Source organism: Lathyrus oleraceus, chromosome 7, assembly GCF_024323335.1.
Source record: "Lathyrus oleraceus cultivar Zhongwan6 chromosome 7, CAAS_Psat_ZW6_1.0, whole genome shotgun sequence".
Lineage (NCBI taxonomy): Eukaryota > Viridiplantae > Streptophyta > Magnoliopsida > Fabales > Fabaceae > Lathyrus > Lathyrus oleraceus.
The window spans coordinates 107,041,743-107,113,831 of NC_066585.1; the positions used below are offsets into that span (position 1 = coordinate 107,041,743).

At 32.8% G+C, this 72,089-nt stretch overlaps 3 protein-coding genes and 1 pseudogene across 3 annotated transcripts; 2 read left to right on the plus strand and 2 right to left on the minus strand.

The window, feature by feature from the left end:
* Nucleotides 1–24,032: 24,032 nt before the first annotated feature.
* LOC127101562 (lysine-specific demethylase JMJ18) lies at nt 24,033–29,243 on the plus strand. Its single transcript, XM_051039007.1, has 12 exons — nt 24,033–24,182; nt 24,284–24,329; nt 24,915–24,986; nt 25,141–25,218; nt 25,304–25,816; nt 25,904–26,125; nt 26,334–26,495; nt 26,597–26,965; nt 27,120–28,050; nt 28,135–28,238; nt 28,333–28,530; nt 28,628–29,243. Exons 2-12 carry the CDS (start codon nt 24,288–24,290, stop codon nt 28,991–28,993), a joined length of 3,057 nt encoding a protein of 1,018 aa, XP_050894964.1. The 5' UTR covers nt 24,033–24,182; nt 24,284–24,287; the 3' UTR covers nt 28,994–29,243.
* A 5,416-nt stretch (nt 29,244–34,659) lies between these two features.
* On the minus strand, nt 34,660–46,856 carry LOC127102268 (uncharacterized; annotated as a pseudogene).
* An 8,458-nt stretch (nt 46,857–55,314) lies between these two features.
* On the plus strand, nt 55,315–59,433 carry LOC127101564 (subtilisin-like protease SBT2.3). The gene is made up of 10 exons (XM_051039010.1): nt 55,315–55,927; nt 56,082–56,241; nt 56,338–56,735; nt 56,844–56,939; nt 57,025–57,097; nt 57,186–57,468; nt 57,576–57,907; nt 57,991–58,261; nt 58,472–58,753; nt 58,848–59,433. The coding sequence occupies exons 1-10, from the start codon at nt 55,683–55,685 to the stop codon at nt 59,258–59,260; spliced, it is 2,553 nt and encodes an 850-aa protein (XP_050894967.1). The 5' UTR covers nt 55,315–55,682; the 3' UTR covers nt 59,261–59,433.
* Nucleotides 59,434–59,446: 13 nt separating this feature from the next.
* Nucleotides 59,447–62,945, minus strand: LOC127101563 (putative receptor-like protein kinase At3g47110). The gene is made up of 3 exons (XM_051039009.1): nt 60,872–62,945; nt 60,150–60,750; nt 59,447–60,045 (listed from the first exon to the last, which is right to left on the minus strand). The coding sequence occupies exons 1-3, from the start codon at nt 62,921–62,923 to the stop codon at nt 59,684–59,686; spliced, it is 3,015 nt and encodes a 1,004-aa protein (XP_050894966.1). The 5' UTR covers nt 62,924–62,945; the 3' UTR covers nt 59,447–59,683.
* Nucleotides 62,946–72,089: the final 9,144 nt, after the last annotated feature.

Here is a 72,089-nt window from a genome sequence, read left to right on the forward strand (position 1 = left end):
ATTTTTATTGATCTTTTGAGAATGCTTTTTGCCAACCTCAATTCTTTTAGATAAGTGCTTCATGATACTTCTCATAATTTTTTTCTTTTTTTTCTTTGAAGTTTCGTACTTTTCTCATTTTTCTGCACTTATCTATTTTTCATCGGTGTCCCAAAATTTTGATGAAACCCCAAACTTAGGATTTTCCAAAAATTTGAGGTAAACAACACTTATCTAAGCAAGGTGTGATAGTGTTTGGGCTTATGGTTATTTACAGTGGTTAAATAACAAACAAAAGGAAATATGACTCAAATTGGGTGAACGAAGGGTAATAATGGCGGGTTGGCTGGAAAGGCTCAAGGTTAAAATAAAAAAAAATTGCCTCAGTGTGTACATGTGTGTTATGAAATTCCAGTATCTCTTATGCAAACCCTGAGAGACAGAGACATACCTGGAAAACTCTCATGATGATAAGTGTTTGGCTTTTTATAGTCCTCACCATGTTTGGTATAGCTTACAGGCTTCCAAGATACGTCTCAGTGTGATGTAGCTTCGTCTTTGCTTCGGTTACAAAGTATTCTTGAGAAGTCCAGTGACAGAGAGTCGCGTCCGATTATTCAGATCAACAACATCAACTTTCGAGGGTTTCTAGAAGAGCAAGTAAATGAGTGTGTCTTTCATCCAATCGCTCCAAGCCTCATTATTCATCTAACACAAATGTCCTCTATCTGTAACACACAGAATACCATACAAATAATTATTTTAAACACATATAATAAAATGCTGAAAATACTAAGAACAAAATAACAAATAATAAAACCCCCCACACTTGAACCAAACATTATCCGCAATGTTTAATCCAAGATAGAGAGGGACTCACACAGGTTCACTGTGGTGGCGGAAATTGCAATATCAATTGTTGCATCATCATGTGCATCTCCTCCATCAGAGTCCCTTGACGGGCTTGCTCTAGGTCTTGGCATGTTTGCTCTGCTCGGAGATCGTCGATTTCTATCTGCATCCATGACCATTGGTCCGGTGTCACATATGACGACCCGACACCTGGGTGCGTGGTGTTCTCTAGCGGAGCAACAAACTGCTCTTGTTCCTACACCTCTTCCTCTTGTGGGTCACCTGCAACAAATGAGTCAGTATTGTGCTCGTCCATATCATCTTGGACGACACTCTTATATAGCCAATTGGCTGTGTTGGAAATGCTAATTCGTGCAGGGTCAGGAAGAGCCATAATAAACTAACCAGAACTCATTAAAGCATAATAATCAGAAATTTGTGATATCATATCTTGCTGAACCAATGCGTTCATGTACAGTTTATGCTTACCTACCACTGGTGTCTCATTAAGTGTAGCAGGGTCATATCCGAAATGGTGGGCAATCTGTGTGATGATGCCCCCTATGGAAATTCCCCCTAGGCTGCTCTCCGGACGCGACCCAGGTAATCCGCTGCAAATGCTGCAACGCTCATAACAACTCGGTTTTCCATGGCAAAATGAAAGAAGAGCTCCCTCTGGATAGCCACACCTGTGCTATCACCCCTACCAAAAAGCGTGAAAGCCAACACCTTTTGGGCATACCTGAAACAAGGGTTTTGAATGCCATATGCTTTTTCCCCTTTAGCAACATAATTTGATTGTCCCGTGATGGCCAACCAGAAAGTCTTAGCATCAAAACTATCTGGTACGGCTCCGAGACCATATAGGGGTAGGCGGAGAATTTCACCCAGCTGCTCCACTGTCAATTCGTGGACGACATTGTATAACCTGAAAGTCATGGTTCCTCCAAAGCACATCGTTGTACCTGTCCAACCTTTTTTTAACTTGAACTCAATGGTGCTCAAGAATTCTAAAGTGATGTGCTCATAGGTAGGCGCTTCACAATGCATAAATTCAAGCATGTCGAGGACATGAAACATCTTATCTAATTCTTCTGACAGACCCAATTGAAATAAAGTATTAGAGCATAGGTACCTTGTCAATGTTATCTTCCGTTTAATGTGAGAAGAGTACCTTTGTTTGTGCTCCGGGTTATCGAAGATTATATCGTGTGAATTCGGATGACAGATGGTCCGTTTCCGAGGCCTGGATATTTCCGCTTCAATTTGCTTCCCCTTAGAAATTCGCTTCGGCGGCATGATTGATTCCTACAACAAAAATTTATGACCCAAAAATAAAGTATGGAAAAAGGAAAAACGATTACCGTAGCCTTGTAGAGGATGAAGAGTATAGCAACTTTTGTGAAGGGTGTCGGTGATTTGGACGGAGTAGAATGGCAAAGTTGTGAGCTTTTTGGTGGTGAGGTTATGGAGAATGTTGAAGAACAATGGAGGAAGGAGAAAGATTTGGTAAAAATGGGAGAGAGTGGGTGAGAAAAGCAAATTTAATGGGTTAATTTAGGGTAGAATGAGTTTAAGTGGTGGAAAATCCGGATGGGATCCACAAAATCCAAAAATCCAAAAATTGAAAAAATATGACCGTTGGGCCTGACACGGGCAGCCGTGTCAGGCCACTGTTTTTAGGCTTCCCCTCCAGTAGAGATGACATGGGCCATGTCAGCTGACATGGGCGAACGTGTCGGCCTACTGGAAAACTCATCTTCCTCAGCTCCTTGCCTGACACGGGATGTGTCAGGTGACACGGACACCCGTGTCAGGGCCCTGTTTTTTTCAAAAAAACCTGATTTTTTCTCTGTTTTCCCGTGCTCTGTTATCCAACTGTCTTCTATGAGTTTTACTCAAACCTTTTCTTCTGCACTATGCGATTTACCTGTGAACCTACAAATAAAATTGGAAACACACCAAACACTGAAATAATTAGAATAAAACCGCATGGGTCGTCTCTCTTATCCTCTGAGACGAACATTATCGATCAAACCACTTTCCTGCCCCTTGTAGTAGTGCTTCAACCTTTTTCCATTCACCTTAAATGTATCCCCATTACTTGGATTGTTAAGTTCTATTGCTCCATGGAAAAACACTCTGTGAATCAAAAACAGACCTGACCACCTCGATTTCAACTTTCCTGGTGGCTTTAATCTGGAGTTGAACAAGAGCACCAGTTGTCCCTCAGCAAACTCTTTTCTCTGTAGCCTAGTACTTTCAGAAATAGGATATATAAGACTTGCGTCTAACACTTTCACCATCTCCTTCCGAACTACATATTTCATCGCTGGGTTGAGTCTTCTCCGCGATTTTACTATTGGTGTATGGTCTTCTTCCATGAGAATTTTATGCATGCACACAGTAGGGCCAATACCTTTCAAATCCTCAATTTCCCATCCAATGGCATTTTTGTATTTTTTTAGAGCTTGGATGAGCTTCTCTTCTTGGAGAGTCTTTAGGCTCGAGTTTATGATAGCATGACATTTTCCTTCAGAATCGAGAAAGACATATTTGAGATTCTTAGGAAGTTATGTCAACTCCGTTCCCTTCTTTGGCTCTTCATCCTCCTCGCTAGTTTGAGGTAGTCATAAATCCTCCCACCGGTGTGGTCGAGATCCTTTCCACGGAGGTTGTGTGTCCAACAAGGCTAACACTTCGAATTCCCCATTGTCCACTTCTTTATCACTGTCGAAAATGGACAAACTCAGCACTCTTTCCAAAGGTGACTGTGGTGCATTCAAAGGACTATCATATGTCATCACCTGGTCCAGAACCTCTATAGTGTGACTGGTACAAATATCATCCTTGTCTCTCATGGTGTTTCGAACATCGATCTTCAATTCCTCATCATAAACCTTCAACGGCATGGTCCCTTCTTCTATGTTGATCACGCACCTTCCCGTCTCCAAAAAGGGTCTACCAAGAATGAGAGGGATCTCTTTATCTTCCGGCATTTCTAGAATTACAAAATCAACCGGAAATACAAACTTGTCAATTTTCACCAGAACATCTTCAACAATACCATACGGTTTCTTTACCGAATGATCAGCGAATTAGAGTGTCATCCTGGTATCTTACATAACCCCTATACCAAGCTTCTTGTAAATGGATAGCGGCATGAGACTCACACTAGCTCCTAGATCAATCAGAGCTTTGTTGAATGACCTATCTCCAATAGTACAAGGGATGGTGACAACTCCTCGATCTTTCTTCTTTATCAGAATCTTCATACCCTATAAAATAGCACTACAAGTTTCGGTTAGAATAGTCGGGTTGGTATCGGAGGTACGCCTCTTCGAAATGATGTCCTTCATGAACTTGGCATAAGTTGGCATTTGTTCAAGTGCCTCCAACAGCGGAATGTTAATCTCAAGCTTCTTGAACAAATCTAGGAACTTTTCAAAGTTTTTCTCATGCTGTCCCCTTTTCTTGTTTCTGGTGGGAAAGGGAAGCTTAACAACCGGCTTAGGCTCAATGACTGTTTCTTTCACTACTGGTTTCGATGCTACCACTTCTTCCCTCACAACTTCATTTTCTTTGATCTCAAGATCCACTTCGATAAACTAATCTTCCTCTTCATCCACCTCCTCGACTACTTCATCAGATTTACCACTCCTTGTTGTCACAACGCTCATATTATTATGCTCTCTAGGATTTTTTACAGTTGCACTAGGTAGAGCACCTTGTGCTTGAGAACTCGACGCTAATTGCTGAGCGATTTGACCCATTTGGACTTCAAGAATTTTTATGGATGCTGTGGTGTTTTTCTGATAGTTTTGGGTTTCTTCTTGAAATTGAACATGATGAGCTGCCATTCTTTCAATGGCAATCTCCCAATCAACTTTGTTAGGGGTATGTTGTTGCTGTTGTTGTTGATATTGAGTTTGGTATTGACCGTGTTGAAGAGCGATCCCTTTTTGGTCTTTCCATGAGAAGTTGGGATGATTCTTCCAACCCGGATTGTACGTGTTGGAATAAGGATTATTCTGCTTCAAAAATTTGATTTCCTCCATTTGACGAGGGGTTTCAAAATAATATACAGTTTGGTACGGACCATTACAAATCTCACAACAGACGGTAGGAGCCGGTTGGACCTGTGCCACCTGTTGGGTACCTATATTCATCGCCTTCAGCTTCTTCTCAACTTCAGCAGCTATAATATCTTCAATACAGATTTTATTAGTTTCCAGCTTTAAATCTATAACCCTTTCTAGTTTGCTTTGACATCTATCGTACAACTCCAAGTGCTCATTTGCAGCAATAACTTCAATGATCTTCTTGATACCGGTGGCTGTTGAAAAAGTGGTGGAGCCACCGGCTATGGTATCAATCAACTGTTTGGTCTTTATTTTGAGACCATTTACAAACATATGCATCTGTTCGGTCGGATCTATATTATGAGTGGGGCAAGCGACCAAGACTCTCTTGAATCTCTTGTAAGCATCTCCCAAAGTTTCCCCATCCTTCTGCTTAAAATTTAGAATTTCATACCTCTTTCGCAGAAAAATCGACGCTGGAAAATACTCATTCAAGAAGGCTTTTTCCATTTCTTCCCAAGATGTGATGCTATCGGAAGGTAGAGAATAGAACCATTCTTCGGCTTCTTCCACTAAGGTGAACGGGAACATTCTCAATTTTTTAGCTTCTTCGGTGTGACCATCAATTTTTAAAGTGTTGCTCATGGTCAGAAACCTCTACAAATGCTTGTTTACATCTTCATTTACCTTTCCAGTGAAATGCTTCCTTTCAAGCTGATTAATAGTACTCGGATGTAACTGGAAATTAGCCACGTTCACTGGTTGGTTGACAATAGTTAATCTGCCGGTTGGTGCATTTGCACCTCCGTAATCACCCAACAGTCTTTCTGGTGGCGGTGGATTATCAACCATTGTTTCGATCTCTCTTTCAGAACCTGAATCTGAACCTGAATGAGTGGAAGGTTGTTCTTCGTCTGATTCCAACCTAACCAATCGAGCTTGTCTGAGTCTTGCCCGCAAGGTTCTCTCGATTTCTGCGTCAAAAGGAAAATTAGCTGAGGCCTTACCTCACATACAAATATCAGATACATATTAGTTGATATAATCGAAATAAATTATTAAAATAACGGAAAATAAATTTTTGTTGCAGAGCAACAAAATTTCAATCGGGATAATTTAAACTTTATATTTGGCAATCCCCAGCAACGACGCCAAAAACTTGATCGCGAAAATAGCAAGTGTACTATTTTACCGATATAGTAACAATAGGGATATTCCCAAAGATCGATCTCGAGGATTTTACAACAATATACGTGTAAATTTTACTCAATTGAACAAAACTAATAGTTGGGGTTTTGTAAAAAGTCACTGTAAGAGAAAGTAAAACAAAATAAATCTTTTCACAGTTTATAATAATATACCAAGGGTGGTGTTTGAAAATCTTCTGTAATGACTCTTGAGTGTATATCTCCTTAATAATGAAAATTGTTTCAATTACCGGATCTTAAGATTGTTTCCCCCTAAGACCTCAGAGGGAAACCTTTGGTCATTCAATCTAACCTCTAAGTCCTTAGGCGATTATGAGGAAACTAAGCAATTACAATTTAGCAAAAATAAACCAGTAACCGTATGGTATCCCCAGTCGTAGGTGATATCTACTATGGCTTCACTGTATAAAAACCTTAACAATTGCAATCCTGCTAATTGTTAACCATACAATAATCTTAATTTTTCTGATAAAGAAAGCATGACGCACATTGCACAATGAAATTAACAACAAACATCATATATTAAGGAAATTATAAATTTAGAGTCATTACACGATCAATTCAGGGACACCCCCCTGGCATTGGGGGGTTTAGCCTCTCATATTATTCAAATAAGATACAAAATAAAACTGAGACATTACAAAAGGATGGGAATTCCGTTGATCTTCAATCACATCCGCTCTTGAAGGATCTTCGTTCTTCGCCGCTTTTGACAGCTTCAATCTTTATCGTCTCTAATCTCTAATCGTGAAAAGTCCCCTTCTCCATATTCAAAAATCCCCTAAATAGTTCCTGATCACTAATTTGATGTAGCAAAATTCCAAAATGCCCTACGGGATCAGCCGTGCCAAAATACAACAAAAACTGAAAAATATGGTGTCCAAGCCAACACTGGCCGTGTCAGGAAACACGATGGGCTATGTTGGTTGTCTGGTATAGTGGCCTTGACAGGCCCCTACAGGGAGGCTGATACGGGCACCCGTGTCAGCTCCCTATTTTCTTCTCCTGGCTTTCTTCTCCTGACACGAGCTGTGTTGGGCAACACGGGTGGCCGTGTCAAGACTACTGTGTTGTCTACTTTCCTCTTCCGACGGGCCCGAAACGTCTGATTCGCTTGGCGATCCCTCTAGTATTCCTGCTTACATTTGAAACCAGTAAAACTACCACAAAGAGACATAAAATGGAGTATAATGATACAAACCAAATATAATCAACAACTTGAAATAACAATGCAAAACATCTAATTTACTAAACATAACGATAAAATAGGTAGACTAATGTGTTACCGACTTCGTGAAAAGATGTCGAATGAGTGTCAGAAAACAAGTAGAATTAGAGACTGATCAGTCATCATCAAAACAATGACATCATCAGGGCTAAGCATATTTTTCTTATCTATGAGCTTTGATCACTTCCTGGTTGTACCTACAAGTACATTGATCCATATTAATCATATCCAATAGTTTTTCAAATTAGATTCCTAATTTATGATTTTCAAGGGTTTAAGTCCCATCCCTCCCTGTTCTAAAGGTCCGAAACAAGTGCTCCAATAGACAGTTACCTCTTCCTTTTTACCATATATTCACTCCATATGAATTTCCTCGTCTAGTTCTTTAAAGTTTTGATAAGACTTGAGGGCCAGCCATAAACTTGTAGGAAAGTATATGAGCATACCATGAATTATGGATTTGACCAGTTGGATTCTCCCATCCATAGAAAGGAGAGAAACCTTCCATAATGAAAGCTTAATTTTGATCCTATTAGTTAAGAAAATAAAACATTTGGCCTTAGGTTTCCTTTTGAAGATAAGAACCCCTAAGATACTGAAAATGTAAGTCTCTCATTATTAATACAAGAATCTCAACTAAATGCTCGTGTCTGGCTTTACTCATTGCACCAACATAAATAATAGACTTGGATGCATTACAAATTTGACCAGAGCATTCAGAGTATCTGATGAGCACTTTATCAATTATGGTAATAGATCTAAAATATTCTCTATAAAATAGAATAATATCATCAACATATAGGATGTGTGATGAAACTTTGATATTCCTAGTACCTTTTATATGTATTTTCTTGGAATCGTAAACAAAGTTGGAGATACCTCTACAAAATACATATTTATCAAGACAAAAAGAGAAGTGGAGAAAGATGGTCATCCTGTCTGACTCCTCTTTGATAGAAAAAGAATCATTTTTCTTACCATCTATAGAGGTATAGAGGAAATCAAACCGCAAGATAACCATGATATAATTACAAAATTTATAATAAAATTCAAAGAAAGTAAGCACTTTGAGGAGGAATTTCCAATTTAGGGTGTCAAAGGCTTTTGAAATGTCTATTTTAAGAGCTAAATTTGAACCAAATCCTTTCTTATCCAACAGGTTAATGGCTTCAAATATAAAACAAATGCAATCCTTTATACTTCTCCTAATAATAAAAGTTTATTCCTCATAAGATACGATCTCATGCATCATAATGTTCGTTAGATATGTAGGCATAAATTAATCTAAGGAGTATGCACCAAGAGTTTTAGGGATCTGGATTATTGTGTTAGATTTGTAGTGTGGAAGGTACAATCATTTGTAAAGAATTAGGTGGCTACATTGGCCGCATCCACTTTGATGATGTACTAGTAGGTTTGAAAGTTTATTAGTCTGATCATTCACCAACTTAGGAAAAGTTTTTTCCATCAAGCCATTATCTTGAAAAATAAATAAAGAGTTAAATAAAGCATTGAAATGATTGGGGACATGGTCAACAATCAGGTCCGAATTTGAGATGAGTTCATCCTCAATGCTAAGAGATGAAATAAGATTTGTGGAGTTTTTAACTTTGGCATATCTATGAAATAAATTGGTGTTCCTATTAACATCTATGCTCCATTTAATTCTAAAATTTTCCTTACATAAAGTTTCTCCCAAATTTAAAGCCAAGTTAAGCTCAACTTGAGCCTTTTTTTTTATCTTAAAGCATGTTAGTCATGCCATAATCTATTTTCTTTTGGATATCTTCTAAGTTGGCTTCAACATCTTTCACCTCTTGTTGAACATTCCTAAAAGATGTTTTGTGCCAATCTTTCAGCTTAGATTTAAGAATCTTAAGTTTCTTGTCCATGATGACCATTGAGCAACCTGCCACTTTGGTATACTAATAGATGTAAATGTGGTTTCCACATTGGCTATTCAAGGAACACATTTGCATACATCTGAATTGAGTTGCAAATCTTATTTCATTCAAGTTAAAATACAAAATAATTGAAAAGTAGTTAGATTATGTTTTGAAAAGGGTGGAACACATGTCTATCCATGCATGGTTGCAAATGGCCCTATCAAGCTTCTTAGAAGTGTGAGCCTTACCATGTCTACCAATAATAGTAAAGTATGAGATGATTGGAGCCAGTTAAGCTAATGAAATCCTCCATATGTTTACTAGCAGGTTGTGAAGCATCTTTGTATTCATGTTTTCCTATGATAGTATTATAGTCTCTAATGAAGCACCACGGAATATCCATTTGTGCTGGTTGGAGATTATTCCATAAATTCCTCCTATGGATATAGTCAGTTGAGGCATAAATGAAAATTAGACCTTATTTTGAATTATATTCTTAATGATGAAAGAAACTTATTGATCATCAATAGCAATGATGGTAGGGTTCATGCCAGATTTGTAGATGCACCAAAGACTAGGAAGAGAATTGTTATTGTAGTTCATGGAAAAGAGATTCAAGTGAAGTCTATCAAGCCATTTCTTGGGAGGGAGTGATCATGATTCATCCATGGCTGGACTATTAACATAAGTTCTAGTATGTGATTAACAATGAGTGTTGATCATTTGACTCCAAGCACAATAGGGAGGATATTCAAAATTTGGGATTTATTTAATATTAATTAAAAAATCTTTTATTTTATAAAACATTAATGTTTTATAAATAAAGTAGAAATAAGATAGAGATGAAGAGAGATACACAATGGAAAAAAAATAAGGAAAATAAAGAGAGAAGAGTTAGAGAGTGTGCACCGAAGATTTATACATGTTCAACCTAACCACTTAGCCTACTCATATCTCAAGACTTTCCTCTTTAAATTTTCCAATAAAATGATCTGAGTTTTTAACAGGATTTTTCCACGAACCTTCTTATAGCTAACAAGATATTTTTCACATATTAATCTTCAAAACAAACAAAGATTTTACACTGACTAATCTCACGAACCAAACAAAACTTTTATCAGGCTAAGCTCAATAACCAAATAGAGTTTCCTAGTTTTTGAGGTTTTGGCCTAGCACCCTCATTTTTGTCCTTCTTCCATTTTAATATATCTTTTAGGCTTGGCTTGTTCTTGAAAAAAAAGAGTTTTTCACCGGATAAGCTCAATAACCAAACATAAGTTTTCACATGATAAGATTAAGAACCAAATATAGTTTTTAGTGGCTAAAATCAATAATCAAACAAAGCTTTTCACATGTTGAGCTCAAGAACCAAACAAAAATCCTTACAAAGATATTAAACAAGAGAAAATACCATTTTAAATAAAATTACAAAACACCACAACACTAGTACACCAAAATTTCCACAAGGAACTTTTCACTCTTAAGACATTAAGGCAACTTTAATGAATATATAGAAATATATAGAAAAGGAGAATAGAAAGTGAGAAAGAAATGTTTCAATTTTGAAATCAGTGTATTATGAAATAAGGAGAAACCTCTTTTATATAGAAAAAGGTTTGGCTAAAAAAGAAAATGATTCATGGGCAAAATTAAATTATTTAATCGATTAAGGAACTCCAAAAGGAGGAAACCCTAATCATGAAAAGAAAAACCTAAAAAAACGACATAGTTTAATCGATTAATTTTTTTCTAATCAATTCAGAAGTCATTTACCTTGTTCTAATGGATTAAACCATATGCTTAATCAATTAGGTAGTGTAAATTGATTATAAATATTTCTTAATCATTTCCATACAAGCTTTGATAAGTTTTCAAGAATTTTTATGAAATCAGAGAGGGTATGAAAGATCTTTTGTGTGTGTATGTGTGATTGCCTTAATACTTCAAAAACTACTCTAATAAATTTTACAATAAACTGATAACTCAGACAAACACTAAGGGTAGGAAAATGTGAGCTTTCACACTTCGTATTTTTCATAACTTCAAGTCCCTTTCCTGATTCAACATTGACTTAGCACTTCGTTTGGAACTTTTGACTAACAAAGCTTGAGATAACTCTTGAACAAATGCATTCATCAAAGATTGTTGGGTAGTTGATATCAACTCCCCCTTTGTCATCAAGGACTTCACTAAATATCGTTTGATAATAGGTGTTGTCATCATTAAAACTAAATTCTATTTAATACAAGGTATTGTCATTATCAAAACGATAACATCAATTGTCTGAACCTGCACAACACGTAGATCCACAAAGAGTCTTTCGAGTTCCATTTTTGTATGAGGGTTGGCAAACTCTCCCAAGTTCCAAAAGAGATACTTCATTGAGAAGTGTCAGAGTTACCAATGTTATTACAATTGGTTGGCATTTTTGTGTAGCCATAGTCAACTTGTTAAGTAAGATGTCTCAACTTATTTAGCAATATGTCTCAAATATTGTTGAGACATCCTGTCTTGGGATTCTCAGTTATCTGTTGGCGCATTTTTATTTTGGAAATATTTGTTTTCGCTCGTTGAAATCTAGATTTATTTTAGAATGTTTTATTTAGTTTTAATTTATAAAGATCTATTTTGCTCCAGATTATGCTAATTTGTTTTGGAAAGATTTAATTATATTTGCATTCAATAAAATATTTAATTGTATTTGCTCTCAACAAAAAATTTGGTTTGTTAAAGATTTGAGTTGTCTTAATTTTCTTTTACCCTATTTCTAAAGATAAAGAGACAATTCTTCATATTTCAAGACACATTTAAAGAGATAATTGTTATACATACAAAGTTTTTGAGTTGTGTCTTTTGTATTGTGTTATGTAAAAAGTCATCCTTGTTTGCCATACCTATTTACAAGAGAGATAACGTTTTTGGTCTGAATTTGTGAAGTGTTTCACATCCTAAATATTTGGTTCTTATAAACACTTGGGATAATGTTTGAGTAAAAAGATGGGATATGAGATTTAGGAGGAGTCTGAGTTGAAATTCATTGGTAGTAATCGAAAAGGAAGCTAAACTTGGAAAGCTCGAATGAGATCGACATATACTACTGACTATTTATAATTAGCGAGTTTTCTTTCCCGTGGACTACAATCCTCTAGACATAGATGTCAATTGCACTGAATTGGGTTACTAATTCTTTGTGTGTCTTACTTTTCATTCGTTTTATTGTTTATCATATATTGTTATGTAATCATGTCTCACGTGTTTTTTCAACATTGTTTTAGATATCTTGGTACTGATCAAACATAATTTCAAGGAGGATTGGAAATGGTTATATGCTTGTTCTTAGAACTCATCCTCTTGTTTTTTTCTTCTTTTTTGGTGTAACTTGTTGAAATTTCCCATCATAAGGCACCACAACATTGGAATGTAAATCTAGGGCATCCTTAACTTCCAAGTCTGCCATGTTAGCCCACGAGTTTTTAAGGAACTCTTAGAATCTTGGTGTCACAACCAATGCAAATCATGTCTCGGACTCTATTTTAGTCTCAATCACACCCTCAATAGTTCACACCATATAAGGTTCACCATAATCCACATCGGTGTCCACATTAGAGCCCACAATAACAGTCTCAATCTATGATTTTAATTGAATTGGTGTTTCCTTGTTTTCTACTACTTCATTGTGATCTCCAACAAAAATATGTGTCATTTGGTAACCCAAAGACCAACTCGACTTGTCCTGTTATAACCCTATTTATTAACGAGTTGGTTGGAGGGAAACTATTGGTGATAGTTTGAAATTTTCAACTCGGCACGCCAAAACAATAGGTTAAACGAGTCAACCAAATTGGGTTCACCCATTTTGCCACCCTAATTGGCAAATCATATTAAACATAGTGTGAATAGAAAGAGTAATAGTTTTGGTTTCCTGACATTTTTTTTCACTAAAAAAACAACATAATGTCCATTTGTTTTTAATATATATCTTTTATCTTTAAAGTTTTTGTAAGATATTCATATATAATATTTATCACGTTTCACAAGGGATATATCATTTAAAAATGGACATATAGTCAATTTTAAATGAAAAAAATTATAAGAAAATTAAATTTTTAAAATTGTTTAAATTTAAAATTAGAAAATTAATTATGTGAATTAGATAAATTAAAAGATCATATATATATATATATATATATATATATATATATATATATATATATATATATATATATATATATATATATATATATATATATATATATATATATATATATATATATACAAACTGAAATATAAAGAAAATTATGTCGATAAATTTTATTTTTAAAAATTATTTTTTAGTATGATAAATACATATAAAATAATTTCTACAACTTATATTAAACTTTAGTAATGATTAATTTTAAATTATTTAATACTAATTTATTTATTTAATATGTACCAAATAAACAATTGATTGTTAGTTACCGAAGAGGTGATATATATCATGGTCGTCACTACATTTGTCTTTTTTAGAGACATTTGAGGTACGGTTTGAGCAATTTTGACGTTAAAAGTTAAAGGACTAAAACATGTATTAAGCCTAACAACAAAATTTATCATATTTGGAGAATAAATTCCAATTTTTTAATATATAAAAATCATATTAGACAAAAGTGAAATAATAAACGTAAAAAAATAGTATAAAATAATATCAAAAATATTAAAATGAAACAACAAATTGGAAGAGAAGTCAATAACATTAAAATGAGAAAGTGAAAAAGAAAAAATATAAAAGAGTAGAGATTAGAGAAGAAGAGGCAAAAGTATTTGACGAAGAATGCACGATCTTGCTATGAAAGATTTGAGAAAGCTAAGACTGAAATCTTAAGTGTAAGGAAGAGAAAATCATTCGTATTCGTAAGGTTAAAGCATAATGCAGTTTGATTCGGTTTACAATATACAAACCATAAATCAAACTGAAGTGCATGATTTTGTTAAAATATAGTCCAAACACATCCGAAACATATGCGATTTTTTACAATTTTCGGTTTAATTTATTTGATTTAGGATTTTCTATTAACTGGTTCGATTTTAAACACCCATAATCTTTTTTATAAATCAAAATAAAGGTGTTTTGGTCTTATTTTAGTACATCCATGTCTTTTCTTATACATTTTTATTAAGTATTATGGGAAATTATTTTTTTACCTTTTTATTTTTTTTCATTTTATATTCATGAAAATAAATTCAAATTAATAAAGTTTACTTTATAAATTTATTAAATAATATATATATATATATATATATATATATATATATAAATATATATATATATATATATATATATATATATATATATATATATAAATTAATTATTTTATAAATATAAAATATAATTTTTTAATAATAGAGAATGTAGGGATTTGTCTTTTTTTTTATCTGAAATCTATTTTCTTACTTTTGATTTTTTTGACATGAAAATGATTTGGTCAAGTTCAAATTTAAGGAAGTATTGACCTTTAAAAATATGGTCTATCAGTGGACCCATTTTGACCACCGGATAGAGTCGGTTACAACATATTTCTTAAGTTACAAACAAAAGCTTAAGTTACAAACAAAAGACTGAAATTTCAAAGTATTTGCGAGAAAAAGAAAGCAACAAAAAAATGATAATAATTAATTTAGAGAGGATTTGTGTTGTATAATATTTTTTTCACAAAATTAAAATAAAATATTTATTTAACTAATATTATAAACCATGGGCAACTTGAGGTTGTTTTTTGCGAGTATTATTTTACTATATTTACATTTAAAGAATTAGTAATAGTAAATTATGGAATTTCTTAATGTATTATTTTAGTGTTTATAATTCTAAAATAATAAATATTATTTTTGATTGTTAAATAAAGTAATTTTTTAAAAGGCAAATAGAATATTTATTCATATGTAAAAATGTGACAAAACATTGAATGGTTACAAAATTGAGCATGTTTAAGTACAAAACTATCTAAACGAAAACCCTTCAAAATAAAGAAATTAAATTGGCTAAAAACACTAAAGTTAAAAAAAAACCACATTCAATACAAAAAATACCACAAATTAATGAAAAAAAGGATCTACCCCAAGGTATACAAGCTAGATCTTAGTCACACAAAAAAACATGTTTATCTTCCACATCCTTCGTACTGATAGAGAAGATATAAAAAGCAATATTATTTTGGAGCTCCAATTCGATCAAATCACACCAGATTATAACCAAACCACCTCTCACCACTAGCATCTTATGTCCAAAAAGTTAACTCTAGTAGAAACTTTCTCTTGAAAAAGTTGACACAAGAAAACAACTATTTTAAAAGGGGTAACTATCTCAAGTAAAATGGAGCACACAATTCCCTAGAATGGTTGGAGGACATCAAATAATTCACTCTTAAGGAGACTAGTATAGGCTGAAGCGACGAAAAAAAACATTGTCGTCTGAATGACACTAGACTCACCTATCATGAATAGGGAAAATGTCACATCCTGAATTGGACCACCGACTCCTGATAGACGAAAAGTGATCTCTTCCACTTTTAAGTCCCAATTCAAATTACCATCCATGAACACCCCTACCTGTTGGCTTGGTTTTTTATAAAAAAAATATTGAGTCATACATACACATATAGATGACAATACATGTGTATGTATGTCTCAATAATTTTTTGTCCCATAACTGAAAAACGATAAAAGTTAGTCCCTTAACTTTACTTATATTATCCTATTTGGTCCCTTACGTCAATTTTTGACAAAAAAAACGTTAAGTTCTGGTGATGTGGCATGACAATAATGCTATTGGTATAAATCTGAGTCAGCATATGTAATTTTAGCTACAACGTACTCAGATTTGTATTAATAGCCTTTCTATCACGCCACGTCATAAAACTTAATGTTTTTTTTGCCAAAAATTGACGTAAGAGAAAAAAAGGATAACAAAAGTGAAATTAAGAGATTAAATTGTAATGTTTTTAGTTAAGGGACTAAAGCGGAACATTAAATTAAGTTAAGAGACTAAAATATGTATTAAGCCTAACAATAAAATTTATCATATTTTGACAATAACTTCCAACTTAATATGTAAAAATCATATTAGACAAAAGTGAAATAATAAACGTAAAACAATAGCATAAAACAATATCAAAAATATTAAAATGAAACAACAAAATAAAGGAGAAATTAGAGAAGAAGAGGTGCGGTAAAAACAAAATTGGTAGAGAGACCAATAACATTAAAATGAGAAAGTGAAAAAGAAAGAATATAAGAGAGTAAAGAGTAGAGAAGAAGAGGCAACAAATATCTAGCGAAGAAGATCTGATCCTGTTATGAGAGTGTTGAGAAAGCTGAGACTGAAATCCTAAGTGTGAAGAAGTGAAAATCATTTGTATTTGTAATGTTAAGACATAATGCGGTTTGATTCGATTTGATTCGGTTTGCAAAATACAAATCACAAACTAAATCGAACCGCGCGATTTTATTAAAATATGGTCCAAACACATATGAAACATATGCAGTTTTTTGCATTTTTGATTTAATTTATTTTGTTTGCAGTTTTCTATTAGCTGCTTCGATTTTGAACATCCATAATCTTCTTTATAAATCAAAATAAAGATGTTTTGATCTTATTTTAGTACATCCATATCTTTTCTTATAATTTTTTATTAAGTTTTATGGGAGATTATTTATTTACCTTTTTGTTTTTTTTTTATTTTATATTCATGAAAATCAATTCAAATTAATAAAGTTTACTTTATGAATATATATATATATATATATATATATATATATATATATATTAATTATTTTAGAAATATAAAATATAAATTTTTAATAATAGAGAATGTAGGGATTTGTCTTTACTCTTTTTTATCTGAAATCTATTTTCTTACTTTTGATTTTCTTGATTTTAAAATGATTCGGTCAAATTCAAATCTAAGGAAATATGACCTTTAAAAACATGGTCTATTAGTGGATCCATTTTGACCAAGTTACAACAGATTTTTTAAGTTACAAACAAAAGAATGAAATTTCAAAGTATTTGCGAGAAAAAGAAAGCAAAAAAAATGATAATAATTAATTTAGAGAGGATTTGTGTTGTATAATATTTTCTTTACAAAATTAGAAAAAGTTATTTATTTAACTAATATTGTAAACTATGGACGACTTGAGGTTGTTTGTTTACTAGTATTATTTTACTATATTTACATTTAAAGAATTAGTAATAGTAAATTATGGAATTTCTTAATGTATTATTTTAGTGTTTATAATTCTAAAATAATAAATATTATTTCTGGTTGTTAAATAAAATAATAATTTTTGTAAAAGGCAAATAGAATATTTATTCATATGTAAAAATGTGACAAAACATTACAAAATTAAGCATGTTTAAGTACAAAAATTATTTGAACGAAAATCCTCCAAATAAAGAAATTAAATTGAATAAAAACACTAAAGTTAGCAACAAAAAAAAACATCCAATACAAAAAACTACAAACTAATGAAAAAAAGGAACTACCCCAAGGTAAGCAAGCTAGATCTTAGTAAAAAAAATCACCATCAATAAAAAAAAATCTCTAAGAACCATCAAAAACTCACATCCACACAAGAAAATACATTCATCCATTTATCTACTTAGACAAATAGTAAGGTTCTCAAGACAAATAGAGAAAGCACACGAGTTTCCTGTATACCTACCAAGATATCATTTTCAAACTAAAAAAATATGTTTATCTTCCACATCCTTCGTAGTGGTAGAGAAGATATAAAAAAAAGTCATTTAGGAGCTCCAATTCGACCAAATCACATAGTTCCAAATCATAACCAAACCATCTCTCACCTTAGTCCTACCGTCTAGGATTCTAAATAACAAGAAAATATCACTAAGGTTCCTAGGAATAATAAAGAATCATCCCCAACCACCTAAAGATCACATACCAAACAAATATTGTGAGACCATAAGTACCAAACAAGTGGGTAACCGACTTTGCCCTCTGACTACACAACAAACAAAGAACATTCTCATGGTCCACTAGCACCCTACATCAAGCAGGTTAGCTTTAGTAGAAACTTTCTCTTGGAAAAGTTGACAGGAGAAAACAACTACTTTAGAAGGGATAACTATCTCAAGTAAAATGGAGCACACAATTCTCCAAAATGGTTGGAGGAACATCAAATAATTCACTCTTAAGGAGACTAGTGTAGGCTGAAGCAACAAAAAAAACATTGTCGCCTGAATGAAACTAGACTCACCGATCAAGAATAGAGGAAAATGTCACCTCCTGAGTTAGACCATCGACTCCTGATAGACGAAAAGTGATCTCTTCCACTTTTAAGTCCCAAGTCAAATTACAATCCATGAATACGCCTATCTGATCTACAATCCAATTCTTTTGGTAAGAGATACTAAAGAACTTAGAAAGTCTAACAAACAAAGGGGAGGAATCAACCCACAAATCCTTCTAAAAGGAGGTTTGGAGGTTCAATTTAACTTTTTTACTGAGACTTGACACAAACCAATTAGTAGCATTCACATCTTTTGATCCCAAGAGAACCATCTCTTTTCACCAGGATGAAGCACATTGGAAGCCACTAAATCTATCCCTAAGAGGAGAAGAGAACAAATGTACCCCATACCTAGCAAATAAGATATCATACTAGAGGCAAGTGACTCCAAAATTAAGTTTAGACTCCATTTGGTTAATATGGCCAGTTTAACCAAGTAAAGATCTCGGAGAGCCAACTGCCCTTAATCTTAGGATTAGAAACATCAATCCATTTAACCAAGTAGTTTTATATTCTCCTTTGAAACTCACACAATTACGAAATGAAGATTTGATTATAGACAAAATAGAAATACAATAATACTACTTTTAATTTGATTCAATTTTGACTATCAGTGTTCAAACTAACAAGGTTACTATTTGTGAGTTGACTATAATTTATAGATATTAAATATGTGTTTTAATAGTGAAGTTGTGATGATTGATAAAATTAGTCACTCGATTTTATATAATTGACAAAATATCCTATCTTTTTTAAATAAATTTTAAAGTTTTGATTAATATTATTTATTTATTATTAATTGTGACTTAACTTGTTAAGTGTATATGTGATCTTCCAGATACCTATTACATATTGAAAATATTTTATATAACTTTGGTATCTGTGGTGCATTTTAAAGATAGATTTCGATTTGACAAATGTACCCAAAAAAAATGATTTGACAAACTTAAAAATGATTAAGAGAGAGATCATTAGAAAGGTATCAAAGATATAAAAGAAAAGATTAATTACTATACACTGTCAGTGTAAAAAGTTTTACACAGTCGATTCATCACCATCATCCGTTTGTATTACTTTATAGATTTTTAAAATAAAAGTCAAACTTCTTTTAATATTCGACGTCTATGATTAACCGACGGTGTAAAATCCTTTTACACTGTCAGTGTATTTCAATTAAACTCATAAAAAAATATTAAATGTTAGTGATCTTCATCTTACATATTGCTATCTAATAAATAATTTTTTCTCAAAAAATTGTAAACTTAAAATGTTGTTAAAACAATTGTTTGAATAAAATAAAAAAGAAATTAAAGTATTCATCTCATTATCCTCAAGTAATTTTACAAGAACATAAAACAAATTTAGAAAATGAAATAAAATAAGAAGCTTATATCAAATTTGCAAGTATTTTTTTGTTTAATTTAATTTTTTAAACCATATTTTTTTATTCATATTTAAAATAAAATTGCAAAAAGAAAAAAGTGAAATTTAAACAAAAGAACAAAGATAGAAAGACAAAACTAAATCTCTTATTAAACCAATTAGATATCACCATTAATTTGAGAGTTATATTGTGTTGCCTTTAAGAGAGAATTTATTTATTGCTTTAGTTTAAGGCTTTGAGATTTAGATATAACTAAAATAAATTTATCTTTAGCAGCACTATCTTTAATTAAGTACTTTATAAAAATTTGACTAATACTTCTATATTATAAATATTATTGAAAATTTAAATTTTAAATTTTAAAAATATTAAATTCATGGTTTTGATTGCATCATATACTTTACCTACAAACATATTTTGTTTAAGTTCAATATATTCATGCCAATCATAAGTTATTCCAGATTCTACGTCACTTAAGGTTTCATCGCATTAATATCTTTATATGTTCCAAATACATTATCTAAGATGTTTTTGATAATTATAAATTCTTCAAAATTAAAGTTAAAGATACAAGAGTTTTGTGGTGTTTCAATATCTAACTTAGTGGTAAACACAGTATATTTGTTAGTTATTATTTGATATCTTCTCATGAGGGACTTATTTTCGAGTGTCACTTTTATGCGCAACATCCAAATTATATTACTTTATAGTCTTTTCTCTATGAGTCTTAACCATCCATTGTTGTGCTAATTTTGATATATTTTATTTTTATTTTTCATGAAATGTTTAAGCTCTTTTATAGAGATAATCTTATTACATTTTGTAAAAGAGTGTCTAATAATAATATAAGAGTAAGTATAAATCATATAAAACCTTTCATATTCAAATCCGATGTAAAAAACATAACTCTCTCGTTGAAGTATTATCTCATTAAACAATTTTCATATGAGATCTTCATTAACAAAGATTTTTTGAGCAATGTCAAAAAAATTATCGGTGCATAAGGAGGAACGTCAACATTGAGTTAAAAGCAACACACAAGTGAGAGCTAAGAGCAACATACAAATGAGAGAGACACCAGATATTGATCTAAAATCTTAAGATGATACGTGTGTGAGTTCTTCCACTTATAAATACTTAAGTCTCCATATTTATAATCAATGTAAGACTCCAACTCACACTTGACTTATTATTTTCAACAAAACCTAATCTCTTTTGATTCTCAATATTCGAGCATCAACTCGATCATTTGAATTCAACATCAAAAAGTTATATATATATATATATATATATATATATATATATATATATATATATATATATATATATATATATATATATATATATATATATATATATATATATATATATGGTTGTTGGATTGAAATCAGGAGTCTGCTGTAGAAAAAAAAACACATATGGACAAAAATGAGCAGCCTAACTAAGATGGATTGCAAAAATGTAAAATGAAAATACTCGCTGAAGTAAACATACGGACACATATGAATGAAGATGAATAGAAATGTAGAGGGGAATAAACTATAATAAAAAAATTATTCAAACTCTTGAAAACAATTTAATTCAATTAGACTAGATGAAGTAAAAAAAAAAGCCAACAACACTTATATGAAACGATACTAATCTCTTTTAATTTAACCAACGTATAAAATTCGAATTTAAAATTGAGTATGTAGCATGTTAAAACTCTTAAAGGACATTTTGTCGCTTATTTGAATTTCATATAGCTCAGAAGATTAGTTTTTACTCTCCATAGTTATACACAAAGTTATGGAATTTACACATAAAAAAAGAAGAGGAAAAACATTCTTTAGTAATTAGTTCGTGGATTTCTCTACTTTTTCGTTAAATGTTGTGTGTGGCTTAGCATAATATCTTAATACTTCATATTTACTTAGATTATCAAAAAAAAATATTAAACAAGTAATATTTGTGTACGAGTTGGACAGTACCGCAATAACGAGTCACATTTATGAACAACATTCAAATTATCTTGCTTTATAGTCTATGCGAGTCTTAACCCTCCATTGTTGCGCTAACTTTGATTCACTATTTTTATTTTTCTTGATAGATTTAACGTCTTTTGTAGAGATAATCTTGTTACATTTTGTGAAAAAGTATCCAATATTAATATAAAAATAAGAATGAATCATAGAGAGCTCTCATATTCAACTCTTTTGTAAAAAAAAAACTCTCGATTCACTATTACCTTATTATTATATATGCAATTTTTATATGAGACCATCAATGAATATTATTGAGATATGTCCAAAAACTTAATCTCTTTTGGTTGTATCTACAACAATTGAAGCCATAATACTACCAACAACCTCAAACAAAAGTTTTGGTTCTGAATATTTGAGCGACAACTCAGTTATTTGAATCCAACCATAAAAATTTATTTATATATAATTGTTGGATTGAAATGTGGAGTCTATGAGATACATATGGACAAAAATGGACATGCTAACAATGATGAATTGCAAATATGCAAAACGAAAAGACAGACATAAGTGAACATACTAACACATATAAATGGAATGGAGATGAATAAAAATGTACACGAACATAAACAATAATTTTAAAAAAAAATTATTCAAACTCTTCAAAACAATTTTATTCAACTAGACTAAATGAAATAAAAGTAACCATTTAACCAATATATCAAATTTTAATTTAAAATTGAGTATGCAACAATGTTAAAATTCTTAAAAGGAGTTTGATGCTTATTTGAATTTCACAAATCTTGTTAAATTAACCTTTAGTCTCCACGGTTGTACATAAAATTATTCAATTTACATCAGAAAAAATGAAAAAAAAAATTCATTTATAATTAATTAATTATTTTCTCTACTTTATTATGTGCGATATAACACACCATATTAATACTTCATATTTACATAGATTATCAATATTTATTTATTTATTAAACAAGTATTCTTTGTGCACAAGTTGGATAGTACCACAATAATAAATTATAAAATATTACTAGTTATTAAAATTGATATAATAATAAAAGAAAAACAAATATAAAATAATGTAAAAATGTATTTAACAAAAACATTGTTTTGAAGTATCATAGAAATATAAAATATAGGAACATAATTTTTTTTTTGTTAAAAATACGTAGAATCTTCTCTTTTAATATGTAAAAAGTCAGCAAAGTTAATAAAAAGATATTCTTAACTTTTTTTTTATTAAAAGATTAAATCAGAATATATATTTTTAAAATTATTTAAAGATTTAATTGAAATATAAAAGAATATTTCACCGTCCATTAATCTTATACATTTGATATTAAAATAAATTTGATTTTTATTTTAAAAATCTATAATAATATAAACGGATGATGATGATGAATCGACACTGTAAATTTTTTTATACCGATAATACATAATAATTAATCTCATCATTTAATGTTAAAATTCAATATTAAAAAATAAACAGTGCATAGTAATCTTTTTACACCGCACTTTTCTATTTGATATCCTTATCTAATTATAAAAGTGTGTTATTTTAAATGGAGGTTAGTCACAATATACAAAGAGAAAACACAACTTCCAAAAAAAATCAATAAAATATGCATAAATATAAAACTTAAAATCAATATAAAGAAATAAAAAAATAGGAGCAGAAAAGAAAAACATAGGACTATGACCCTTAAAGTTGAAGGACACTTCAGAGTTGCACACGTCTAAAATCTTTCAACAAGTACACTTTCTTTTGTGTCAGATTTTCTCAAATATATTATTATTTTAATTTTGGTCAAGCAAAAGTATTATTATTATTATTATTAATAAATAAAATGGGAATAAAATCTTTTATGTTTTCACCTGTGACCTTTTATCCATCTCATTATTTCTAATAATTATTATTAATTTAATTATATTCCTCATTTCACCTATGAAAATATATTGCATTTTTTGGCCCAAGTTCATTATATATATTTTTTGTTTCTATATTTATCTATTTATTTTTTTGACGAAATATTTATCTTATAAATGCTTTATGTACTAATTGATTTGTACAGATATATACAGAGATAGAGATAGATATAATATCAATATTTTCATCTTATTATTATTATATAATAATAATAATAATAATAATAATACATGCAATTGAATTTGCATTTCGGTTTCATTTGAGGTTTTGTTTTCCTTTTTTATGGTAATTTAATTTCATTTGTACGCAATTTCTGTGTCAAAATTCAGAACGTGCAAACTCTACTTTCACAGAGCTTTGTTGCATTGAGTATGTTGTTGTTGTTTTCTGCATTTGTTTGTTTTTGTTTATATGGTTAATTTGACTGTGATAAGGTTAGTTACAATTTTGTGTCTGTTTTTTTGTTGCAGTTGAATGAAACAGTTCATTTTGGATGCAGAGTTTCACGCCAAAGAGGTTGTTTTTTTTTGTGCTTGGTATTATTAATCTTAAACATTGTGTTATTGTGTTATCAATGTTTGTTTCTAGAGTTTTATTTGTGTGAAATTTCATCTGCTTTAATGGATCAAACATCAAATTTCAGATCTTATCAATGTTTATTGAAATTTGAAATTTTATTTCTAGTACTATTTTTTTTTTGTGTGTGTGTTTTCTCATGAGACACTGTGCTTATGTTTTCTTTTCTAAGAGCTGTAGTTGTGTGATGTTTCATATTTTTGGATTAACTTTTGTGCTGATTTATGATGTTTGTTTTCTACTGTAGTTTTTTGACCTATAATGAATTTTGGGATATTTTGCTTTCTTGAGGTTTGAAAAGATTGAAATTTTTTCAACTATTTGGTGGTGACTAGTTTAGGTTTTTGGAATAACCTACATTGTGTTACTTGATTTCATGTTTGAAAAATTGAAAATATTAATCTAAGGTTCCTTTTTTTTAAACTTAAATTAGGGATAGCAATAGGATTTTGATTTGTGCTATGTGCTGAGGTTCCTAAGTGTTGAATATGGAAATTTAGGTTTCTTATGCATGATATTTTGCAGGATAATCCTTTTCGGCACGAACCAAAAATGGAAAAAACACTTGAATCTTCGAGCAGTCCGCAGTATCAAAAGGTATTTTCTATGGTCTACCGTGTCGAGGAAGTTTCTCTGTATACTCAATGTAGTCACTGATTTATGTTTTTGAATCATGTTTCGTATAAATATCTGTTTAGATATTGAAAAGAAAAGTATTTTGAAAGTGACATATATCGTTGCCATGCTGCAGATATCGTCGAGATGGGATCCAGTTGAAGCATGTCGGCCTATAATCGGCGAAGCACCTGTGTTTTATCCAACTTTTGAGGTATCTTAATTATCATTATAGCTTTTGGTGGGGGTCGCAAGTAACATTGTTCAATGATTCGATTTTATTTTGTTATTCTTATTAGGAGTTTGAAGACACACTTGGTTACATAGCTAAGATACGTCCCATAGCTGAACCGTACGGCGTATGTAGAATCGTCCCTCCAGCTTGTTGGACTCCGCCCTGTCCACTTAACGAGAGAGAGATATGGGAAAATGCTAAGTTTCCGACTCGTATTCAGCAAGTTGATTTGCTTCAGAACCGGGAACCGATGAGGAAGAAAAGTCGGGGAAAGAAACGAAAACGTAGAAGGCAGTCGAGGATGGGAACATGTAGCAGGAGAACTGGAAATTCATGTTCTGAAGCGAATGTCACTTCTGAGTCGGACGATAAGTTTGGATTCCAATCAGGACCAGATTTCACACTTAAAGAATTTCAGCAATATGGAAATTCTTTTAAAGATTGCTACTTTGGGTTGATCGACGCCAAAGATGGTAGAGGCGGTGATAATAATCACCATGAGAGACGTGATCCGTCCGTGGAGGAAATTGAAGGTGAATACTGGCGAATAGTCGAGCAACCGACGGATGAGGTCGAGGTATTATATTGTATTAACAACATTTTTGGTTTTCAATGTAACATTTAAGAAAACATTTTGTTATAGATTGCTATATGATTTATGTAGGTGTATTATGGAGCGGACTTGGAAACTGGAGCAATTGGAAGCGGTTTTCCTAAGACATCGTCGTTTACTAAGAGTGGTTCAGATTCGTATGCTATATCTGGCTGGAATCTGAATAACTTTGCGCGACTGCCAGGTTCTGCGTTGTGTTTTGAAGGAAGTGATATCTCAGGAGTTTTAGTGCCATGGTTGTATGTCGGAATGTGCTTTTCCACATTTTGCTGGGTACGTAACGAGAATTACTTTTTTGTTAGTGTACAAATGAGGAAAAGTTTATAGTATTTTAGGTTTCACTGCTTGCGTTGATTTGTTTGAAATGTTAACTTGTAATACAAGTAATAATATCTTGAAATTTGCATTACTTTTGTTTCGGATCTTTATATTTTCATATAAAGACTAACACATTGTTCTCATTTCATGATTGTTGGAACAGCATGTTGAAGATCATCACCTCTATTCGCTTAATTATCTGCACTGGGGTGATCCGAAAGTATGGTATGGTGTACCTGGGAGCCATGCATCGGCCATGGAAGATGCGATGAGGAAACACTTGCCTGATTTGTTTGAAGAGAATCCAAATCTACTCAATGAGTTGGTATGATACTCGTACTTTTCTCGTACTTTCCTCGTTGCTTCTAATTTTTGGTTGAAATATCATCTGATTCTAGTGGTTATGATGATTTTGTCTTTGTACAGGTGACTCAATTCTCTCCTTCGATACTTAAGTCCGAGGGGATTCCTGTGTATCGAGCTGTCCAACATTCGGGGGAATTTGTTATCACGTTTCCAAGGGCTTACCATGGTGGTTTCAGCTGTGGCTTCAACTGTGCGGAGGCTGTGAATGCGGCTCCGTATGATTGGTTTATGCATGGACAGAATGCTGTCGAGATTTACAGTCTGCAGTGCCGCAAGACATCATTGTCCCATGATAAATTGTTGTTCGGATCTGCTAAGGAAGCTGTACATGCGCTTTCAGAGACAACTCTTGATGGAAAAGAAAATCGACAATATTTAAAATGGAGAAATGCGTGTGGGAAAGACGGAGTTCTTACCAATGCAGTTAAGGTAATGATTCTTGTGTGCGATTTTCATTTTTTTATCACCACACCTTCGACGTATTTAGAAAACTTCGTAACACTTCGGAAGTTATTTATTATTTGATTTTAGTTACCTTTTTTGTTTATATTTTTGCGTAACGTAATTATCCTTACTTTGACAGACAAGGATAATGATGGAAAAAGAGAGGCGGGACTGGCTTCCGTCGCATTTAAAGATGCTGAAGATGGACAATGACTTCGATTCGGTTGAGGAAAGGGAATGCTTCTCTTGCTTCTATGACTTGCACCTATCCGCCGTCGGTTGCAAGTGCTCTCCCGACAGCTATTCTTGTCTTAAGCACTTCAAGTTGTTTTGCTCATGTGAAATGGGTAATAGATTCGTTCTGGTTCGTTATACTATGAATGAGCTAAGTACGTTGGTTGAAGCGTTAGAAGGAGAGCCACGCGCAATAGAAGCGTGGACAACTGGAAAAATTGGAACGGTTTATGCCAGTGTTAAGGATGGTTGCATGCAAGAACAAGATATGGAGAGACTCGTACGCAAAACCAATAATTACGACGAAGGGAAAATCTCACTTTCTTGTGCTGGAATAAATGAGAAGTCGAATTCGGATGTACCTAGCAGTCCTTACAGTCATATTTCTTCTGAGTTGGTCCATTTAGAGTCTCGCCATGTAACGTTTAGTACACCTTATGCGGATACGAATGGCATTAAGGCTAACATGAGTGATACTAAATTGACCATGGACAATGAAGTTAAGGAGGATAAGGGGCGAGACATCATGAAACTTGGTGCTGGTGGTATTTCTGACTTGGAAAAAGAACCTTCGTCGTGTCGAACCGATGTTCGGAATTCTGGTACACTCGATGGATGTAAACTGTTTGGGGTCGATCTGCAAAAACGTTCAGAATCAGGACCGAAACTCAATCATACGTTCGAAGAGGGAGTTCTAGACACCTCCAATTCTAGTATATCTTTGATAAACCAAAGCTCCCCAATGCAAAAGTTTAGTATTTCGGTGGAGCTTGTAACTTTGGGATCTGTTCTCTATGGAAAGCATTGGTGCAGTAAGCATGCAATATATCCAAAAGGTGTGCTTCTGTAAGATCTTTTCACTGATTCTTTTCATTTTTTTCCGTGAGAATTTAACTTTTTCTTCTGGTGAACTTATGAAGGATTCAAGAGCCGTGTTAAGTTTCTTAGCGTTCTTGATCCAACAAGCATCTGTACCTATGTTTCGGAAGTCATTGATTCTGGATTTCTTGGGCCTTTTTTCAAGGTATCATTCTCGACTTTGTTTCGGTTTCAAAATCATATAGACTTGTTTTTCAGTTGAAGTATATTTCTTTCTCATTCGACAAAATATATTTCAGGTTACCTTGGAAGAACATCCAAACGAGGTTTTCACAAACACCTCACCCGATAAGTGCTGGGAAACAGTTACTGACAGGCTAAACTATGAAATAAATAAGCGCAGGATTCTCGGTGAACAAGAAATGCCTCCCTTGGAACTACTGCACAACATCAATGGTCATAGAATGTTTGGATTCCTTTCTCCGTTCATTATTCAGGTAACGCAAACCCATGACTAGTTAAGACGCCATTGTCCATTAAAGAACAAGATTCTAAGTTTTGATGTTTCTAATCTATTGTGATAAAAAATTTCAGTCCATTGAAGCTCAAGATCCGAATCATAAATGTGTAGAGTACTGGAATCACAAACAAGTTAGTTTTGGATCTTCTGGCAAGGCTGCTGAGGACTCTAAGTTAACTTGTGGCTCAAGTAACAACTCTCTAGATGACTTCAAGACCAAGCTTTTCGGCGTTGAATTGATAAAGCAGGAGGAGGATGACATAGGAGAAAGTTCAGATTCATTTGAAGAGATGAAACCGATTTTAGAAGGACTCTTAAAAAAGGCGAGACCTGACGAGTTAAGAGCAATGCACAAGTTATTCAGCTCTGATGCACAGATGACTCAGTGGAGACCGGCATTGATGACGGTGATAGAGGAAATCGAGAAAGATTCTCAATAAAATAGCAATAAGATTTTCATTAATTGTGTCCATTCTTTTAGTGACAAAATTTTTCAAGTTGAGATGGATGACATTGGCCATTGTAGGTGTTAATGCCATTGCACATTGCAACTTTGGTTTGTTTTGCATCTTTTATCCTTAGAGTTATTGATCTCCATACTCTTTAAATTTGTTTATATAAACATAAAATCAAATGTTACCTTAATAAGAACTGATATACTGGTGAAATAAAGATTCACTCTTCTACTTATTTTACAATAGTATTTTCCATGTGCTGTGATTTTATCTTTACACTCAAACTGTTTTTTCAAAGTGATTTTGCTTGCACAATGGCACTTGGAGAATATCTCACATTTTTTGTTTACAAAATATGGGGAAAGAAAAATTATATTATTAATCCAATCACCGATAGTTTTGATCCCTTGTATCGTGCACGGAACCGGTGCAATATGCTTGTACATTCATGGATTATCAACTATATCTGAATGAATTGCTAAGTCTAATGTCTTTATGGAAAACTAAGACGATGTTTGGAACGATCTCAAGGAACACTTCTCTCAAAGTGATTTAGTACGCATATCTGAATCGATACAAGAAATATATGGAATGCAACAAAATTCAAGGTCCGTAACTGATTTCTATTTAGACTTAAGGATTCTATGGTAAGAACTTGACATTTATATTCTCATTCCTCCGTGTACTTGTCGCATCAAGTGTTCATGTGAAACTATACTTATTGACTCTGAAAGATTAAAGGGAAGGGAAAGTTATTTTAAATGTAAAAATAATATTCCGTTTAGAAAGATAAAAAAAAAATGTACCATCAAAGTTATGTTGCAATCTAAGTTTAGAGTATAGTTAATATAAAAACAAATTGTATATAACACAATAGTTTATTTATAGTTATAATTATAAATATGTTGATAAAATTCAAATATTTTGATCAAATTTGTTTTGTATATATTGAGCGAAAATGACCAAAATATGTATTGAGAAAAAATATCATATGAATTACTTGAGAGAAAAACAGTATAATTGTTATTTATAAGTGAACACATTTAAATAAATAATAAAATCTATTGACTCTTTAATAAACCAAATGTAACAACATTTTTTAAATAGTTGATGTATAAAAATTAAGTTATCTAGAAATCCAATTCTAAACTATTAATCTATTATATTACATTCATTTAACTCAACTATAACTTATCAATTGAGTTATATTTTCATCGTCCTTTATAACTTAAATCTATATATTAGACAATATAATTATATTTTCATAGTCCTTTATAACTTAAATCTCTATATTAGACAATATAATTTTAAATGGATTGGACCAATCTATAAATTTGATAATTTGGACAAACCAATCTATACAACCTTTTCTCTAATTCATTGTATCATATTCTTTTTCTTGTAAATAAAATTGAATAAGTTATATTTACTTTAAAATACACACATTAAAAAATATATCCGAATTATTTTAAAATAATTTTTAATAATTAAGAATTTGTTTTCTTAAATAAATTATTATTTTTATTATTAAATTATTATTTTTTCATATTATTTTAAATAAAACAGATTTTTATTACTTAAAAACTAAATAATTTCTAAAAGTACTCTATTTACAAAAAAAACCTTGTTTTAGAGAAAATGAAGAAACTTATAAAAAGTTAATATTTTTAAATTATTTTAGTAAAATAATTAAAATATTATAATTAATGTAATAATAAAAGTATTAATTAATCATATTAAGCCAGCTAAATTGATAGTTATACAAGAATATATATATATATATATATATATATATATATATATATATATATATATATATATATATATATATATATATATATATATATATATATATATATATATTGATTGATTGATTGATTGATTTCATGTTGGTGAACCAGATAATCGTTAGTGTTAATTTTATTTTCATATGTAAACATTATTTTAATTAAATATTATTTTGTTTCTTTATATAATAAAGAGATTAATTGTTATGCATTGTCTTTGGGTAAAAAAAATTACGTCGTTAAAGCATCACAATCATTCGTTTGTATTACTTTTAAAATGTTTAAAATAAAAGTCAAACATTTTAAATAAATTAGTAGTTATAATGAAATGATAATGTAAAAAATCTTTATAAATGTATATCATTTAAATTCTATAATAAATTATTTTTATAACAAAAATATAATAAACACTGATGTAGATGAATTGGTGCCACCATTGAAAGGGTGTACATTGACACCAATTGAGCTGACAACACCTTATTCAGCCGTAAATCCACTAAGTGCAGTCGCCAATTCGTCTGACACCACCACCACATTTCAAATTTCTTTTGTTTTAAAGTTGGTGTAAATTGGGATTTTTTTTAAAAGTGAATTGTTTTGGAAATATTTATAAAAAACTGGATTGTTTGAATAAAAAAAATCTCATTATAGACCACTACCGTTGTTGAAATATATTTTATTAAAGTTATTAAATATAAATTTATTCTTCTCCTCTCTATTTTATCTCATTCACATAATTAAATTTTTTATTTAGAATTTAAATAATTTTAGTCAATTTTAACAATTAATATATATATATATATATATATATATATATATATATATATATATATATATATATATATATATATATATATATATATATATATACGGAGTCAGAAATATTAACATGTAGGGAAAATAATTTTTAATTAAATTATTATATGATTAATTTATTTTTAATATTTCTAAAAATATATATTTTTAAGATGTCATTAAATTTTTGTTTAATACTTTATATCTTATAGATATTTAATTTTTTACAAAATTCTTATTGAAAAGATAAAAAAATATGCATGGACAATTTAAAATAATTTTACAATATCAATCAATCAACAACTTATATTTCCCCAAATCAGACATATATTTTAAAATTAGATAGATGACATCACATATTAATGAATATTTATTGAAAGATAATGTAAAACTATTTTATGCTTTCAATGTACCATCTTTAATCTTTATTGAAAAATTATTTTTATTGCTTATAAGTTTTGTACACAAAATAAAATTAATTTTTAAAAGAAATACATCATTATTTTTAAAAAGTTGTTGATTTATAATATCAAAAAATAAATAGATCAATAAATATAAAATATTTTTATCAATATTTTTTATAAAAAAATATTAATTTAATAGAAGAAATATTTTAAATTATATATAAAACAAGTACTAAATATTATTACTTAATTAATATAAAAAATGTTTATATAATTAACTTTAAAAAGTAAGTGGGGGCAGCAGTCGCATTGTACCTCTGTCCTTATATATATATATATATATATATATATATATATATATATATATATATATATATATATATATATATATATATATATATATATATATATATATATATATATATATTTAAAATTGATGGAATAAATTATTTAATAAAAATTAAAATAAATAAAAAATACGTCATTTTTAAATAAATAAAAATAAAAGTTGCAATTGTTGAGATTCGAATCATGAACCTGAGTTATTTTATTCCTAAGTTATATATTATAACCGAAGGAAAATATAATATTTTTTTGGGAAAAAAGTTACGTAGCGCGTCCAAGAATTATACTTCGTTTTTTTGTTGGATGAGGTGAAAGTGTTGTTATAAAATGTATTATTTGAAATAGTGATCTCATCTTGAGTCTTAGTTAACATTAGTCTTGTTCAATTTATACTTTTATGTTTTCCCTTTGTTCACTAAAGAACCTTGAATCTCGTGTGTTTAGCTGTGTTTTGTTTGTTCATGTTTCTAAACAATATTGCAACAAGCTGGATCCTTGTGATGTCAAATATATCTTTTTGGATTATGCATCTAACAAAAGAGAATACAAATGTTATCATCCTCCTAGTAAGAATTGTTTATTTACAAAAATGTCACCTTTCATGAAAATATGTCACACTTTTCTCATCCTCAATCTTAGAGGAAGAACATAAATGAACTAGATTATGAGTTTGAGTTCCTTATCCTTGGTCCTTCCCTCCTCAAAGCTCATTCTAAGTGTTCTTGGTTCTTCAATGGTTGAACATGAACCTAAATTTATAATTGTTCCTAATCTGTCTATGTCTTCTGCTTTACAGGAACCAGTGGCTTAGTGCCAACTCTGGTATATCAGGAAAGAAGTAAATTTGACCCGCTCGAGAAACAAATTCAATCATCTGAACTAGAAGTAAGTACTGAAAAATATTCTTTTATTTATGATATTCCAATTTTTTATATTTGTGATACTGATCCAAATGATTTACATATTGCTTTGTGTTTGAGAAAGGATAAAATATTATGTCCCTCTCTCTATACATAAATATCATATTGCTAAAATTTTATCTTAAGAACAACCTCTTTCCGTAATCAGTGACGGAGCCATAACTTTTTAATAAAGGGGACAATTTATATTAAAAAGAATTCTATTTAACTTTAAATATTATATTTAAGTTTTGTGTAATTTTTTATAAAATAGTTATATTTAATGATAAAATTAATATTATTGATCAAAATATATTTTTTAATTATAATTAACATATGTAAATTAAGATATAATAAATAAAAATATAATAATAAATATATTTTATATTAATACTCAAAAGTTATAATTATTTTGAGATTAAAAAAAGTGAAAATATAATATTTTGAGACAAAACTCCACATTAAATTTTGAAGATATTTATATTCGTAAAAATTATCAACAATTAAAATTTTAGCAATTTTAAATATAACTCTCATGACAATATGCAAATTTTAAATTTTATATAAAAAAATTGATACTGCTATAATTTTAAACTTTTAAATGTTAATATAATACAATATAATATTATTACTATTATTATATAATTAAATAGAACTACAAAAACAATATTAAAGAGATGTTAAAATTTGTGTCATTTTACTTAATGGGTTCTGAAATAGTCTTTATTTTAGATTAATTAAACGCACATTTAATATAAAATAAGATGTATATGTTTTAATTAAAATATATGTATTAATATAAAAAATAATATTAATCATAAATAAATATTAAAAGATAGTGGGGACACTAACCCCCACTTTCTTGTACATGCCTCCGTCCTTGTCTGTAATATTTGAGTTTTATTGGAGTTGTTGACTATGCCAGAATTGTGGTTCTACGTGTTATACATATTAATGATAACAATTGAACAAAGAAAAATAAATCAAAAGTATAATCGATTAAGAAGCAAGCATGAGATAAGACTATCATGTCAGTTCAACAATAACTAATTTAATGCTAGTTATTCCTTAAAATAGCTTCTAGTAGTTACTAGTGTCATATCAGCATAACTAACTCATATATATATATATATATATATATATATATATATATATATATATATATATATATATATATATATATATATATATATATATATGATGAGGCGTAAGATTAGATAGCTTTGAGTCATTGAATTCAATTAATGAAACACAGCAAAATTCTAAATGAGATTCAATATATATTTTCTATTCTTTACCTTTAATAATTCATTCATTAAATGAGGCTGCCAATCTTTTCTTTTCTATAAATTGGTAAGTAGCAAGAAAAATGTGGATTAGGTTTAGGGCAAGGGATTAAAAATTCTTAAGAATATTGAAGATCAAGTAAGATTATTTTCATCCAGTGGTTCCTCTTCTTATTTGACAGTGTCACATAAGCCTTCAATGCATTCACATTACTCATAGACAATGAATGTATTAATAGTAATATTTTTTTTTTGGTTTTCACCACCAGTATCTAGTTCACTGGAAAGACTAATCTGATTTAGAAGTCAGTTATGAAATCAAGTGGTTTCAATCCCCTTTCGATCGCAGTTGCGGGAAATCAAACTGTGGTCTTCCCTACCAAATCCAGTGCCAATCACCACTAGACCAACTAACGATTGCATAAGATAATACTCATTTTCCATAAATATAAATTTCACCATATGATCAATATTCACTTACCATATGATCAAGATTTGAAATAATACTGAATTGAGTTATATGTTTGATTTCTTCAATATCTCCATCTTGAATGCAACAAGAAGCTTGCTAGCACAATGTTCGTGGTCACTTCTGAGAAAACCATCAATACTAGAGAAATCACAAAGCATTAATACCAATTATGTTCAGTTTCAATAACTAATTGCACGTAATAAGAGAAATTAAAGAGTAACATTCAATCAATCTTGGACAAATAAAGTAGAATAAAAGATTGAGGCAAAATATTTATTATGTATATGTTCTAAAGAAGCCTGCTAATAAACAAAAACAATAATAACAAGTGTAGACAATCGAAAGTGATATATGAGATATTGACATTTCAAACATATAATATTGGTGCACAAGATGAAGAAGATGAAGATGGAAGAAGAGACAGAAGAGAGGATAATAAACTTTCACTACTATGCTAAAACGGTTACAATAAATGGTTGCACACACACTGCACTCACACTGCTCTGCTGTGTACAAACAGCTATATTACTTAATGGCTAAACACATTATTACTTATATACACAAACAATAATGCCATGTAGGTGAAATACTAAAATATTGAATTACCCTTCAACATCATCCCTTAATTCAAGATTTAACTAATCAAAACTAATAACACCAATTCCTCAAGTGGAGAAATTGATCAATCTTGGTCACTTTTGTCAGCACATTTGCTAGCTGCTTCTGGATTCTAAAATGCATAACTTCTAGCACTCTATTATGAACCTGACTTCTCAGAAAATGATACTTAGTCTCAATATACTTGCTTCTCCCATGCAACAGTGAGTTCTTGGCAAGATTGATTGTAGACTTGCTATCAATCATCAACTTCAGAGGCTTGTTTACCTTGATATTCAGATCCTGCAATAAATTCAGAAGCCAAACAACTTGACATGCAACCACAACACCTGCAATATATTCGACTTCACAGGTTGACAAAGCAACAACTGGTTTCTTCTTGGAACACCAAGAAATAGGACTTCCCTGATACTTAAACAAATATCCAAAAGTACTTATTCTGTCAACTTTGTCTCCACACCAATCAGAGTCTGAGTAGCACATCAACTCTGAATTAGTCTTCTCTCCAGCAAGGAACAAAACTTCATACTTTAGAGTCTCCTTAATATACCTCAGAATCCTGACAACAACTTGGTAATGAGACCATTTCGGTTTACTCATGAACCTACTAACTATTCCAACTGCATAACAAATGTCAGGTCTAGTATCACACAAATACCTCAGAGAGCCAACCAACTGCTTAAAAGTTGTAGCATTTACATCATCACCTTCAGAATCATAATCCAATTTGTGATTTGTTTCTGTAGGTGTGATAGTAGCCTTACAATTAAACAACTCGAATCTCTTCATAAGCTCAAGTTCATATTTCAGCTGATGTAAAATGATACCCTTCTCAGTGTACGTAAAATCCATCCCTAGGAAATATGTCATACTTCCTAGATCAGTTGTCTCAAACTCATTCATCAACACCTTCTTGAACTCATCTATCTCATGTTCATAACTCCCTATTAGCAATATGTCATCAACATAGAGACACACCATAATCATATTTCCTCCAGAAGTATGCTGAACATAAATTCCATACTCCATCTTACACTTTATGAATCCTTGGAGTTTAAAAAATGAATCAATCTTCAGGTTCCAAGCTCGATGAGCTTGTTTCAGTCCATACAAGGCTTTATGCAACTTATACACCATCACTTCCTGATTTTTTTTCTCAAATATAAGAGGTTGTGACAAGTATAGATATTCTTGCAATGGACCATTCAGAAATGCAAGTTTCACATCTAAATGCATCAGAGGCCAATTTCTGTTAGCAGCTATCACAATCACTAGTCTGATTGTCTCATGTCTCGCTACAGGAGCAAACACCTTAAAGTAGTCTAACCCAGATTTTTGTAGGAAACCTCTTGTCACTAGCCATGCTTTGTATTTTCCAATTTATCCATATGGCTTCAATTTTTCCTTGAAAACCCATCTAACGCTGATGGCTTTCTTGTCCTTTGGAAGCTTAGTCAGCTTCTAGGTCTTGTTTCTTTCTATAGTATCAAGTTCTTCTTTCATTGCCTTTAGCCACACTTTCATCTTGAGCGCTTCTTCAACGCTGACTGGTTCAGAGCCTACTAACATGGCACACTAAATGACTTCTCATTCATAGTCTACTTCAGTATCTTGCAACATCTCAAACTCTGCAAACTGTCTTGGGATGTTTCTGATTCTTTGTGGCCTCTGAACTTGTTCAGAATATTCTTCAGATGCTGGAACAATATCATATGCTGGAACCCTAGAAGTACCACCTTCAGAGGCATGACCACCTTCAGAGTCTGGAATATTCCCAAAGTATGGATCTCCATGTATGAATAACCATCAGAATCTAGATCAGAATCAGATTGACCTTCAGAGTCAGACTCTCGTTCAGAATCATTTTCTGATTCTGACTCATCTTCAGAATCTTCAGATTCTGAAGTATCTTCAGAGGTTAACACTACACCAGAGTTGGATTGAGATTTACTCCATCCTACGCTTCTGGTTCTTTCACAATGACATCTCCACTGAATTCAACCTTGTTAGTGACAGGACAATAGAACTTATAGGCACCTGTACTGTGGTACCCTACAAGCAACATAATTTTGCTTCTGTCATCCAACTTGCTTCTCTTATGATTTGGAACATCTTTGTAACAAACATAACCAAACACCTTCAGATGGATCACACTTTACTTATCTCCAGTCCACTTCTCTAAAGGAACAATTCCCTTCAGCTTCTTGGTTGGACACCTGTTGAGCACATACACCGAGGTGGTAACAATTTCTCCCCACAAAGTGTGAGGTAACTTCTTCTCCTTCAACATGATTTTTTTCATATCAAGAAAAGTTTGATTTCTTCTTTCAACAAGACCATTATGTTAAGGAGTGCACGGGGAAATCATCTCATGCTCAATTCCATTCTCCTCACATAACTTTCTGAACTCTGTAGAGTTATACTCACCTTCACTATCATTTTTGAGAATCTTTAGCTTCTGACTACTCTGATTCTCAACCTTGATTCTGAATTTCTTAAATTCAGCAAACATCTCGTGTTTGAACTTTATAAGGGATACTCATGTAATTCTTGTTAACTTATCAACAAATGACACAGTATTTATTCCCTTCAAGTGAAGGTACTAGAGTGGTCCACACACATATCAGAATGCACGACACCCAAAGCATGCTTTTCTCTTGGAGGCATTTCAGATGCAAATGGTAGTCTTGGTTGTTTCCCTCTCATGCACATAATACATGACTTCTCTGGCTTCTTAATTACAGGAATTCCATGTACCAACTTCTTTGAATTCAGATTCCCTAAGCTTCTGAAGTTCATATGACCAAATCTTTTGTGCTACAACTCACTTTCCTTCACAACATATGTTGCACTAAGGCATTAAGAGTCTGCAGTTTTAACATTCACTTTGAATATTCTATTCATCCTCTATTCTAACTTCATAATCAGCTTCTGATTACAATCATACAACTTCAAAATATTGTCCTTCATGGTAACTGAAAAACCTTTCTCAATTAATTGACATACACTCATCAGATTATTTTTCATGCCAAAAACATACCATACATTCTGAATCAATGTTGATTTACCATTATTTAGAACTACTCTGACATTTACAATACCTTCAGAATTGAGGTATGTATCATCAACACGTCTGATCTTGCTCTTCTTCCTAGAGTCAAAATCAACCAACCATTTCTTATTTCCAATAAGGTGATTTGAACATCCAGTGTCCATATACCACCAATATCCCAAAGACGCATCATCAAATTTAGAAGCCATCAATAGCATATATTCATCATCAGAATCAGTTCTGGCTATGTTTGCTTCTTCTGATTTCCTATCCTTGTTTGAGAAATAATCAGCAGCGAAATGGCCAAACTTTTTATAACAGTAGCACTGAACTTTCTTCTTGTCATACTTTTCCTTCCCCTTCCGAACACTATTTTATCTTCTAGAAGTTGATGTTTCTGACTTCTGAACACCATCAAATCTCTTCCTAGCTTCTGACCAAGACTGCTTCTGACATTTCTTACCAGAAGCTGCTTTCAGAGCCTGCTACTCTACCTCCATTTCAGAGTTTCTCTCAATCAGACGTAACTCTTGTGCCTCTAGACTGCTTTGCAACTCTTCTATTCTAATGGTGCTCAGATCCTTAGAATATTCAATTGCTACCACAATGTAATCAAACTGAGGAGTAAGAGATTTAAGTACTTTCTCAATAATACTTTCTTCAGAGAGAGTTTCTCCATACGATTTCATCTCATTTGTGATTGAAATCACTCTGGAGATGTAGTCCGGTACATTCTCATTGTTCTTCATACTGACATTCTCATACTGCTTACACAGAGACTGAAGCTTTACCTTATTCATTGATGCATCATGCCATAACATCGTACCAGTGTGTCCCATGCAGCCTTCGCCGTCGTTGAATCATCGATTTTCTCAAACACGTTTACATCCACACATTGATGGATGTAGAGCAACACCTTCTGATCCTTCTTCCTGAGATCACGCTAAGCATTTCTCTACGCACCTGTTGCATTTTCTGTAAGTGCAACCTGTACATAACTGTCATTGACGAGATCAAGAACATCTTTAGCACCAAATAACACATACATCTGAATCATCCAACGATTCCAATTCTTACCATTGAACACTAGAAGCTTGACACTCAGATTACCGTTTTTGTTCTTCTTCAACCTTGTGCAAAACTCAGATCTCACTAAACACTAGTGTTTCCTAATCCTGCAGAATTAAGAAATGTGATTCTGTTCCAATCAAAAGTTCAACACGAACTCAAGAAATAAAATCAATCACACAACGCCTCACCGTTCACTCGTGTTTCCCTGTGGATCTGAACCGGAACTATAGATACCAATTGTTGGTGCACAAGATGAAGAACATGAAGATCGAATAAGAGAGAGATGAGAGAATAATAAACTTCCACTACTCTATTAAAACTATTACAACAAATGGTTACACACACACACACTATACTCACACTGCTTTGTTGTGTACAAACTGTTACATTACTTAATGGCTAAACACACTACTACTTATATACACAAACAATAATACCACGTATGCGAAATACTAAAATACTGAATTATCCTTCAACATATAATAGCACAAGAGAAATAAGACATAAACTAATCTTACTAAGAGCAGTCATTGTAACACTTTTTTGCTTGCTTAATATCTTGAGCATAAATATGTGAGTGAAAGATTTTAGTATAAATAAGATAACCTAAAGTGGTCATTATACTCTTAATGTCCGTGTTTAGTATCCGTGCTTCATAAATTATACATATTTCATTAAGGAATTAGACAATTATAACATATTTCTCTATAACATGGAAAATAGACCATTGAGGAATTTTTAACTTAAGACGTTGATTAGAATAAAGAATGAAAATTAAAATAGCTTCAAACCTTCGTTTGACTATTAGTAGCATTACACTTGTCAGCTGCTAAGCCTAATCTCAGCAGGAAAGATGCAGCATCTGTAAACCTATGTATTAAGAAAAGTTTCAGGTATTAAAACCTATCTGTAAATCAATGGAGAACCATGAATAGACATTTTTCATACTCTACATTCCATGGAAATCTACATTGTCCATATTTTTTTCATGACTTACTTCTCATTTTTTATGTAAACATTAACGGCAGCAAATATCAAAGGCAAGGAATCATCGGTATTGCACAAGCATCGGTATATAACTCAATAGCTTCTTCAAGCAAGGATTCATCCAAAGCACTGCATAGGGAGAGGGAAAGGTATTGTGAGAGAACAAAAAATTACATTACTAAATTCCAAATGGATTATCATGTGGTAATATCCAACATATACAATCATTATTTTTGGTTTAATGCAGCATTTGCTAGTGCAACTACCATTATCTTTATCAAAAGATAAAAAATGCAGAGAATATCACAATGTAGTAAAATAATAAGCACTAGAAGGCTTATGCATATGATTTATAATTCTTCACTAGTGAAATTAATATTCAATCCTACTAGTGATTTACAGAAATAAAATGTTTTTTATAACTAAAATGATAAGTGGCCTATGTATTATATGATAAACGCGTATATTCAAATAGAGCCTATATACTAGTCAATAGAAGCTTTCATATTATGAAATTTCAGATAGATGTTAATTCCTATTTGGTTAGAAAGAAGAAAAAAAAATAGAAGAATGCAAATAAAATGTTTACCGGGCTCCCTTTGCAAGAGCATATCAATGTACAATTCAGATGCTCTTCGATACAAGTCTCCAACTTCTGTCCAGTTTCTTAGTTCCTTTGACATAGCCCCAGCAGATTCCATGTTCTTAGCTGCCTTCCAGGGTCTAGTTTACTTGTCAGGGACACTTTTAACCAATGTTGTAAAAAACAAACCAAGACATCGAACGAGAACACCATTGAAATAAAGAAAATAGCTTGCATTGCATGATGAAGAAAGAGTCGCAACAAATCTACCATACAATGATCAAGTTTATCATACTTATATAGTCTATAGTTAGTTATTATTACTAACTATCTCTCAACAATCTATAGTAATCTATTGAGAGTTACTTATTGATAAGCTAAGCTAAAGATCGCATCAAGGGTTAAGTTGACTTGCTAAGCAAGTAACTGTACCAACCACCATTAATCTCCATTCTTAACATCCCCTCAATCTGGGGAATACATTCATCATTCCTAACTTACTTTGAAGATTGTTGAATGGCCCTACATGCAGTGACTCAGTCATGATGTCAGCCACTTGATATTTTGATGCAATAGGAAGCAAATGAAGAAATCCTGCTTCGACCTTGTCTCTCACCACATGACAATCAATTTTTATATGCTTAGTTATTTCATAAAAAAATTTGCAACTATGTGAAGAGCTGACTTGTTATCAAAATAAATCACAAAAAGAGAAGGATGATTGATGTGAAAGTCTTGCAACAAGTATATGGTCTATTGTCTCTCACATGTGGCCTGAGCTAATGCTCTATACTCAGTCTTTGATGATGACCTGGAAACCACAATATGCTTCTTGCTTTTCCAACTAATAACAGAGGTTCTAAGGAAGAAGCACACACTAGTTGTAGATCTTCAAGTATCATGACATACTTCATAATCAGAATCAGAGAATCCTTTAAGTGTTAATGTTGGTGATGAACTGAAGAACAAACCATTACCAGGGTTACCTTTAAGGTATTTCAAAACATGAAAGCATGTCAGCATATGTTCATCAGTTGATGCACATAAGAATTGGCTAAGTTTTCTTAAAGCATAAGAAATCTCTAACCTGGAGTGTGTCAAGTACAAAAGTCTCCTAATTAATCTTCTATATGTTGTTGGATAAGATAGTAGGTTACCAGAGTCTTTATGCAACTGTAGGTGGGGTTGCATTGGAGTATTGTATGGTTTCATCCACTTAAGCCAGTGTTTTGTAGGAGATCAAGTGTATACTTTCTTTGACATAATGTGATGCCTTCATTTGATCCGCTCACTTCAAATCCTAGAAAATATTGAGTACTCCTAGATCCTTTATGCTACATTTGTCATTTAAGAGAGTCTTAATATTGGTAATCTCAAAACATCATTCCCCTAAGACAAAATCATCTAAATATACAATGATGACTATGAATAAGGCACCATTGAACTTAGTGTACAATGAATAATCAAATTTTGATTGAACCTAAATGTAACAAAGTTGTAGTGAGCTTTGTATTCCATTATCTACTTACTTGTTTCAAGCCATAAAGAGATCTTTGAAGCTTGCATACTACGTTAGGATGAGCTAGCTCAAGACCATAAAGAGGTTACCTATGGGCCTCTTCATTAAGATCCCCATGTGATAATGATGTATTGACATCAAGTTCAAACAATGGCCATTTTTTAGCACCTGCAATGGCCATGAAATCCCTGATGGTTGGCATATTGACAACTTGACTGAAGGTGTCTAGGTAGTTGAGTCCTTTAGTTTGAGTGAAGCCCTTGACAACTATCCTTGAATTACATCTCTCTACATAGACATTATCATGTAGTTTGAGTTTAAACACTCATCTACATCCAATAGATTTCTTATGAAAAAGTAAGGTAACTAGTTTCCATGTGTTAGTTTTCATCAGTGTAGTCTGTAACGCCCCAAACTATTTTCAGGATTACTGACTGACCCCACAAACCAACACGGGTCTTTTCAACATGTTTTTTCCTCACTCACATGCTTTCCGAGAAACTTCCCAGAAGGTCACCCATCCAAATACCACTCCAAGTCAAGCACACTTAACTATGGAGTTCGTATTTGTTAGGCTATAAAAAAGAAGATGCATCTTATTGGTATAGGTAGTACCAATCAATCCTTATAAGCCTTCATTTAACCATGCAATCACATACCTACAAAGCCTCGGGATTTCTCTTATTTTGACGTGAATTTGGTTTTTACCTAGAAGCTGCTAGGAGTGTCTCATTGTCATGCCTCGTGCACCAACAACCACTCCCTCGCCCTCGGGTGTTACATGTAACTATTATCCGCCCTCTTCGGTCCCATGTGTTACATGTCCATCAACTTCCGCTTGGTTCGTCCCCGAACCACATCGTACTAGGAGAGGTACACTCTGATACCATTATATAACGTCTCTGACTGCTTTCAAGGTTACCGACTGACCCCATAAACCAACACGAGTCTTTTCAGCATGCTTTGCCCTCACTCATACGTTTTTCGAGAAACTTCCTAAAAGATCACCCGTCCAAATACTACTCCAAGTCAATCACGACTAACTATAGAGTTCTTATCTATTAGGCTACCGAAAAGAAGATGTCTTCTTTTTGGTATCCTAATAGATAAGAACTCCATAGTTAATCGTGATTGACTTTGAATAGTATTTGGATGGACGACCTTCTGGGAAGTTTCTCGGAAAACATGTGAGTGAGGGCAAAGCATGCTGAAAAGACTCGCTGTGGTTTGTGGGGTCAGTCGGTAATCTTGAAAACAGTCTAAGGCGTTACAAAGTTAGTTTAGATTGAATAGTATGACTCCAGTTTGCACCACAAATGGCCTCTTCATATGAATGAGGTTAAAAAATAGATTAAAAATTGAGAATATATTTGGTATCAGTAGTAGGAACATTATGGTAAGAGATGGAAGAGGATAATATATACCTACTTGGAGAAGAAGTTAATGCATTAACTGAATGAGTAGATTGAATTGTATTCTCAGTCAAATTGAAATGATAATATGTGGAAATGAAGGAGGTTTAATGAGTCTTGGGGATCTTCTAAGTTGAAGATTATGGTTTGGTGAAGGGAAGTTGATATGTGAAGGGTTTAATGAAGTTGTAGGAATGAAGTCAGGGTGAGTATTGTGAGTATGAAGCACATGTGGAGGTGAAGGTTCAATATGGGGAATATCAGGTGTAAGTGAAGTTGAATATTCAGTATGAGGAGTAACAGGTGTAAGTTGAGGTTCCAAGTCATGAAGGTAAGGGAAATCAAAATAATTTATTTGATGATGAGTGAGATGGTGTGGAGAATGATTGTGAGAAGAGATATTATTAGGTAGTTTATAATGAAAAGTGGATCAAAGAAGATAACATCTCTAGACAAAAAAAAATCTTTGGAATGAAGATTAAATAAAATGTGACCTTTAACACTAGCTTACAGACCTTGATACAAAAACTTCTTGGACCTAGAATCCAATTTCTTCCCGTTGGCTTGTCAAAACACCCTAAGTAGGTTAATATCAGGTAAGCACCCTAAGTAGGTTAATATCAGGTAAGCACTGATGGAAATTTTGAAATGGTGACTTGTTGTGCAAGAAAGGTGTGGGCAATTTATTAATATTGTGAATGGCATGATAAACTGCACATGACCAGAAAAGTTTAGGGAGTTGAACTTGAGAAAAGAGGACTCGAGTAACACAAAGCATGTGTTGGTGTTTTCTCTCTACTATGCCATTTTATTGAGAGGTATCAATACATGAGGTTTGGTGTACAATACCAGTTTCCTTATATGAATCTTTAAGGATAAACTCACTATCATTACTTGATCTAAGGAACTTGATTTTAGTATTAAATTGAGTGTGAACCATAGAGGCAAAAGCTTTAATAAGGTTTTGAGTTTCTAATTTACACATCATGAGAAAAATCCATATAAATTGGGTTTTGTCATATACAACTGTAAGGAAGTATCTAAGGTCATTAATAGAAGGAATACATAATGGCCCCCAAATGTCCATATGGATTAATTCAAAGTTGTTAAGAGATTTATGAGTGATGTTAGAGAAAAGAAGTATCTTTTGCTTGGCACAAAAGCAAACATCACAATGTAAATTTGACTGCATAATTTGGACAAAAGGAAATGATTTCTTTATTTCAATTAATTTTTCAAAAGAAGGGTGTCCAAATCTTAAATGCCAAATGTTACAAGAATTGTGATGTGAAGAATCATGGTGATTAACAAAGTTGACATATGTATTATGCTTCAAATGTAAAGTTTTGATATATGAATTAGAAATGCATGAGAGTGTGTTGGAGACTACAACTTGAGGATGATTGAGAATCTACAGTCCACGTCTAAAATCAGTTGCACTGATTATCTTCTTTGAGTAGGAGTTCTGTATTAAACAAGTGGAATTATTAAAAAGTGTTGACAATCTAGACAATGAGTTAGATTAGGAACATAAATAAGTTTGAAAGAGAATTGAGGCATGTATAACACATTGGTTAGAATGAAAGTGTTATCAAAGAAAATAGTCCCTAGATAATCAGTGTTTACCATGGATCCATTAGGAATTTTGATTGTTATAACGGAGATCTTTTTCAAACAAGAGAAAAAGTTTTGAGAAAAAAATACATGATCAGTAACACCTGTATCAAGTATGAAGGATTCAGATGTTACATTGATAGGAATAAAGCAGTTAATACTTGTATTTGACTTTGAATAAATTTTGAGGTGGTTAACACTATGATTGTTGAGGTTTGAAGATTGTTGAAGTAAAGCCAACAAAGCTTTGTGTTGGTCTAGAGTAAAGCCTAAGAAATCTGAATCTTGATTGTTAAATTGTTCTTCAGAATTATCATGAGGAACTTCATCATCATGAGACTTATTACGACATACATTATTTATCAGTCATTGTTGTTTCCAATGAGGAGGATATCCATGTTTCATAAAACAAGTAGCAATGGTATGATTAGTCATACCACAATGTGTGCATACTCGAATAACTTTTCCTCGACCATTGAATGATCTACCACCTTTACCCATGACAAGAAGAACCTCAGCCTTGGAATTGACCAGTAGGAAAAGATAAAAATTTAGATTCATCAATAGGATTAACAATTTTTCTTGTTGAACAAGCAATGTATATAGTTTACTAATGTTAGGAAGAGGATCCATTAACATGATTTGAGATCTAACAACCAAATATTGATCTTTCAATCCTTTCAAGAATCTGATAACTTGACCAAAACCCTTGTAACTACGAATCTTATCAATTGCTAAACAAGATATATCGTAATCACATGCAAGAATGATACAAAAATTATCCAATTCTTGCCAAAAATCTTTAACTTTGTGTAATAGAAAGAGATAAAACAATCACCTTTCTTTAGAGTACAAATCTCATCCTGAATATCTAAAACTCTAAAAACATCACCATAATAAAATCGATCTTTTAGTTCTTTCCACATGCTTGAAGCAGTTTCCATCCATGAGATGCTCTGAGATATTTTAGGGTCCACTGAATTATTCAGCCATGACATGATCATCGTGTTACACTGATCTCAAGCAATGGAGTCACAATCTTCATCTAACGGTCTTGGTAAAGCACCATTGATGAAGTGAAGTTTGTTCTTGGAGCGTAAAGCCATCATCATGGATCTAGACCATGAATGATAATTTCCAGCATTCAACAATGGAGTAACTAACACAATAGTTGGATTCTCATTAGGATGCATGAAGTATGGATTAAGGGTATCATTTTGATAACCTTTGTTGGTGTTGAAATTCACATTAGGTTTATGTGTTGGAGCATGACCATTAATGGTGCTCAAGGAACTCTCAATTGACATAGTATTACAAAAGATAAGAAGAAGAAGAAGGTGATTACAATGAATGAAGTAAAGAAAGAATAGGGTGATATTTGTGAATATTATGCAGTAAAAATGGTGAAAGCGAAACCATGAGTCGATGATACCATGTGAAATCTAAAACAAGAACACCATTAAAATGAAGAAAATAGCTTGCAGTTCATAATGAAGAAAGAGTTACGAAAGATCTATCATACAATGATCAAGTCCACCATACTTATATCATCTATAGTTAGTTATCATTACTAACAAACTCTCAACAAATTATAACAACCTATTGTAAGTTAGTTATTGATAAGTTAAACTAAAGATCACATCAAATGTTAAGCTGACTTGCTAAGCAAGTAACTGTACAAACCACTATTTTTTTCTTATTTCTTCTCATTTTAGTATATGACATCTTTCGTGTATCTTTAAAAGATTTGTAATTCTTTTATTATCTCTTTATATATATATATATATATATATATATATATATATATATATATATATATATATATATATATATATATATATATATATATATATATATATATATATATATATATATATATATATATATATATATATATATATATATATATATATATATAGTTGACATGAAGGAGGTGCAATGTTACAACTGTTAAGGATTTGGTCATTATGATCGAGATTGTCGAAGAAAGAAGGAGTCAGGAGCAAAAGATAATGACGAAGTGAAATATGCACATGCTGGAGGAAGTGACTCTAATGATATACTACTCATGGAAAATACTCATTCGAATGATGGACAAACCAATATGTGGTACATGGATTCAGGATTCAGGATGCAGTAACCATATGACTGGTATTAAGAACTAGTTCACCAAGTTATATGAATCCGTCAAGAAAGTGATAAAGTTTGTAGGTTGCAGACATGTCACATCAAAGAGAAGAAGAAACATAGATGTGTTGAGAATAAATGGCCAGAGGGCCAATATAACAGACATATTATATGTACCTTCAATGACAAGTAATTTGATAAGCATATGTCAACTACTTGCCAAATGGTATAATACGAGGTTGGAAGAAAATCTGATGAAGGTGTATAATGTTACACGAAAGATGATCCTGAAAGCACCATTGGAAGATAACAAAACCTTTAAGATTTATTTCAACATGGTTGATCATCAGTGTCTTTCTTCGACTGTTGTCAAAGATAAGAACTGCTTATGGAATCACATGTATGGACACCTAAACTTCAAAGGTCTAAGTATGCTCAATTAGAAGAAAATGGTGTATGGATTACCTCAAGAAAAGGAACTAAGTCAAGTGTGTAATGAATGCTGCAAAGCAAAGTAGCCTAAGAAAGCATTCAAACATGACTTATCCATGAAGTCGAGAGAAAAGCTAGAGCTTGTTCACTCTTATGTGTGGGGACCTTTTGAAGTAAGGTCGAATGGAGGTAACTGCTACTTCCTAACTTTCATAGATGAATTCACTATATATATGCAGATTTACCTTATTGAAAGGAGGAGTGAGGTATTCACACAGTTCAAGAAGCTTAATTTGCATGTTGAGAAACAAAGTGGATGTAAGCTAAAGAAACTGAGAATTGATGGTGGTGGTGAATACACCTCTAGAGGATTTGTAAGATTTTGCATTGATGAAGGTATATAGCACGAAGTCATTGCATCCTATACACCTCAGTATAATGGTATATCTGAGAGGAGAAATAGAAGTATATTGAACATGGCAAGGAGCATGCTGAAATCTAAAGATATGTCAAAGAGATTTTAGGGTGAAGCAACTTCGACAACAATGTACAGTCTAAGCAGATGGCCAACTAAAAAGATAGTCGAGAAGACACCTTATGAGATTTTAGGCATGTTAGAGTATTTGGATCAATGTGTTTCAGGCATGTACCTAAACAATTAAGGAGGAAGTTAGATGATCGAAGTCAGACCATGGTGCTCATAAGTTATCATTTCCCTGATGCATAGAAGTTGTATTCACCAAACAATGATAAACTTGTGATCAGAAGGGATGCTCTAGTGGATGAAAGCAAAGGGTGGGATTAGAGTAATAGGGCAGTTCGAGGGGAGCAAGATATACTCACCACTCTGTTTGAAGAAGACCAACAAACTGAAGTCACAACCGATCGAAATAAAGAGCCACCTTAGAAAAACGTTAAAAGACCGACTAGAGAAATAATTGAGTCGACAATGCTAGTTGGATATGAGATATTTCCAGATTAAGCAGTCAATTTAGAGGCGACTTAATAGAAGAAGTTGTGATGATGGATGAGTTAGAACCAATCGATTTTGATCAAGCCATGAATGATTCAAATTGATTAGCAGTCATGCAAGAAGAACTCGGGGCAATCGAGAAGAATAAGACATGAGAGCTTGTCGAAAAGTCAATCAAGAAGCCAATTGATGTGAAATGAGTCTATAAGTTGAAACTAAGGCCAAATGGTGAAGTTATATGAAATTTTTAATGATATGCAAATAGTTGATACATAAGTTGGTATATAATTATTTTTATTTTAGAATTAAGAAATTATTTCAATACAAATACAAATAGTATCTATAAAGTTATGAAAATTATACATTTTTGTTTTTGTCTGAATTCGAATCCATGATCTTTTATTGAGAAAAGATGTGTTTTTACATACGAATATGAATAACGTGGCACATAGATAGTTCAAATGTTAGCAAGATGATACATGATTGTGATTTAATATAACATATAGATTTTAAGAATGTTTTTGACAAATATAGTAAATACATTTATATTATAATTATTTATTGTATATTTTAACAAATGTAGTCAATATTCTCTTTCGTACAACAATATAAATTAATCGCAAATGAAAAGAAAAAAATATATGGGGAAAATGAGAGTGACATATAAGATTTATTTTTATAAAAAATTATTATATAAAACTATAACTAAAAATATTATAGTGAAAATTTATATGAAATTTTTAATGATATGCAAATAGTTGATAGATAAATTGACATATAATTATTTTCATTTTATAATTAAGAAATTATTGCAATACAAATACAAATAATATCTATAAAGTTATGAAAATTATACATTTTTGTCTTTTTATCTTCATTTGAACCCATGATCTTTGACAGAGAATAAATATGTGTTTTTTTCTTCATTTGAGAAGTAAAGATGAGTTTTAGAGTGTACCACTTAATAATATGAATGATGTAGCACATAGATAGCCTAAATGTTAGCATGATGATGCGATTCTAATTTAATATATTATCTTTTGAACAACAATATAAATGAATCACAAACGAAAAGGAAAAAATATATGGAGAAGTTGAAAGGGATCTATAAGATTTATTTTTAGAAAAATTATCGTATAAAACTATAATAAAAAATATTATAGTGGTAATTTATATGAAATTTTTAATGATATGAAAATAGTTGATACATAATTTGATATATAATTATTTATATTTTATGATTAAGAAATTATTGCAATACAAATTCAAATAGTATCTATAAAGTTATCAAAATTGTAAAATTTTCCTTTTGGACGCGAATCCATGACTTTTGATAGGGAATGAATATATGTTTTTACATAAGAATATGAATGAAGTGACACATAGATAGTTCAAATATTAATAAGATGATGTGTGATTCCGATTTAATATAATATATAGATTTTAAGAATGTTTTTGACAAATATAGTAATACATTTATATTCTAATATTTTTTTGTAAATTTATTTTAATTAATATAGTCAATATTCTCTTTTGAACAACAATATAAATTAATCACAAATGAAAAGGAAATAATATATGGGGAAGTTGAGAGTGACAAATAAGATTTATTTTTAGAAAAAATTACTATGTAAAATATATGGGGAAAATACTATTGTAGTGATAATTTATATAAAATTTTAATGATATGCAAATAGTTGATACATAAATTGATATATAATTATTTTCATTTTATATTTAAGAAATTATTGTAATACAAATACAAATAGTATCGATAAAGTTATGAAAATTATAAATTTTTGTTTTTGTCTTGATTCGAATCCATTCGAATCCATGACCTTTGATAGGGAATAGATATGTGTTTTTACATAAGAATATGAATGAAGTAGCACATAGATAGTCCAAATGTTAGTAAGATGATGCTTGATTCCGATTTAATGTAATATATAGATTTTAAGAATGTTTTTGACAAATATTACATTTATATTATAATAATTTATTGTAAATTTAATTTTATAAATATAGTCGGTATTCTCTTTTAAACAACAATATAAATTAATCACAAATAAAAAGGAAAAAATATATGGGGAAGTTAAGAGTGACATATAAGATTTATTTTTAGAAAAAATTACTATATAAAATAATAAAAAAATATTGTAGTGATAATTTATATAAAATTTTAATGATATGCAAATAGTAGATACAAAAGTTGGTATATAATTATTTTTATTATATAATTAAGAAATTATTGCATACAAATACAAATAGTATTTATAAAGTTATGAAAATTATAATTTTTTGCTTTCTTTTTGGATTGGAATCTATGATCTTTGATAAGGAATATATATGTATTTTTACATAAGAGTATGAATGAAGTTGCACATATATAGTCCAAATGTTAGTCGGATTATGCATGATTCCGATTTAATATAAAATATAGATTTTAAGAATATTTTTGACAAATATAGTAAATACATTTGTATTATAACTTCCTCTTCTTCAAAGGTGTATCAAGTGACCAAGTGTTGTTGACTTCGATGGACTCGAGTTTCTCATTCATTGCTTCCACCCACTTCAAATCATTTAATGTTTCAACTGCATTGACTGGTTCGACATATGCATAGAAATCATAGTGTGTCAGCTCACCTTCATCGTCGATCATATCATCTGATGTAATCATACATTCTTGCAACTTTCCAGACACGTGTCTTATCCTTTGAGGTATGCTTGTGCTTGCTTGACATCTGAATTCTTCTTGTTGAACTTCTCTTTCGACTTCACGTGCTAGTTCTTCATATTAGATTCTCATTAAATCCTTCTTGACATTTTCAGTCTAATCCCATTCCTTAATGTCATTTATGATCACGTCCCTGTTGATCACTACTTGTTTGTTCACTGAGTCAACAACTTGTAACCTCTAGTCGAATGATATCCTATTAGGATCATCTTACTCGACTTGTCATCAAGTTTTCTTCTCAACTGATCTCGCACATGTCTATGTGCTATAGATTCAAATACCTTCAGAAGAATCAAGCTAGGCTTGACACCAGACAAACATTCCTCTGGAGTGATTCCTTCTAGCCTTTTTGTCTGACATATGTTCAAAATATATGTTGTTGTCGACACAACTTTTACCCATAAATCTTTTGGTATATGCTTTCCTTTCAACATATTTCTCACCATATTCATGATGGTTTTATTCTTCCTTTATGCAGTTCCATTATGCTGTGGAGTGTAGGGTGGCACCACCTCATTCATAATCCATTCTTTTTCACATAATGTGTTGAAGTATTTCAACACATATTCTCCACCACAATCAGTCCTCAGAATCTTGAGCTTTCAACCATAGATTTAAATTTGGCAAATACCTCAATCACTTCACTTTTCTTCTTGATCGGGTAAGTCCATAGTTTTCGACTGAAATCATCTATGAATATGGAAAAGTATTTGTTACCTCCAATTGAATCCACCTGGATAGATCCACACACATAAGAGTAAATGACTTCAATGTTTTCCTTCGACTTGCTTCTTGCATCCTTGTTGAAGTTGTTCTTGTGCTGCTTTTCCTGCACACATTCCTCACATACTTCATTTGGAATGTCAATTTCTAGTAACCCTGAAACCATATTTCTTCTCTTTAGATCTCTGATGTCTTTGAATTTGGGATGACCAGGATTATAATGCCATATCCAATCATCCTTGCTAGCTGTAGTTGCAAGGCACTTGTGCTCCATCACATTAATTTCAATCCTGAAGGTTCTATTATGAGACACAGGTGCCTTCAAGATTAACCTTCCACCTAAGTCGAGAACTAACATTATCTTGTCTTTGATCGACACTTTGTAATTATTTTTTACCAACTGCCATATACTGAGCAAATTAATTTTCATGCCTGGTATATACATTACATTCGAAATTACTGATCTTTTGACATCTTTCCTCATAATCATAACATCACCAATACCTTCCGTTGCTAGAGCATTATCATTTTCAAATTTCTCATATTCTTCATTGAGGATTTCATGTTGACAAACCAATCTTTCCTACCAGTCATGTGTGATGAGCCTCCTGAGTCAAAATACCATTAGTCCTGGAATCTTTCTTCATCTCTTGTTGTGACCATCAATAACATCTCTTCTTCTTCATGCTTTGGAAGCTTTGCATCATTATCTTGATTCTTTTTGTTTTTCAGGACAATCACTAGAGTAGTGACCATACTTCTGACAGTTAAAACACTAAATGTGACTTTTGTCAGGTTTTCAACCATCATCTTTTTCTTTACCTGCAACACCACCTCTTTGGTTGCTTTGGTATGAAAACTTTCTTTGATTCAACCAGCCTCCTTCTTGCTGATATTGACGAGTCGGATTGTTGTAGCCTCCTATACCTTTATTGTCAACCACTTCCCTTTACGTTTCTTTTCTCTTGATGGTTGTGACTGCAAAGCCATATCACTCTTCGACTTGCCTATAACTCTTTCATCCATTCTTTGTTCATGAGACTCAAGCTTCCCTTGAAGCTCTTCCTTTGTCAATGTTGACAAATCTTTCGACTCTTTTATGGCTACTACCACGTGGTCAAACTTTGGAGTCAATGACCTCAAGATCTTTGAAATAACTAATCTTGATGTCAACCCTTCTCCACATACCTTGATTTGATTCACCAGTTTTGTAATCCTAGTGAAAAAATCAGTTATGCTTTCATTGTCTTCCATCCGAAGCAATTCATACGTTCTTTTGTGAGTTTGTAACCTCACTTCTTTCACCTTTTTTGCACCTCCAAACAATTTTTCAAGAATTTCCCATGCTTCTTTCGCTGATTCAAGAATTTTCCAAACGATTTTTCAAGAGTTTTTCAAGAATTGTCTGCATCAACACATTGATGGATCATAAAGTGAGCTTTATAATCTTTCTTCTTCAATTCTTTGTGTGTAGCCTTTTCTTCATCTGCCGCGTTTGCTGCAAGCGGTGTCACTCCCTCCTTCACAAGATCCCAAAGATCTTGATAACAAAAGACAATCTTTATCCACTTGCACAAATTCTCGTAATTCCGATTCTTCAGAATTGGGAGACTCGCCGGAAAATGCCTGTTCAAATGATCCATCACCATCGTGTTTTGCTTCTCACGAATCGTTCAGTCCGTGCTCTAGATATCAGATGTTGGAAATTCACCAAAACCTATGGAGAGTTCTGCTGCAATATTGATGAACAAGATTCAATCACACCTATCGAATTCCCTCATGTTCTTCACTCTTCACTCGAGTGAATCAACCATTCTTAGTTGCAAGGTTACGCTACACAATTTTAATGGAAGAAGAAGGAAAATTGAATTTGACAAGAAAAGAAAATAACCACAAATATATAACAACCATATCAAAAAAATAAATAATTAAAAAACAAACATTTATTGAAAGCTTTTCCTCTATCAATAAACTTCATTTTTTTAGAACCAAAATTTTTGGAATGTATTTGCTACAGATTAGTCGCGATTTTGACTATCGATTAGTTATGAATTCTTTTAGGTTTATGAACAATGTTGACTTTAGTCATGTCGTATGCCACGTTAGCATCTTGCTACGCTGACACTGTCATGTGTATACCTAGTCATAAAAAAAACTTCCATGTGACACGCCACATCAGCTTCTGTTAACGAATATTGACAGGAGGAACAAAAAATATAGATGAAAAATATTAGGAGGACCATCCTTCGAAGAAATTTTTTTAGGGACTAAAAATGAAAATGACAATATATGATTATAAAAAGTTTTTTATCCTAAAATTTTTTCAAAAATTGTAGAAATTAACCACATAATAATAGGAATAATACCATCATGAAAGTGCAGAGAGAAAAATGGGAAAGTGAGAGTGTTTACTGAATTTAGATATTGTTGTTCTACAAGCTATCATTTGCTCATTTTCATTTTCTTCATAAAAAAAGGAACTAATACTACAAGCTAGTGCGCATGCACTTGCATGCACTATTTCCATTAAAACACAATGTAACCACTTTCTTTTAAGAGTCACTGGCAAAAGTTGATGCCTTAAATATTTGAAAATTTAAATGCGGTTCAAGCCAATATATATTGTGCCCCACCAATTGCTTCCCTTTAAATACACTTTTCTATTTGCATACGAATATTCCATTTCCACTTTTCTATAAATGCACGTATATTATATTTTGGGACATACTTGAGCTATTAATACTAACAAATCTTTCTATTTTTGTTCATCAATGCTGCTTTGGCTTCACTTTACACTATGCATGCTGCTGAAGATTCGTCCTTGTTAGTTTTCTGATCATGTTTGGTGGAGCTTTGAATAAATTGAATTCCAAAGCTCTAATGGAAAAGAACACATATGGGGCGATGTTGTGTTTCTTGGCCATGCTTCTAATGCATTCTTCTTGTCAAAATGATGCAACTACTGATGTCTACATTGTTACTCTCAGACAAGCCCCTACTTCTCACTATCAACATAAGTTGACTACAGATTATAACAACTTCAGACATGGTACTTTTAGGAGAACCGCACTTCACAATCCAAGGTAACACCATCCCTTTCACTTTTGATGTTTTTAAGGTATAGAAAGTGTTTATGTTGCATGGACTAGTTAGTTAAAATGATTGTTTAGTAGTTAACATCTAAACAAGTCATGGACTAGTTAGTTTATTTGTGAACAATAATGTTTTTTTCTTCAGACATCAAAATTTTACAAAGACATATAAGAGACATGGTTCTAACGTTGCACAAGTTCATGATTCGTTGTTGAAGAAGGTGTTTAAAGGGGAGAAGTATCTGAAACTCTATAGCTATCATTACTTGATCAATGGATTTTCTGTGCTTGTTACTCAACAGCAGGTAGGGTGTTACTTTTCATTTTTCAAATCATGATTGTGGCTGTGTTTAGATAAACGGCTTAATTAAGCGCTTATAATTTTGAAATCACTTATAAAGGCAGAAAAGCTATCAAGGAGAAGAGAAGTGTCCAATGTGGTTTCAGATTTTTCTGTAAGAACTGCAACCACGCACACCCCGGAGTTTTTGGGTCTGCCACAGGGAGCTTGGTTTCAATCAGGTGGAGTTGAAACTGCCGGAGAAGGAATCACTATTGCATTTGTTGACACTGGCATTGATCCTACACACCCTAGTTTCTCTGATGATAAATCTGAACATCCATTTCATCCTCCTCCTCGATTTTCTGGCACATGCGAGATTACTCCAGATTTTCCATCTGGTTCTTGCAATAGGAAGCTTGTTGGAGCCTGTCATTTTGCAGCATCTGCTATAATCAGAGAAATACTTGATCCAACTGAGGACTATGCTTCTCCCTTCGACCGTGATGGCCATGGCACGTGAGTATTTCAGCACTTGCTCCATTCTTTTATTTGCGTCCATCGGGATATCAATATCAATCAATCGACCCTCAAAAATGTCCATTCCGATGTATCTGTAATATACAGGAACACAGCTTCTATTGCAGCTGGAAACCATGGAATTCCAGTGGTTGTTGACGGGTATCATTTTGGAAATGCTAGCGGGATGGCTCCTCATTCGCAGTAACTATTCTTTAACTTTAGTTTAAAGCTATTGTGCCACTATTATAATCTGTTTATGCATGCATACCTTTTCAATCTTTCACAGCATTGCTGTTTACAAGGCACTATACAAGGGATTTGGAGGATTTGCTGCAGATGTTGTTGCAGCTATTGATCAGGTAGATATATAGACTGACAAGTACTCAGTGCTGTTTACGCCATTTACGTAAGGCTTAGTAATATTATGACTGATTTGATTGTTTACAGGCAGCTCAAGATAGAGTTGATATAATATGCTTGTCAATCACTCCTAATAGGCGTCCTCCCGGTATTGCAACTTTCTTCAATCCAATAGACATGGCATTGTTGTCAGCTATAAAGGCTGGTATTTTTGTTGTGCAAGCTGCTGGAAATACTGGACCTTCGCCTATGAGCATGTCCTCCTTTAGCCCATGGATCTTTACTATTGGTGCCACCTCTCATGATCGAGTTTATAGCAACTCGCTATCTCTTGGAAATAATGTGACTATACTCGGAGTTGGACTTGCACGTAAAATTCTGTTGCTCTAATCTTGGATAGCTATACATGACTTTATTTTTTAGACTAATGCTGTATCATAACCAGATTTTAAATTTGTTCTTTTATGTCATTCCCAGCTGGCACGTCTGAGAACACAATGTACAAATTGATTCACGCGCATCATGCTTTGAACGATGACACGACAATTGCTGATGATATGTATGTTGGCGAGTGTCAAGATGCAAGTAAGTTCAATAAAGATTTGGTCCAAGGAAACCTCTTAATGTGTAGCTACTCGATGCGATTTGTGCTTGGTCTCTCCAGCATCAACCAGGCCGTAGAAACAGCCACAAATCTTAGTGCTGCCGGGGTTGTTTTTCCCATGAATCCTTCTGTGAATGGTTTTCAGCTTAATCCAACTCCAATGAAAATTCCTGGCATAATAATTCCATTTGCAAATGATTCCAAGGTTGGTTGTCCGTTTTCCCTTTTCGAAATATGCTTATCATCTTTGATGTTCTCATAATGTATATATTGTTTTTTACTGAGCAGATACTATTACAATACTATAATTCTTCACTGGAAAAAGACGGTATTTCAGAAAAAATTGTTAAACTTGGGGCTGTTGCTAGCATTAATGGTGGACTTACGGCGAGCTATAATAATGTTGCTCCAACTGTTATGTATTACTCCGCCAGAGGACCCGATCCAGAGGACAGTTTTCCTCATGAAGCTGACATTTTGAAACCCAATCTGGTAGCCCCTGGAAGTTTTATATGGGCTGCTTGGAGTTCTGTTGCCACTGATTCAGATGAATTTCTAGGTTTGTTAACACATAAACATACTTTTACGCAAAGACAAAGACTAGCAACACAATCTATTATTGACTTAAATTCACGCTGGTTCGATCCACATGAATTTAGGCCAATAACATAATGATCTATATAGATCTTTGTATCTCGAAGGATTAGTCTTTACGCATGTCCGTAAAATGAAATGTGAATATCTGATGATCTATATTTTTTAACAACAGGTGAGAATTTTGCAATGTTGTCTGGCACAAGCATGGCTGCACCTCATGTTGCTGGTCTTGCTGCACTAGTCAAGCAAAAGTTTCCCAATTTCAGTCCTGCAGCCATTGGATCCGCACTTTCCACGACAGCATCACTGTCAGACAACAGTGGGAAGCCAATAATGGCGCAGCGGTCCTATCCCTCCTCAGACCTAAACCAATCCCCAGCAACTCCATTTGACATGGGAAGCGGTTTCGTGAACGCTACCGCAGCATTAAACCCTGGATTGCTTTTCGATTCAAGTAAGCCACTTAATGAACTTCTAAACCTTTTCATTATATTTATAATGTCTATAAGCTTATTTGAGTTGTGTATATGGCATGTATTTCGTTGTAGGTTATGATGATTACATGTCTTTTCTCTGCGGTATCAATGGCACAGCTTCTGTAGTTCTAGACTACACTGGTCAGAGTTGTTTGATTTATAACTCTACTGGCTATGGCACTGATCTAAACATGCCTTCAATCACAATAGCAAGGTTGGACCAATCAAGATTAGTGCAGAGAACAGTACAAAACATTGCTGGAAATGAAACTTACAATGTTGGTTGGAGTTCTCCATATGGAGTTTCAGTTAAAATATATCCAACTCGGTTCTCTCTAGCCAATGGGGAGAGACAAATCTTATCTGTGATGTTCAACGCAACCAGCAACAGCTCGATTGCAAGCTTTGGAAGGATTGGATTGTTTGGTAATCAAGGTCATGTAGTCAATATTCCTGTGTCTGTCATTGTTAAAATCTCACTATGAGATAGTTAGAATGGTTAGTGCAAATTAGCAAGATATAACTACAAATTTGTTCAATACACCTTAATAGATGCTGTTAATGTATGCAACTATATTTAGCTATACCAGTGATTCATGTAAGTCACTTAATGAACTTCTGGATCATTATATATAATGTTATCGGTGCGGATCTATCATATTATTGCTTTGATTTCTATCAATTTCTTATGCTAATGAAACATTAATGATTTTGCAGTAAAAATGGCAAGAGAATGTTATTTATATTATCGGATTAATAAGACATATTTTTTCTAAATTTGCACAAACCACTCAGATTCTCAGAAATCACCTTTATTGTCTAGTATACACTATTTTCCTATATTTCAACCCTTGGCCTCAAATTTCAACTTCTGCATTATTCGTCAGCTTTCAGTAGGACTTATAATATCAGATTTTTTTCAGAAGACAGTCCCTAGCAGCTTTTAGTTGGCGAACAGCAGCTCTAATGCCAATGCGATCATCTGGATTGTCTGCAGTGCAGGACACGCCAACTCCCATAATTGCATCCACACACTGAATTTGTAGATTAGTGTCTCTAGCAGAGACGTCATCGTAAATGAGAGATAGCAGCTGAGGGTCAATGACTTGAACAGTCTTGTTTATGAATGCTGATTGCACCCATTTTGCTATGCTCAGGCCTACACTGAAGCAATCATCTTGTGGACTTTTCCCAGAGAAGAGCTCTAGTAACACTATCCCAAAACTATATACATCTCCTGCTGCCGACGCTTTCTCTCCCCATCCGTACTCTACGTCGAGAGAAAAAGTACTTTATCAGTTATAGTTAAACAAAGCATGATAGAATTAAGAATATCAAATATTCAATGAAAAAGGACGTTGTCAGCGTACTAACCTGGAGGTATGTAACCGATTGAACCTCGAAGGACATGAGTGGAACTGACAGAAAATTGATCATTTGATTTTCGAATCAGTAACCTAGCTAAACCAAAGTCTCCAACCTTTGCAGTCATATCTTCATTCAGGAGAATGTTACTTGGCTTTATATCACAGTGCACAATCGCTGTTTCACTGTCATTGTGTAGGTAATCTAATGCAGAAGCAACATCTATCGCTATATTTAGTCTCTCCATAAGGTTCAAACCATTTCCATTTCCATGTTTTCTCCTCTCCTTAATCCAATCTTCCAAGCTCCCCTTACTTAAATACTCGTAGATCAAAGCCAGAAAATCGTTGTTTCTAAAATCAACACTAGAGCACGATGTGATTAGCTTAACAAGATTTCTATGCCTTGAGTTCTTCATAGCCTCACACTCTGCAAAGAAACTCTTTAAAGAACCTGTTCTTTGCGTGTCAAGCACTTTCACTGCAACAGTACTGTTTTCTTGACTTAGATTGCCTTTATACACCGATCCAAAACTCCCAGTTCCTATTAAATTTTCCTGGCTGAACCCGTCAGTTGCCAAACGAAGCTCGTCGTAAGAGACCATTGGAGTCTGTTGTCAGAGAGAATGTTAGTTAATAATTTGTTAGGTTAGTTATCTTTGTTATCTTCTTCATTTTCGTATGGACTAGTATGTCTAAATAGAGTCTGTTTAGTAAACATTTTAGTCATACCTGTGGCTTTAGCTGTTCAGATGTTGCTGCTACCTTCACATTGGTATACTTCATGTATATTAGCAAGCCAGTTGCGAGACATAGAACCGATATTAGCACAACAGGCATGATAATATATAATCTGATATGTGTTCTTTTATGGACTCGAGGCGCACATGCAAAGTTCAAGCATAGTTTCGTATTGCCTTCTAAGTGGACATCAGAGAGATTTTGGAAAACTCCACCACTGGGAATGACTCCTTCTAAATCATTGAAAGAGAGGTTTAAAAGCTTAAGGACGCGCAGATTTTGAAGTTCAATAGGAATGGATCCAGAGAGTAGGTTGGATGACAAGTCCAAAGTTTCCAAGCCTTTCAAATCTCCAAAAGCTTTTGGAATGGAGCCTGAAAGCATATTCCTGGCCAAAAACAATTTCTCCAAACTCAAACAACTGCTGAATGAGCTGGGGATGTTTCCATTCAATTGGTTGTTGGAAAAGTCAATGGTGGCAATGGTAGTCAATTTCCCAACTTGAGGTATTGCTCCACTCAACAGATTATTTGATAAGTTTAAAACATTGCTCAAAGTTGGCAGATTGAGGATTTCCACAGGTATGCTTCCATTGAGTTTGTTGCTAGATAAGTCCATGTAGAGAAGCCTTTGATAATTCCCAAAATTGTTCGGTATTCTACTCACGAGTTCATTTCTTGACAAATCAATCCTGTTTAACTTTACAAGACCACCAAGAGAATTTGGAATAGACCCTGATAGACTATTTCCAGCCAGATCTAGCACTTGTAGTTCCTCTAACTGGCCTAACTCCTTTGGAATCTCTCCACTAATTGAATTGTAGCTCAAGTTTAACAAACTCAAACCACTAAGACGACCGATGGAAGTTGGTATACTTCCATTGAAACGATTCTCTCCCATGTATAATATTGAGAGTTCCTTGGAGAGATTGCCAATGGTATCAGGAATCACACCTTCTAGCATATTTCCATCAAATGCTAGAAAGTTCAAGTGAGTGCTGTTTGTCAATGAAGTGATGAAGTCCAAACCACCTACTCCCGAGTTGACTATCCTGTTATAACCAATATTATACATGTGAAGAAATGGAAGGTTTCCTAAACCAGGTGGAACTGTTCCTTCCAAACGGTTAGAGGCCATGCGAATGATCCTAATATTGGTGAGGTTATGCAAAGACCCTGGAATTCTACCTGTGAACTTATTGAAGCAAAAATTGAACACTAGTAGTTTTGGAAGTTTAACACCAACATCATAAGGAATATCACCCCATAAGGAATTTGAAGCTAAGGCTAAGGTAACAAGGGAAGACAAATTGTACACGACAGATGGAACAGGTCCTGTAAGATTATTAAGAGTGAGATCAAGCTCGATTAAACCATGTAGCCTACCTAAGTCGTTCGGAATCCAGCCACTAAGAGAGTTGGTGCCAAAACTTATATTTCTCAGAGATGAAATATTTCCTAAAGCTGCTGGAATTGAACCATGGAAGCTATTCCTTCCAAGTTTCAAGACCTGCAGTTTTTTCAAGGTGCCAATGTCTTCAGGAATTCTGCTTACAATCTTGTTTGAGGACAAGTCAAGAGTATTGAGCTCGTTTAGGTTTGTAAGATTCGAAAGAAGCATTCCTTCGAATCTGTTAGAGCTCAAGTTCAGAACTCTCAAGTTATTTAGATTGGTGATTTGGTTAGGAATGAATCCTGTGAGCTGGTTATCCTGCAATTGTAGGGACTGAAGGGAGGAGATGTTACCTATATAAGGGCTTAAGTTACCCGAAAGTCCGAAACCTGAAAGATCTAAGGCAGTCACTCTTTGGTTACGCGTGTCGCACAAGACACCGGTCCAATTGCAAGGAGATGAGTTATGGCTCCAAGAAGATAATGGGTGAGAGCTAGAACTAGAAGTTTCATTGTTAATACTCAATTGAGACTTTAATGAGAATAAGGCTTGTTTGTCTGTGGTGATGCTAAGAGTGGTGGATGATACACCAATCAAAAGGGTCATTAATAAGGCAAAAATATGAAGAAGTGAATGAGAAAACAAAGCCATGGTTGCTTCTTTGGTTTTTGGTTTGCATGCAGGTTTATGATATTCATATTATGCTGAGAAGATGTGTATTTATAGCACCCTGTGGAAACTGTAGCACACACTGTTTATTTAGTTATGAATTCTCTTCTTTTCTCAGTTGAGTCACATCACAAGTGTCATTTTCATGTATGTATAGCAGTTTGACCAAGTCTCAGAGGTTAATGGTTATATAGTCAACTAACCTAGCATTTCAACACCAAAATTAACGTTACTGTTTTATTTTTACACCACAGAAAGGAAAAAGTATTTTTAATAAAATAGACTTTTAAAATTTTCATAGTAATGACATTGGCATATAATGTGTTGACAATTTTTCCCTTGAGATAAGATAGAATACTGAATTTGAGATTTGAATATAAAGCTTAATTGAATTGTTTGAATTAATGTTGAATTATATGGAATAGTAAATTGATTGTGGATTGCAATAAATTTGAATTCAAAACTTGTAATGATTAATTTTTAGTAAAATATGTGAATTGTTTTCAAATTAGTTAAGGAAAGAAAGGTTAAAGATTTGACTTTGAATGTATTTGAAGGGAAGATTTGAATGAATGAAACTACAATCATGTATGCATCTTGGAAGGTATGACATTAAATTGTAATAAAATTTATTGAATTATATTAATAGAAAGGTTTGAGTTCAAGAAGCACTAATTGTGTCATCTTTGAATTATTAATGTAATTAAATGTGAAAGTATTTGAATAGATGTTCGCAAATTTGAATGAATCTTGTAGAAAAATTTTAAAATTGATTGAATGTGAAAGTATTTGATCAGAAGTTTGTAATGGAAAGGGATCAAAAATCGATTGGCAATGGATTAGGATTTTTTTTTTTTAGAATTAGTGAAAGGTTTTTGAAAATTATGACGTGAGTTGGATATTTAAATGGATATGGTTATTTATATGGATAATGTATTTGATGTTTAAATACAAATATGATTTTTAAAATAGAAGATAGTTCAAAAATCAATTTGGAATTAATTTGAAAAATCTATTTTGAAGTTCAAAATTGAATAGTTTAAAATTAAAATCAATTTGATATAAAAATCAATTGAAATCGATTAATTTAAAATTAGAATCAATTTTGAAATTAAAATCAATTTAAAAATAAATAAATAATTAAATTGAAATTCTATAATTAATTTGAAATTAGACTTAATTTGAAATTAAAAGTCAATTAAATTTAAATTGAAAATAAAAAATCAATAAAAATCAAATTAAAAATCCCAAAATCTAATTAAAGTTTATTTAAAATTAGAATCAATTTTGAAATTAAAATCAAAGTGGAATTAATCATAAAATCATGATGGATATAACAATGAAGTGAGTCGAACGGGCATAGATAATGATCAATGTTAGCAAAGTCGAGACAAAATGGCCTTAAGAATGGATGGTTGACTTTGGTCAACTGGTTGACAAAAAAGTCAAAAGTTGATCAAAGTCAACTGTCAGCTAGAAACTAGTGATTCCTTGCATAAGGTGGGCTAGTAACCGCTGCACTAAAGATTCGAGTCAAAGACCAACGAATAATGCTTTTAACCCTGAACCAAATGACATCCCAAGCAAGAAGGCAAAATGAATACCCAAAGTCAAGAACTAGGGTTTTGAGTCCATACATGAATGTCATGACATAAACTACATAAATCGAGATCCAAGAGAGCATTAAATTAGGGTATGAATCAATCATCAGCTTTGAATCTATAGATTGACCAATGTCAACATGAATGCATATGAATGAAGTACGGATACGTGCAGATGAATCTCAAGTCATAGGTCAAATGAAAAGTGGAAAGGGGAGGGAAAATTTTGGGGTACGACAGCTGCCCCCATTTAATCAGCTTAAACCTGAATGGTCGAATTGCGAGAGCTTTTTGGATATTCAAGGTATGAGTGGATTAAATATTGAAGTATCCAAAATTTTGCCTGTTGATGACTGTTGTATGAGATTTAGGGATAGCAGATCAACTTTTACGGGTTCATCTGCTGGTAATTTTTTTATGCGTATTATAGAGATGTTAATGGAAATGCAGGTCATGGTATGCATGCTATATGTTTTATCATTTTATGAAACATTAAGCCATGTATGCTACTCATGGAGCCCATAAAAGTTCCCAAATATTCTTGCAAACAAGGAGTTTCAAAAATGAATCATCAGTTCAACAACTGGAAACAAAGTCAACCACAGAGGTTTGAAAAATAAGAAAACATGTTATCCACCATTCTCGTCTTTGTCAATCAACACGTTTGATGCCATATGGGTTGAACTGCTCCTTGAATTTTTCATATCAAACTTCTTGAGAAGCTCCAAGCAACACTTTATTTCTCTTATGAAAGTTCTTTCTTTGGCTTGCTTGATTTCCAATTATAAGAAATAAGTGAGCTCTCCGATGAGGGAAATTTCAAATTCACCCTGCATCAAACTCGCAAACTCTTGGCAAAGAGATTCGTTAGTAGAACCAAAAATAATATCATCGACATATAATTGAGCTAAAAGAATGTGATTTTCTTTATGTATAATAAGAAAAATGGTGTCTACTTTACCATGATTAAATGTTTGTTTGATTAAAAATCCACTAAGGCGCTTATACCAAGCTTTTAGAGCTTGTTTGAGACCATAGATGGCTCTCTTGAGTTTAAAAACATAGGATTTTCGTGATACTCAAAACCTAGAGGTTGAGAGACATATACTTATTTGTTTATGTAGCCGTTAAGAAAAGGATATTTAATATCCATTTGATAAAGCTTAAAATCCATGCAATAAGTGAATGCTAAAATGAGTCGAATAGCTTCTAGATAGCCTACATGAGCATAAATCTCCTCGTAGTATATTCCTTATGCTTAACTATTGTAGTGGTAAATTCATGACTATCAAGCTATGGATAAGCTTAACGTCAATAAAACTAGAGTCGCCACCGCACTTTTATTGTTTCCAAACGAAAAAGGGAAAAGTACGAACAAAACCCAAAGATAAGAAGTTTTCAAATCAAAACTACTAAAATGCCAGAGATTACATGTAAGGGGGTTGGTTACACAGAGGGAAGGTGTTAGCACCCAAAGTGTCCTAGGTACTCCTAGGGAGCCCTTTTTTATGTGTGCATGTGTTTTTGGTATAAATGATGTTTTATGAAATAGAGTGTGGGGATGAGAAAATAATTCACTAATTATATTTTTGTGTTTGACAAGACCTTCGGTCTTATGCCTACGTACCAACATAAAAATGAGGGATCAAAACCTCGTAGTTCGCGGTAAAAATTTCAAAGTTGGTGAATTGCTTTTAACAAAAGTTAGTAAGAGAAGGCACAAAGGGCCAAAAGTTTTGAATGAAGTGGTTAGTTCTTTTTGTCTTTTGAAATTTTAAGTCAATATGATTAAGTTTATTTACAAATTCGATTTAAGAAAGAGTTTGAAAATTCAATGGCATAAGGCCAAAGTTTCTAATTATTAAAACAAAGTCTAAGTTTGAAATTACAAGCAAAAAAGTTTTTTTTGAAAAGAGGGAGAGATTTTGAAATTTAAGAAGTGGGGGATATGAAGAGGCTATCCTAAGCATAAATTTAAAAGTTAAGAGTTGAAAAGATCTGACCAATGGGATGCAATCCAACATACAAGAATGTCATATAGAAACCCATTTTCCCTAGGAATTTAATCAAGCAATAATCAATAAGCAATGAGAAATATCTAGACATCATGAAAATCAAGGCATCAAATAAAGATAGCCACATCCAAGCAAGCATTCCAATAGCTAGCAATCTTTATTGTCTTCCCATGTATCAGATGAAATATTCGTTGATCAACTCAGAACAAAGCATCATACACAAGATCAAAATAACAATTAAGCCCAAAGACAGAGTAGCAGATGAACTCAAATAAATCCCAAGACTTGTATCAGATGAAGGTTTATTTCACAATAGCTCAGTCTCAAACTGTTGGCATTGGCCAAGTCCTTTTTGCACAGGGAGTGTTGCCTAATCCTAAGTCCAAAAGTTCAGATCAAGTTCAACAGTCCACCAAATATTTTTTAGGGTTTTTGTTGCTATTATATGTTTTAAGGTCCTAAGACCACAAACAAAACCAAAACACACAAACAATATATATACAATCACAAGGTATGGCTCAAATGAGCAAAGTGAAAATGACATAATCATAAACAAGTTAAATGAAATGTAAATGACAATGAATGATAAATGACTGAAGTTTAAATTGCATAAAGTAAATGACTTGAAAGTAAAGCAATATTAACAAGAGTTAGTCAAATGTTAGTTAAAAGTTAGTCAAGTTTTAGTGGTGATTTTTAATTGATTAAGTCATTCTTTGGAGAACACTCAACCATTCATTCACAAGTATGAATCCTTAAACCAAGACATCTTTCATGAGAAGGGCTCTAACTTAGATAATTCAACAAGTATGCCACTAGCTCCCATGAAAGGAAAAAAGGTTAAGTCTCCATATAATGCCATGAAGAATGGGAGACTTACAATCTCACTTACTAGAATGCTATGCCTTGAGGGTCAAATTTTGCTCTATGTTAAGCAATCATAATTGAACTTATGTAGAAGTCACAACTATATGAGGTCGAGCAATAAAAATTTAGATGTTAATGCATGTTAGAGATTTGGTATGAAGAACCAAACTCCTAAAACATACCATACACTAAAAGAAAAGATCAAGAGGGAAAGACCTATCTCAGTCATACTTGTATTTATTCATCTGACACATGGTCATTGATGAACCAATTAGCCTTTAGACATTAGAGATTTCATTGGTCAAATGAGGGAATGAGAAAGAATAGGGATAAAGATGGAGAGTGAGGGGAAGATAGAAACACAAATTGATCATGGGAGGAATTTTATCAAATCAAAACCATTCATTCATTTTGGGAGATGAAATGTACATTTCATCAATCCCCTAAATCCAATGGTTTTGATCCAACAAAAGTCAAATCAACCTTGACCAAGGCCCAAACAAAAATTCAAACATCACAAGACCATAAAAATGGCTCAACAATATTTTTAAACATTTAATCAATTTAAAAATGAATTAAAATACATTTTAATTTGGTCAAAATCTAAAATCCCTTCAAAACACAAAATAAATGGCCAAGGGATTTTTCCTAAGTCAAACAAGGTCGAAGGACCTTAGACAAAAAATTTCATTATTTTTAAAAAGTCAGAAGTATTTTTAAACAATTAAAAATATGCACAAAAATATTTAATTCATGAAAAATATCAAAATTAATTCAAAAATTAATTTTAATTCATAATGTGGAATAGAAGAATATTTAAATATTTTTGGTGAAAGTCCCGTATTTTTTGGATTAAAAATGAATTTTCTATGAATAAAATAAAATAAAGGAATTAAATGAAAAATCAGAAAATAAAAAGAAATTCAAAAAAACAAGGGCCGACAGATCTCCCTCATTAATTGAGGTGGAAGATCTGATGGTCACGCGTGTGCTGTAACACCCCGATTAAAATAAGAGAATTATTTAATTGAGTTAATATTATTTTATTAATTTAATTAAATAAAGTTGAATTATTGGATTATTATTATTATTATTTGGAGTAATAATTATTTGGAAAATATATAAGTTGGAAATAAGAGAAAGAGTCTCATTTTTGGAACAGAAGGGTTTTACGTGAAAAAGCAGAGAAGCATCGTGAAAGAGGAAAAGGGCAAGAGAAGGAGCTGTAGAGCAAAGGTTGAAGAACGGAAAAGCTTGAAGCTCAAAGAATTGCCGGATTATCTCAGGTAAGGGGGGTTTATCGTCGTTTAATGGGTATTATCGATTAACATGTAATGGGTAGTGATAAGCCGTCGATTGACCCTAATTGGGATTTAGAATGCTGAGAAATTATGTTGAATAAGTTGTATTAAAGCTGAAATTGAATTTGTGTTTGAGTGTATTGTAAATTTCTGAGAGTATAGCTTTTTACGGAAGTTGAATCGGAGGTCCGGAAGTCCTCCAACGGCGGAAAATGCGGAAACTCTGCATTCTGCCTTGTGTTAGCGCAGGAACTGCTGTTTCGCCTGCGTTAACCGGTTAACCCAGGGTGTTAACCGGTTAACACTGTTATAAATTGTGAAAAATGTTGAGTTTTGCCTGCGTTAACCGGTTAACCTATAGCGTTAACCGGTTAACACTGTTGCGTTTTGCCTGGAAGTGTAATTTTCCTGCGTTAACCGGTTAACCTATAGCGTTAACCGATTAACACTGTTGCAGTATGTAAAAATGGTTGATTTTATGATGTAAGTGTAATTGGTGATTGGCCTATTGTATCCAATTGTGATAAATAAATTCGTGGAGTCTATGTTGTGAAATGTTGATGCAAAGGTGTTGATAAGTTGTTTTTGTGGAAAATATTAAGTTGTAGGTTGATGAGCCAAAGTTGAATATAAGTTGTTTTGTTGAAAATGCTGGGTTGTAGGCTGATGAGCCAAAGTTGATTTTTAAGTTGTTGTTGCTGAGAAAGCTGTTATGTTGTCGTTGTTATTATGTTGTTGAACTTTCAAGTCGTACATGCCATATACATTCATATGCATTAAGTCGGGGCTTTTGCTCACACCACGTTGGCCTGGATTGGCAAAATTTATGGAGCTTTGCTCACACCACGTTGGCCTGGATTGGCAAAATTTTAAGTTGAAAGTTGAAGGCTTATGCCTTGATGCCCACTAAACTGGCAATGATTTTAAGTTGGGAGTTTTACTCCAAATGGTACCACATGCATGAAGAGTCGAGTCTCATTTGAGTTGCATTTACGTTGTGTTTGAATATGATGTTGAGTTGAATATGCTGCTACCGAATGCATGATATGATGTGGGTGATTAACGTGTAAAGTTACTTAACATAACATGATGATTTATAATATTTGTTATATCGATTGAGGAACTCACCCTTACAGTTATATTTTTCAGGTAACGAGCAGTGAGTTGAGTAGAAGCTAGTGCTTGAAGTCTAGTGTGGTTAGAGGGTCATGCTCTGATAGATGTAACATCGGGACGGGATGTTTGAATTGTCGAATAAATGTTAATTTTGATGAATTACAGATGTTGAAATATTTTATCCGCTGCGTATTGTTAAAGAAGTTTTTATGTCGAATAAAATTGAGTATGACTGCTTTTATGTTGAATTATGTGAAGAAGTTGTTATGTGACACCCTTGAGTGACAATATTTACTCTGATATGTATGATTTAATTGTTGTTGTTTTAATTAAATATTTGGGGTATTTAGAAGGGTGTTACATTAGTGGTATCAGAGCAGGTCGGTCTGTCCGGCCAGTTGTCGTGTCGTTACTGTCTAACAATTGTGTAATTGTTATTAATCTAACGTTAAGTTGTGTTGTATTGTTAAGTTGAAATGGCTGGAAGGAATGACGCTGCAATGGCTGCCGCAATGCAAGCAATGGCACAAGCGGTGCAGAACTTGCCAAATGCTGGTGGTGATGCTGGGTCACGTAGCTTGGCGACTTTTCAGAGAGAGAATCCGCCGGTGTTTAAAGGGAAGCATGATCCAGATGCAGCCTTGGGATGGTTGAAAGAGATTGAGAGAATCTTCCGTGTTATGGATTGCACTCCAGCTCAGAAGGTTCGGTATGGTACTCACATGCTAGCAGTCGAAGCTGATGACTGGTGGCTAGAGACTCACGAGAGGTTGACCGTGGCAGGTGAAGACATTACTTGGGATGTATTCCGTAGGGAATTCCTGAGAAAGTATTATCCGGAAGATGTCCGTGGTAAGAAGGAAATTGAATTCCTTGAGCTGAAGCAAGGAAACATGTCTGTCACTGATTATGCTGCGAAATTTGTGGAGTTGTCCAAATTTTATCCTCATTACACCGGTGCTGGTGCTGAATTTTCAAAGTGCATCAAGTTTGAAAATGGACTGCGCTCTGAAATTAAGAAGGCTGTTGGGTATCAGAAGATACGCATTTTTACTGAATTGGTTGATAGCTGCAGGATATTTGAAGAAGACAATAATGCTCATTACAAGATTGTCAGTGACCGCAGAGGCAAGCAACATCAAAATCGTGGCAAGCCGTATGATGCTCCAGCTGGAAAAGGGAAGCAAAGAGCTGCTCCGGCTCAGAGGGCTAGTGGGGGAGGTGCTCCTGCTGGTATAGTTTGCTTCAAATGTGGTCAGGCTGGTCATAAGAGTAATGTATGCACTGCTGAAGTAAAGAGGTGTTTTCGCTGTGGTAAGATTGGTCATGCAATAGCTGATTGCAAGCACAAGGAAGTGATTTGTTTTAATTGCGGAGAAGAAGGGCATATTGGAAGTCAGTGTCAGAAGCCGAAGAAAGGGAATCAGTCAGGAGGCAAGGTCTTTGCTTTATCGGGTTCTGAGACTTCTGCAGATGATCGTTTGATCCGAGGTACGTGTTATATTAATGGCTTTCCTCTTGTAGCTATTATTGACACAGGTGCGACTCATTCCTTTATATCTTTGGATTGTGCTGTGAAACTTAAGTTAGAGATATCTGAGATGTTTGGTAGTATGGTAATTGATACTCCTGCGAAGGGTTCAGTGACTACTACTTCGGTTTGTTTAAATTGTCCTTTGAGTATTTTTGGTAGAGACTTTGGGATGGACCTAGTGTGTCTTCCACTAGTGCAGATTGATGTTATTCTGGGTATGAACTGGTTGGTGTTTAACCGAGTTTCTATCAATTGTTTTGATAAGACGGTGGTCTTTCCTGAGATGGAGGAGGGAAAGAGTTTGTTTCTATCAGCAAGGCAAGTGAATGAAGAAGTAGCTGATGGGGCAGAGTTGTTTATGCTGTTAGCGACTTTGGAGGCTAAAGATAAACTGGTGATTGGCGATCTAGCCGTGGTGTGTGATTTTCCTGATGTGTTTCCGGAAGAGGTGAATGAATTGCCGCCAGAGCGTGAAGTTGAGTTTTCAATTGATTTGGTACCTGGTACTAGGCCGATATCGATGGCTCCGTACCGTATGTCTGCTGTTGAGTTAACTGAATTGAAGGGTCAGTTGGAAGATCTGTTGGATAAGAAATTTATTCGTCCGAGTGTGTCACCGTGGGGTGCACCAGTGCTATTGGTTAAGAAGAAAGAAGGTACTATGAGGTTGTGTGTGGACTACAGGCAACTGAATAAAGTGACGATCAAGAATCG

Bases quoted from the DNA above. Each gene is read 5' to 3' on its own strand.
- LOC127101563 (XM_051039009.1), bottom strand. From the start codon at position 62,923: ATGGCTTTGTTTTCTCATTCACTTCTTCATATTTTTGCCTTATTAATG. The intron at 60,751-60,871 runs GTATGACTAAAA...CTCTGACAACAG, and splicing joins CTGAACAGCTAAAGCCACAG to ACTCCAATGGTCTCTTACGA. The intron at 60,046-60,149 runs GTTAGTACGCTG...CTCTCGACGTAG, and splicing joins AATCGGTTACATACCTCCAG to AGTACGGATGGGGAGAGAAA.
- LOC127101564 (XM_051039010.1), top strand. From the start codon at position 55,683: ATGTTTGGTGGAGCTTTGAATAAATTGAATTCCAAAGCTCTAATGGAA. The intron at 56,736-56,843 runs GTGAGTATTTCA...TGTAATATACAG, and splicing joins GACCGTGATGGCCATGGCAC to GAACACAGCTTCTATTGCAG. The intron at 58,754-58,847 runs GTAAGCCACTTA...ATTTCGTTGTAG, and splicing joins TGGATTGCTTTTCGATTCAA to GTTATGATGATTACATGTCT.
- LOC127101562 (XM_051039007.1), top strand. From the start codon at position 24,288: ATGAAACAGTTCATTTTGGATGCAGAGTTTCACGCCAAAGAG. The intron at 24,330-24,914 runs GTTGTTTTTTTT...GATATTTTGCAG, and splicing joins CAGAGTTTCACGCCAAAGAG to GATAATCCTTTTCGGCACGA. The intron at 26,126-26,333 runs GTACGTAACGAG...TTGTTGGAACAG, and splicing joins GCTTTTCCACATTTTGCTGG to CATGTTGAAGATCATCACCT.